This window comes from Cervus elaphus, chromosome 27 (assembly GCF_910594005.1).
Source record: "Cervus elaphus chromosome 27, mCerEla1.1, whole genome shotgun sequence".
In the NCBI taxonomy this organism is placed as follows: domain Eukaryota; kingdom Metazoa; phylum Chordata; class Mammalia; order Artiodactyla; family Cervidae; genus Cervus; species Cervus elaphus.
The window spans coordinates 21,955,651-22,027,739 of NC_057841.1; the positions used below are offsets into that span (position 1 = coordinate 21,955,651).

The window sequence follows — 72,089 nt, forward strand, 5'->3', positions numbered from 1 at the left end:
TTAAACAAATATATATATTTTTAAATATCTATATAATGGAAGACCCCATAAGCCTTGGATTCTTCATATATAATAAAGTGATAAGAAGGTTTACTACTCAAAGCTTCTAGGACATGTGAGTGAGATAATTACCCAACACAGACTAAACACTCAACTGTTTAGAAAAGTAGGTCATTCATAAAGGTGAGACTTCTTCACATTTATTAAAATCAAAAGGGAAAAGTGATGAGTTAAATTACATGCCTAAACAAAGATAAGATCTAGTTTTTGTTTGTTTTGCTTTAAAATCTGATTAATTCAGTCAAGCACATGTTTGGATGCATGTCTATCAAGAGTGTGTGAGTGAGGATACCTGTGGTTGAGTAAAAATATATCCAAATGATTATGAAAATATTTCACAAGGAAAAAATTCTTATGTGAAACATGAATGGTTATTTGCATCTCAATTCTAACAAAGTAGCCTAAAAAGGACAAAGCTTTGGTCCAATATCTTTACTGTTTAGCCACTGGGTCATCAAAAAGAGGCAAAAATTTGGAGTTACCCGATTATCCTTACCTTTATTCTTTATCTCACATCCCACATCCAATCTATCAGAAAATCCTTTGGCATTATCTCTAAAATACATCAAGGATTCAATGTATTTTCTTTCCCAAATATCTGTATCACATAATATCCCTCACTTTCTTAGGTCTTTACTCAAATTTCTCCTTATTCAAGATGGCTACCCTGAGAACCCTGTAGAAAATACTTGAGTCACCTTTGTCTCACCTCTCTCTCCCTTGACCCCTCACCTTCTAATCGCCAGATATTTTCTGCAGTTATTTGCTCAACTATTTGCTACTTTCTTTCTTAAGATTCTTAAGATTTCTTAAAATTCTTAAATTTCTTAAAATCTTAAAATTCTTAAGAAACCAAGAATTTTTTTCTTTTGTCCTCTGGATGATGGTATCAGTGCCTAAAATAATAACCAGAATGTGGCTCATGTCCCCCCAAATGTATTGAATGGATGAATATGGAGTGGATTCAAGTTCTGCACAAGATCTCTGTTAACAATTCACTTTGAAAATCCATCAGTTCCAACTCTCCTACATTATTACATCAGGTGGATTACTCTGGATTTATCTAATTCAACTCAAGTCACTCCATGTCTATGCTTTGCTGCTGCTGTTGCTAAGTGGCTTCAGTTGTGTCCGACTCTGTGTGACCCCATAGAGGGCAGCCCACCTGGCCCCTCTGTCTATGCTTTACACTCATACAAACACAGAGAAACACAGGAAAAATCTGCCTTTACCTAACCATGATGCATATTTCTACTCGAAAGCAATAAATAATTAGGTAAGGTCTCAAAATGTTAATAGCTGTTCAAGCAGATAGTGCTGTCTCAAGGAGTGACCACTTAATGAATCACCACTACCAAAGAGGTCAATGAGGCCAGTCCCAGATGTGTCATGTTATTTCAAACTCATCCACAAATGAGCACATTAATATTAACAGGCAGATTGCAAATTTTTATATTTATGTAAAACTGATTTGGGGAAACTACACGACTGGGAGGTGTTATGAACATTTCTACAGTCTGGTCTCCTGCAAATTAAGCCGTTTTGGGGTCATTACTTACATGATATTAGAGAATCTGGTTTTCAACTTTTCTCTGTGAAAAATTTTTTTAAAGTAAAGCAATATTGACATTGAGCTTCAGGAGATTTTGTTGATAAGCAGCTACCAAGCCTAATTCAAAATCATTTCATCAAATGGAAGACATGTTTCTAGGAAACAATTGTGTCATAACAGCAACTTGTGTGTTTCTTAAACTCTGCCTTATCTAGATTTAGAAGATAATGCGTTTCTTGATTGGAGTGGTTCTTCTGGAGACAACTTAGCATGTGACAACTTCATAACTTAGAACATGAAGTGTCCTCTGACTCTATATTCTGATTGCCATTCACAAACCTCCACAAACTTTGGACCAAAATGACGTATTTTTTCCTTTCCCAGACAGATCTGTTTCCAAATGCATTGTTGCACCAGGATCAGAAGAGTTCTTCTTCAAATGAGTCTATTTCTTTTTGACTTCTTGCCTTCTAGCTTTTCTGTCTTCCTTATCTCTCTTTCTTTCTCCCCTTTTTAATGCATCTTGTCTTGTCTCCCCTTCATTCATTGTCTTACCACTTTTCACTTAATCTTTTTTCCTCCTGTGATTTCCACTAAGGCAATAAAAAAGCATGTAGTAAAATGTACATTTGAAATAGTAATATACTATATTACTAATAATAAAACCAGCCCATAAGGAAAGAGAAAAGACAAGATATGAAGCTAAAGTTATCTACCTAGTTGCCATGACCTAAGTCAGATTGGCCTTGGAGATATTTTAGAACAAAGGTAAATATGAAGAAATAATTTTAAAATCACTCATCATCTTAAGATCAGTGAAATCCATTTATATATATATATTGGTCTATGTTGCTTGAGTTTATATTTAACTATGTATGGTAGATAGTGTAATGCAAAAGCTATACATAATGTATATAGTTTCATGCAAAGATAAGCATAATAAAGGACAGAAATAGTATGCACCTAATAGAAGCAGAAGATATTAAGAAGAGGTGGCAAGAATACACAAAAGAACTATAGAAAAAAGATCTTAATGACTCAGATAACTGTCATGGTGTGGTCACTCACCTAGAGCCAGATATCACGCAGTGTGAAGTCAAGTGGGCCTTAGGTAGCATCACTGTGAACAAAGCTAGTGGAGGTAATAGAATTTCAGCTAAGCTATTTCAAATCCTAAAGCTGATGCTTTAAAGTGCTGCACTCAATATGCCAGCAAATTTGGAAAACTCAGCAGTGGCCAAAGGACTGGAAAAGGTCAGTTTTCATTCGAATACCAAAGAAAGGCAATGCAATGACAAAGAATGTTCAAATTATCATCCAATTGCACTCATTCTAAATAATAGCGAAGTAATGCTCAAAATCCACCAAGCTAGGCTTCAACAGTATGTGAACCAAGAACTTACAGATGTACAAGCTGGATTTAGAAAAGGCAGAGGAACCAGAGATCAAATTGCCAACATCCACTGGATCATAGAGAAAGCAAGAAAATTCCAAAAAAAAGAATCTACTTCTGCTTCATTGACTATGCTAAAGCCTTTGACTGTGTGTTGTGGTGGATTAGTCGCTAAGTCATGTCCAACTCTTGCAACATCATGGACTATAGCCCTCCAAGTTCCTCTGTCCATGGGATTCTCCAGGCAAGAATACTGGAATCCTTTGCCATTTCCTTCTCCAGGGGATCTTCCTAACCTAGGAATCAAACCTGGGTCTCCTGCATTGCAGGCGGATTCTTTACAAACTGAACTACAAGGGAAGCCACCTTTTGACAGTGTGGATCACAACAAACTGTGAAAAATTCTTAAAGAGATGGAAATATCAGATCACCTCACCTGCCTTATGAAAAACCTGTATGTAGGTCAAGAAGCAGCAGTTAGAACCAAACATGGAATAAGAAATTGAATTGGGAAAGGAATAAGTCAAGGCTATATATTGTCACCCCACTTATTTAACTTATGTGCGGAGCACATCATGTGAAATGCCAGACTAGATGAAGCATGAACTGGAATCAAGATTGCCCAGAGAAATATCAACAACCTCAGATATGCAGATGACAAGAGCCTCTTGATGAAGGTGAAAGAGGAGAGTGAAAAAGCTGGCTTAAAACTCAACATTCAAAAAATGAAATTGGGTCATCTGGCCCCATCACTTCATGGCAAATAGACGGGGAAACAAAGGAAACAGTGATGGACTTTACTTTCTGGACTCCAAAATCACTGCTGACAGTGACTGCAGCCATGAAATTAAAAGATGCTTGCTGCTTGGAAGAAAAGCTATGACAAACCTAAACAGTATATTAAAAAGCAGAGGCATTCATTTTCTGGCAAAGGTCCATATAGTTAAAGCTATGGTTTTTCCAGTAGTCCTGTATGCATGTGAGAGTTGGACCATAAATGAGGGTGAGCGCTGAAGAACTGATGCTTTTGAAAAGTGTTGCTGGAGAAGAATGTTGAGAATCCCTTGTAGAGCAAGGAGATCAAACCAGTCAATCCTAAGGAAAATCAACCCTGAATATTAATGGGAAGGACTGATGTTGAAGCTCCAACAATTTGGCCACCTGTTTCAAAGATTTGGCTCAGTAGAAAAGACCCTGTTGCTGGGAAAGATAGAAGGCAGGAGGAGAAGGAGATGACAGAGGATGAGCTGGTTGGATGGTATCACCGTCTCAATGGATATGCGTTTGAGGAAGCTCTGGGAGATGGTGAAGGACAGGGAAGCCTGGTGTGCTACAGTCCATGGGGTTGCAAAGATGACTGAGCAACTGAACAATAACATAATACATAATGTATTGTAACACAGCCTCAAATTATACAGAATTTTCACTGTGGCTTTATGGAACAAAGAGATAGACAAAGTCAAAGGCATGATTTTTTTTTTTTTTTTAGTTTGAATCATGTTAGTCATCTTTTTTTTATGGGACCATAAAGGACCCAGAATTGCTAAAACTATCCTGGGCAGGGGGGTGGACAAAGGACCCAAAAAACAAAGCAGGAGGTATAACTCTACCAGAATTTAGACAATACTACAAAGCTACAGCAATGAAAACAGTGGAGTACTGGCATAAAAATAGGCATAAGGATCAATGGACCAGAATAAAGAGACCAGAAATAAACCCACACCTATGGTCAATTAATCTTTGACAGGAAGGCAGGAATATAAAATGGGGAAAAGACAACCACTTCATCAAGTGGTACTGGGAAATTGGACAGCTGCATGTAAATCAGTGAAGTTAGAACACAATGTCATACCATATACAAAAATAAATGCAAAATGGTTTAAGATATTAAGCATCAATCATGACATCATAACACTCCTAGAAGAGAGCAAAGGCAAAATATTCTCTGACATAAATTGTACCAATGTTTTCGGGGTCCGTCTACCTAGGCAATAGAAATAAAATAAAAAATAAACAAATAGGACCTAATCAGACTTAGAAGCTTTTGCATAGTGAGGGAAACCATAAACAAATTAAAAGACAACATATGGAAAGGGAGAAAATATCTGCATATGCAATAGACAAGAACTCAATCTCCAAAATATACAAACAGCTCATACAACTCAACAGCAACAACAAAACAACTCAATCAAAAAATGGGCAGGAGACCTTAACAGACATTTGTCTCCAAAGAAGACCTAAGGATTACCAGTAGAAACATGGAAAAATGCTCAACATCACTATTTAAGAGAAATGCAAATCAAAACTTCAGTGAGGAACCAGTTAGAATGGCCATCAGTAAAAAGTCTACATGTCTACACACAACAAATGCTGGAGAGTGTGTGAAGAAAAGGGAACTCTCCTACATTGTTGGTGGGTACATGAGTTGGTATAGACTCTATGGAAAGCAGTATGGAAGTTCCTCAGAAAACTAAAAATAGAATTACCGTATGATCCAGTAATCCCATTCCTGGGCATATACTCAGACAAAACTATAAGCAAAAAGATACATGTGTCCCTATGTTCAAATAAGCACTGTTCACAGTAACCAAAACATGGAAACAACACAAATGTCCATCAACAGATGAATGGATAAAGTCATTCGTTTACTCAGTCATTAAAAAGGAACAAAATAATGTCATCTGCAGCAACATGGATGCAACTAGAGAATATTATACTAAGAGAAGTAAGTCAGAAAGAGAAAGATGATTATCATATCACTTATATGTAGAATTTAAAATATAGCACAAATGACCTATCTAGAGGAAAACAATAGAATGGGAAAGACTAGAGATCTCTTCAAGGAAATTAGAGATACCAAGGGAACATTTCATGCAAAGATGGGTTCAATAAAGGACATAAATGGTATGCACCTAACAGAAACAAGATATTAAGAAGAGATGGCAAGGATACACAGAAGAACTATACAAAAAAGATCTTCATGACCCAGATAATCATGATGGTGTGATCACTCACCTAGAGCCAGACATCCTGGAATGTGAGGTCAAGTGGGGCTTAGGAAGTATCACTACAAAGAAAGCTAGTGAAGGTAATAGAATTCCAGTTGAGCTATTTCAAATCCTAGATGATGGTGCTGTGTCAGTTTCCATTCCAATCCCAAAGAAAGGCAATGTCAAAGAATGCTTAAACTACCACACAATTGCACTCATCTCACACACTAGTAAAGTAATGCTCAAAATTCTCCAAGCCAGGCTTCAGCAATACGTGAAATGTGAACTTCCAGATGTTCAAACAGGTTTTAGAAAAAGCAGAGGAACCAGAGATCAAATTACCAACATCCACTGGATCATCGAGACAGCGAGAGTTCCAGAGAAACATCTATTTCTGCTTTATTGACTATGCCAAAGACTTTGACTGGGTGAATCACAATAAACTGTGGAAAATTCTAAAGGAGATGGGAATACCAGACCACCTGACCTGCCTCTTGAGAAACCTGTATGCAGGCCTCAGGAAGCAACAGTTAAAACTGGACATGGAGCAACAGACTGGTTCCAAATAGGAAAAGGAGTACGTCAAGGCTGTATATTGTCACCCTGCTTATTTAACTTATATGCAGAGTACATCATGAGAAACACTGGGCTGGGAGAAGCACAAGCTGGAATCAAGCTTGCCGGGAGAAATATCAATAACCTCAGATATGCAGATGACACCACCCTTATGGCAGAAAGTGAAGAGGAACTAAAAAGCCTCTTGATGAAAGTGAAGGAGGAGAGTGAAAATATTGGCTTGAAGCTCAACATTCATAAAACTAAGATCATGACATCCAGTCCCATCACTTCATGGCAAATAGATTGGGGAAACAGTGGCTGACTTTATTTTGGGGAGCTCAAGGATCACTGCAGATGGTGATTGCAGCCATGAAATTAAAAGATGCTTACTCCTTGGAAGGAAAGTTATGACCAACCTAGATAGCATATTAAAAACATTACTTTGCCAACAAAGGTCCATCTGGTCAAGGCTATGGTTTTTCCAGTGGTCATGTATGGATGTGAGAGTTGGACTATAAAGAAAGCTGAATGCCAAAGAATTGATTCTTTTGAACTGTGGTGTTGGAGAAGACTCTTGAGAGTCCCTTGGACTGCAAGGAGATCCAACCAGTCCATCATGAAGGAGATCAGTCTTGGGTTTTCATTGGAAGGACTGATGCTGAAACTGAAACTCCAGTACTTTGGCCACCTGATGCAAAGAGCTGACTCATTTGAAAAGACCCTGATGCTGGGAGGGATTGGGGGCAGGAGGAGAAGGGGACGACAGAGGATTAGATGGTTGGATGGTATCACCGACTCAATGGACATGCGTTTGGGTAGACTCTGGGAGTTGGTGATGGACAGGGAGGCCTGGCATGCTGTGGTTCACAGGGTCGCAAAGAGTCGGACATGACTGGCAACTGAACTAAACTGAACTGAACAAGACAGAACAGATTCATACACATAGAGAACAGACTTGTGGTTGGTAAGGGAGAATAGGGAGGGAAAGGGATGGACTGGTAGTTTGGGACTGGTAGATGCAAATCACTACATTTAGAATGGATAAACAGCAAGGTCCTATTGTTTATTACAGGGGACTGTATTCAATGTCTTGTGGTAAACCACAATGGAAAAGAATATATTAAAAAAAAAAGAATGTGTATATGTGTAAAAAAGAAATACAATAGATTTTTCATAAAAAAAAAAGTCTTTTGTTTAGGGTTTGGATTATCATGTGGGGAGCTCAAAAGAATTACATGGGGAGATCTTTAGAAACAGATTTCAGGCTCCAATCTAAACTTTATTAAATCAGTCTTTAGAAAGGATCATTGGTGTCCCTGGTGACTGCCTGCAATGCAAGAGAACCAAATTTGATCCCTGGGTCAGAAGATCCCCTGAAGAAGGGAACAGCAACCCACTTCAGTATTCTTGCCTGAAGAATCCCATGAACTGAGGAGCCTGGTTGGCTACAGTCTGTGGAGTAGCAAAGAGTCAGACACGACTGAGTGACTAACACATGCATACATACACCCACACCCACACACACACATATGCATACTTTCATAAGTAATTTCAAGTATCTTTCTGGAAGTTTTTGAAAATCTTCGATTCAATAAAGTGAAAAAGCATTAGTCACTAGTCGTGACTGACTCTTTGCAACCCCATGGACTATAGTCTGCCAGTCTCCTCTGTTCATGGGATTCTCCAGGTGAGAATACTGGAGTGGGTTGACATTCTCTTTTCAAGGGGATCTTCCTGACCTATGGGTCAAACTTGGGTCTCTGGCATTGCAGGCAGATTCTTTGCAATCTGAGCCACCAGGACATGTTTTTCCTCAGCTGCCTTGCCTTAGAGTTGTGATGTTCTATTTGTTTGTTCCATTTGTGTATCAAAGGCCTTGGTCTCCAGCAATTTTACAGGCACCCCTTTCAATAAAACCACTTGGTGTCCATGAGCCCATTGTGTGTATACCACAGCCTCAGCGTCATTAATGCAGCAAAGGTGGTATGAATGGAAAGGAAGGCATACACGCTCCCTGACCCAATCTCTTTCATGAACTGAGTTTGCTCTGAGAGGGACCTTGCATGTATGGGTGCTAAGTTGCATCAGTCATGTCCGACTCTGTGCAACCCTATGGACTATAACCTGCCAGGATCCTCTGTCCATGGGACTCTTCAGGCAACAACTGTGGAGTGGGTTGCCATGCCCTCCTGCAGGGGATCTTCCCAACCAAGGGTTTGAACCCATGTCTCTTATGTGTCCTGCATTTGCAGTCTGGTTCTTTACCACTAGTACCACCTGGGGAGCCCATGAGATGCATCTTATCCTCACCCCAAACTCTCATTTCATAGTTGAGAAAACTTGGCTTCTAGATATACACCATGACAGGCCCAAAGTCAAAAGATTCAATACTAGCAGAGATAGGATGAAACCCCAGGAGATCAAGTTATCAGCACAGCGTCCTTGCCCCTGCTCCACACTGGGCCCGTGAATACCTGAGCACCCTTCTGTAGCCAGTGCCTTATATTTCTTATGTTTCACCAGGAGCTCCACTGTCTCTGGAGGTGCAGTATTAGCTCCCTCTGTGACCATCTCCCTGTGTTTCTTTTATTCTCCTGTTCTTTGAACACTCTGAGAGAAAATATGTATTTGTTCTCCTCATTTTGCATTTGTTTCTCAACTTCCTTCAGCTCTGCCAGTGTGATTCCTGCTGCTATCTGTGAGGGGCTTTCTTCTTCCCAACATTTAAAATATCTTTGTGTAACTCAGAGAGCCATGCAAAATGTCTCTATTGAAATTCAAAACCCAACCAGGCTGACCTCATTCCAAAATAAGACCAAATCTCAAGCCATGAAGGGATTTTTATTCAAGCCATCCTTTTACATATTTTTATTTATTTGTATGAAAATAGTTTTTCCTGTGGATATTTTGTAGCTGTGTGAGGTATTTTAGAGTGCTCATGAGAAAGGGGCTTGAAAACGCCCTATATTTGTATATAAACTTATGCATATGCAAATTCACACACACTCACAGTAAGTGCTATTTACAATGAAACTCCGAGACCCACTATAACATTATGAATCTTGGGCTGATCACTGACTAAGCTAGCTTTCCATGGCTCTCAGTCCACCTAAGGAATGCACCAAGTATTACTTTGATGTTAAGTCCAAGCAGGAGAAAAGTTAATGGCAGAATAATGTGGTAAGGAGTACTAGATTTTAAGCTGCCTTTTCTAACAGACCTCCAATGTTATCTGTATTCATCAATTGATGAAGGGGAATGAAACCTCTTTCTCCACCCGGGAGCATGTTTTGACTCATCAGCCAACCATGGTATTTGTCACAGGAACTGTTACTTTCATATCTATGGTCTGGTTAAAAATGCACTTCAGACCCACCCCTGGCCAATGACAATGAGAAGAAATCCAGGTTGTTTTTGGCAAAGCTGTCCTTGTCCCTAAAAAAAAGTGACTTGAAAGAGATTATCTCTCTCCTGGTTGCTGGTTTTAGATGCAAAGTTTGGAAAAAATTTGTTTTGCTACTTGGCCCAAAGGCACAGGATTCTGCCTCTAGTCTTTCTCTAACTTTCAGTCCAAGCACCCTAATTTATTGGTATTAACTCTTCCACTGTTCAGGGAGAATTCGTGCTCAGAGTTCTCCTGCCATGATCAGCAGTTGATATGTATGTTCATATGTCTATTGTTGTCTCTATCTATCCAATCGGTGTCAATATCAATATTTATATATGTATATCACCATACTTGGGGCCCGTGAACAGAGGTTAAAAAAAAAAAAAAGTGCACTCTTCCAATCAAATTCCCAGACAGGAACTTAGAATTGGGGAAATCAGCATGCTCAGGTCTAAGATTCTTCTGAAATGTTATGTAAATTTGGGGCTAAGAGATCCAAGATAGACTGCCCTTGTTCATACTCGAGTTATGTGAAATTGAAAAATCAATGATGGGAATTCTCTGATGGTTCAGTGGTAAAGAATCTGCCTGCCAACGAAGATGATGGGAGTTTGGTCCCTGATTCAGGATGATCCGATATGCCATGGAGCAATGAAGCCGTCGGCCACAACTACTGAGTCTGTGCTCTGGAGTCAAGGAGCTGCAACTACTGAAGACTGCGTGCCTTAAAGACTTTGCTCCACAACAGTCGCTGCAGTGAGACGCCTGCACAATGCAACCAGAAAATAGCCCCCACTTGCCATAGCCAGAAAAGCTCACATGGCAACAATTACCCAGCACAGCCAAAATTAAATAAACAAGTCAATAAATAAATAAAAACTCTCAAAACGTTAATGATGGCAGGTCAGAAGAGGAGGAAAGAGTAATGGCAGAGCTAATTCCCAGGAAGAGAAACATAAGAGAGAATTTTCCTGGCACATAGTAAGTACTCAATAAGTATGTTAATATTTAATAGTAAATGCCAGTTGTTTATATCTTCTTCACAGTGTATCTTACGTATACTGTAAAAATGAACTCTGGGGTCCTAAGACAGCTTTTTCAAAACTGGTTCCTACTTTGTTTAAGCAAATATTTCTAAAGGTGGTCTCTGGATTAACAAGATTTCCTCCTGATCCTGCTCACATAACCATGGCCAGAACAAGCTGAGTGTGGGAGCTGCAGGCTGCTGTTTCTGTCCACCCAGGCTCTGCTTCAGAGGACAAGCAAACAATTCTTGAAGGCCAGTCATTAGAAATTATTTTTCTAAAGTATACTGCAAGAACATCATAAAAATTTATGCTCACAGTACCAAAAAAAAAAAAATAGACTTTAAAAATGAAGTATATGTGTAGGCAATGAGTATCAAAAATACCCATATGGTGACTAAAGATAGATTATAAAACAGCATCAAATGAAGACAGAAATGGGATATTTTGTGATAACATCAGACTTGTTAAGGAGGTAATATCACACTCATTATAAAATGGGTTAAAACATTGGAATATAAAGTAAAAATTGCATCTGAAATTCCAAATTGATGTGTATTTTGGGTTTAAATTACTCCTCCTCTATCTTTATAAAAGCATTGCCTCTGTCCCTACATATGCAGCAATAATTATATCTTTATATTCCTTTTAAAGGGTATCAGAAGCAAGGACAAATAGAAAAATAGCTATAAAAATGGCATGACGATGTCCTTTTAAATTATGTAAACCTCGTTTATGTAATAGTGTCACTGAACAAATAATCAGTTGGTTGAGGAAGATTAGTGTCTGTAATTATTTATTCATTTTAATGTTTGTTATTAAGCTTTCCTTTTGCTATTTGTGGCCATTATATGATGAAAGATCAATACAGAGAAGATGAGAAAGTGTGTAGATGATGGCTAATTATCAGAAAAGAGAAAGGTAGGCAGATGTCTGGCTTCCTGCTGATAATCCCACTCTTCATCTCACAAATGTTTCTCTAGTTAACATTTTCCTTGCCTTGAGACAATACAGAAGGATAGCAGTTGTCTTGTTCCTTTCCCTGTAGGTTGAGCACCTTACCGCCCAGGTTTATGAGGCTATCTGTCTGCCCCCTTTCCTTTGTACTCCCAAACACTGCGTGCCACTTAACATAAGCACTCAACAATATTGGCTGAATGAATAATAAGTGAACAGGAAACACATGGGGAAGAATTGTATCCCATCTAACAGATGTGAAATTCACATCAGCCTTTTAAATGCCCTGAGAAGGCCTGCAGTAAAAGAAGCCTGCTTAGTTTATGTAAAGTTGGTATCACCAAATGATTGTTTCCTTCTGTTTATTGGTTATAATTCAGGGAAGCATGTTATGAAATACCAAGACTATATTTCCAATTGTGGTATGATATTGCTATTTTAGTTTCCTAAAGAAATGTATTGCAATTAGTTGTCTTTGGATGCAAACAAAAACAAAAGGGAAGCTCACTTATATTACAATCACTTGAAACACAATGCTTGTATCAGGCAAAAAGTCAAATTGTCTATTCTACTCATTGGTGTTTGCTCATGTAGCTTTTGTATCAGACCCAGGCTTCTGTAATTGAAAGTAGGTACCTTATCCATCGCGCTGCCTGTAGCTCCTAATAAGGATCGTCACTGCACATATGGTTTGTGATGGCACACCTATTTTCTTTTACATGTTTTTGCTCTGTGCTCCACAATTAGTATGCACTGATTCAAATCATTTAAAAAGAAATAACTGTTTTATATCTCTATATGATAAATTAAAGCTGTAGATTTAGCGTTGCCCAACCCATACACATTATACAGTACAAGAGAAGACAGAATGACTCCATTGTAGAAGGAAGGTGCTACAAATATTTTCCTGCTCTTTCATTTATCCTTCCTGAAAAATTCTGCTCAAAATCCCTATCACTGATATAAAGAGAAAACACATGTTCCAACTGATAGCTCCTTCCGCAAAAAGACTGGTTGCATCTTCTCAAGTTTGCGGGGAAAATGTGTTGAAGAACTTTAAAAACCATGTGTCAATTTTAAAAAGTGCTATTTTACAAAAGGACTTGAATTATTTTAAATGCCTTACTAAGTCTTTCTAGCAGCATTCAGGGCCTAGATGAGGTTCTATAATCACACATTTGTAGTGGTCTCAAACTGCTTTGATGTGTGATGTCAGTTGTATTCAGCCACCTCTCTGCCTCAGGATTAAGGAAGAGCCTGAGTGCCAAGGAATTGATGCTTTCAAACTGTGGTGCTCTTGTGAGTCCCTTGGACAGCAAGGGTATCAAACCTGTCAATCCTAAAGGAAATCAATCCTGAATATTCATTGGAAGCACTGATACTGAAGCTGAAACTCCAATACTTTGGCCAACTGATGCGATGAGTAGAATCATTGGAAAAGACCCTGATGCTGGAAAGACTGAGGGAAGGAGGAAAAGGGGACAACAGAGGATGAGATGCTTGGATGGCATCATGGACTTGATGGACATGAGTATGCTCAAACTCCAGGACATAGTGAAGGACAGGGAAGCCTGCAGTTTTGCAGTCCAGTCAGTTAAGTTCAGTCACTCAGTCATGTCTGACTCTTTGTGACCCCATGGACCGCAGCAGGCCAGGCCTCCCTGTCCATCACCAAATCCTGGAGTTTAATCAAACTCATGTCCATTGAGTTGGTGATGCCATCCAACTGTCTCATCCTCTGTCTTCCCCTTATCCTCCTGCCTTAAATTTTTCCCATCTTCAGGATCTTTTCCAACAAGTCAGTTCTTCGCATCAGGTGGCCAAAGTATTGGAGTTTCAGCTTCAGCATCAGTCCCTCCAATGGATATTCAGGACTGAATTCCTTTTGGATGGACTGGTTGGATCTCCTTGCAGTCCAAGGGACTCTCAAGAGTCTTCTCCAACACCACAGTTCAAAAGCATTGATTCTTCAGTGCTCAGCTTTCTTTAAAGTCCAACTCTCACATCCATATATGACTACTGAAAAAACCACAGCCTTGACTAGACAGACCCTTGTTGGCAAAGTAATGTCTTTATTTTTTAATATGCTGTCTAGGTTGGTCATAAATTTTCTCCAAAGGAGCAAGCATCTTTTAATTTCAAGGCTCAGTCACAATCTGCCCCCAAAAATAAAGTCTGTCACTGTTTCCACTGTTTGACCATCTGTTTGCCATGAGGTGATAGGACCAGATGCCATGATCTTAGTTTTCTGAATGTTGAGTTTTAAGCCAACTTTTTCACTCTCCTCTTTCACTTTCATCAAGAGGCTCTTTAGTTCCTGTTCACTTTCTGCCATAAGAGTGATGTCATCTGATTAGAATGGATTCAAATGAATTCTTTTTAATGGCTGAGTAATATTTCATGGAGTATAGGTACCACAGCTTCCTTATCCATTCATCTGCTGATGGGCATCTAGGTTGCTTCCATGCCCTGGCTATTATAAACAGTGCTGCGATGAACATTGGGGTATACGTGTCTCTTTCAGATCTGGTTTCCTCGGTGTGTATGAGATGGATGAAACTGGAGCCCATTATACAGAGTGAAGTAAGCCAGAAAGATAAAGACCAATACAGTATACTAATGCATATATATGGAATTTAGAAAGATGGTAATGATAACCCTATATGCAAAACAGAAAAAGAGACACAGATGTACAGAACAGACTTTTGGACTCTGTGGGAGAAGGCAAGGATGGGATGTTCTGAGAGAAGAGCATTGAAACATATATTATCAAGGGTGAAACAGATCATCAGCCCAGGTTGGATGCATGAGACAAGTGCTTGGGGCTGGTGCACTGGGAAGACCCAGAGGGATCGGGTGAGGAGGGAGGGGGGAGGGGGGATCGGGGTGGGGAATACATGTAAATCCGTGGCTGATTCATGTCAATGTATGGCAAAAACCACTACAATATTGTAAAGTAATTAGCCTCCAACTAATAAAAATAGATGGAAAAAAAAAAGAGTGGTGTCATCTGCATAGCTGAGGTTATTGATATTTCTCTTGTTAATCTTGATTCCAGCTTGTGCTTCATCCAACCTGGCATTTCACATGATGTACTCTGCATTTAAGTTAAATAAGCAGGGTGGCAAATTACAGCCTTGACATAATCCTTTCCCTTTTTGGAACCAGTCTGTTATTCCTTGTCCACTTCTAACTGTTGCTTCCTGACCTGCATGTAGATTTCTCAAGAGGCAGGTCAGGTGGTCTGGTATTCCCAACTCTTTAAGAATTTTCCAGTTTGTTGAGGTCCACATAGTCAAATGCTTTGCCATAGTCAATAAAACAGAAGTAGATGTTTTTCTGGAACTCTCTTGCCTTATCTATGATCCAACAGATGTTGGCAATTTGATCTCTGATTCCTCTTCCTTTTCTAAAACCAGCTTGAACATCTGGAAGTCCGTGGTTCACATACTGTTGAAGCCTGGCTTGGGAAATTTTGAGCATTACTTTGCTAGCATGTGAGATGAGTGCAATTGTGCAGTAGTGTGAGTATTCTTTGGCATTGTCTTTTTTGGGTTTGGAATGAAAACTGACCTTTTCCAGTCCTGTGGCCATGGATGAGTTTTCAAAATTTGCTGGCATATTGAGTGCAGCACTTTAACAGCATCATCTTTTAGGGTGTGAAGTAACTCAACTGGAATTCCATCACCTCCACTAGCTTTGTTCGTAGTGATTCTTCCTAAGGCCCACTTGACTTAGCATTCGAGGATGTCTGGCTCATGGTGAGTGATCATACCATCGTGTTTATCTGGATCGTTGAGATCTTTTTTGTGTAGTTCTTCTGTGTATTCTTGCCACCTCTTCTTAATAGCTTCTGCTTCTGTCAGGTCCATATAATTTCTGTCCTTAATTGTGTCCATCTTTGCATGAAATGTTCCCTTAGTATCTCTAATTTTCTTTAAGAGATCTCTAGTCTTTCCCACTCTATTGTTTTCCTCTATTTCTTTGCACTGATCACTGAGGAAGGCTTTCTTCTGTAGTTCATGGGATCTCAAAGAGTCGCAGTGACTGAACAACAAAAAAGGTATTCATTGTGATTAAGACCCAAAGATATAATCTTATGAGAAATCAAAACAATAACTCCATCTTAATGATCTGCTCTTCAACACTGGAGAAGGAATAGGCTACCCACTCCAGTATTCTTGGCGGGCTTCCTCCAGGGCTTCCCTGATGGCTCAGCTGGTAAAGAATCTACCTGCAGGGTGAGACCCGGGTTTGATCCCTGGGTTGCCTATGGACCCCGCCTTAGAAAAAGGTTTGCGCTTCCCTGGTGGCTCAGATGGTAGAGAATCCCCCTGCATTGTGGGACAGCTGGGTTTGATCCCTGAGTTGGAGAGATCTCCCGGAGGAGGGTGTGGCAACCCACTTCAATATTCTTGCCTGGAGAATCCCCATGGACAGAGGAACCTGGCAGGCTACAGTCCAAGGAGTCACAAAGAGTCAGAAACGACTGAAGGACTAGGCACACACAGATAATGGAATTCACAAAGGTCTATTCAGTTAGACAGCAAAACAACTAAACCTGTTATCCTTACCTTGGCTGTAATTTCAATAAGTGATTTAAGGTTTCAGGACCTCAGTTTCTCCAGGTATGACAGGAAAAATAGTGTACATCCCATAAAATTTTTGTGAGCATTAAATAACATAATCTATGACACGGTCTTCATGTAACATCTGTCACATTATTACCACTTAAATTATTTATAGGCAGATCACTGGTCATTTTATTTATCAGTCACCTGAAGGTTATCAAACTAGTTAAATACTAAGATATGAAAAGTTTAATCTAAATAATTGGTTAGAACCATGTTCAAAATATTCATTTCATTGTATTAGAAATTTAAAGAAATTACATATCTGATTTACTGATTTGTGATATTTATTTTCTTACAGGACTCTGTTCAGTCTTTTAAGTTTCCATTTTATAATTCACTCCAATTCTATAGTGACATTGTTTTGACCATCCCCTACTTTACCTAACAAACCCAGCTGCCTAATAAACCCAGCTAGTTTTTAGATTATATATACATTTTGTTTCTTGTGTTCTGTAGTATGTGTTTTGATTTAAAAAATAAGCCTAAGCTTATTATTATTATTTATGGTTATTTTTTTGTTGGAATGTAGTTACTGGGACTAAACTCTTATTTGAAGTCTTTTTTTTTTTTGTTTTTCCTTCTACCTTTGGGAGATTCTGCCAGAACTCTTCACTGTGTAGTTCCGTGTTAGAGATGAACCCATGTGACGTAACCCCACTACACTTCCTTATTCCCTTGCCCTGTGGGTCTGCCTGCCAGCATTTTGCTGTTCAAATTCCCTTGGCCAATAGTCAGCTGATTGACTCACATACTGGCAAGATGGCTCAAACATGATTCCATACAGCTGCTTTGGCTAAGAAAAACTCATATACTCTGGTCAAGCCAAATAGTAGGAGTAGAGGTTGTTCCCTGAGGCTCCTTCTCTCCACTCTGTCCTTTCCAATTTTATTTTTCCCTGTTTAAATAGTCAAAGAAGACCCAACTTACACATACGTCCAACAATGCAAAAAGAAAAAGAAGCATCCTCTCCTTGTTTATGTGGTGTTTTAAGAGATTTCCTTTGGTGCTTCGAGCACCATATTAGTTTCAGTGGGGCAGATGCATGCCTTCCCCTTTGTCTTGACTTGAGACAGAGACAGAAGGATCACTGCACTCTCCTTCTTACATGGCGGATGATCCACATATCCTCCTTTGCTCATAGGCTGAGGAGGAGAGGGCAGGAAGTGTGATAGGGTTACTTAACCTTGTTCCATTTGTAAATAAGGTATAAGAACCTTTCCAATTTCCTAATTGTTACATGATAATTCTGTCAGTACTTTTAAAGCCACTAGCCAATATAAAAGTCCCACTCTACATCTTCATAACTAACTAAATAAAAAAGCAGATATAACATCCTATGTATCAATAGACATATATAAGTATACCTGTTTGTATGTGCATATAAATACATATGTGCACCCCTTGTGGCTCAGCTGGCAAAGAATCTGCCTGCACTATGGGAGAACTAGGTTTGATCCCTGGGTTGGAAAGATCCTCTGGAAAAGGGAAAGGCTACCCACTCCAGTATTCTGGCCTGGAGAATTCCATGGACTGTATAGTCCATGGGGTCACATATATACATTTATTTTCTACAGAAAAGCGCTCTCTTTTGAACCCTTGTAACCACAGAAATCTCTTTATAATTTTCAAATGTGAAGAGTGAATAAAATTAAAAGCATAGGTTAGTATTTAGCATTTATATAGCACTTGTATTAGAATAGTACTTTAGAATAATTCAATCCTTAATCCTCATAACAGTCCTGGGAGGGAGGCCCAGTTATCATCCCTTCATAAATGAGGAAACAGAGACTTGGAAAGGTTGGTTACACATTATGCAGCTGATTGGTGGCCACCACCGATTAAAGCACAAAGGTCTTGACTTGGAGAGCTGTTGTTCATCCTTTGGGCCCTAAAAAAATGAGATTTCTTAATAAACCTATGAGTCATGGAGAGGAGGCACAGACTGACTATGATTTTACTAGGCTGTTTCCACTGCATCTCATTGATGGCTTAAATCATCTTAGTGCTGCTGAACCCTTTTCAGCAATAAAATAAAAAGTGTATTAAGTGCTAAATTCTGCCCATAACTGGTATTTCTCATTGACTGCAAGTTTATGGAAGTTGTCAACTTCAGAAACTAACTTATATGAAGGCAATCCAGCCTCTGTAGGTAGATGAATTGATGTAGTCAGAAATGATGAGGATAAAATTAACAAATTTACCAGTCTTTTGGAGCTGAGGCTACATTTGCAAGTTTTTATATGCCAGCACCATCTCCTTACAAAACCCCAGAGTTGAAGCATTTATCATTCTCACCTTCAGACACTGTTACCTAGATACCTCAGTTTTAGTTACAAGCTTGAGATCACCATAGCAACCAATTAGTATTTATGTTGCTAAGACAGGATGCAGAGAAAGAGGAAAGCAGGATGTGCTTACTCATTTTTATATGATCTCAATGGAGAAAGGATCAAATGTTGATGCCAGTGTCCAAATTCCTATCAACTTCTCTCATCCTGATGTATATTCACATTTGTCTCTTCCATGAGTAAACCACTTGATGGAAAATCACTTATGGTAAAAATAATAAATTCTATAATTGCTAATGTGCCCCCAGAAAGTTAAGAAAAATGAAAGATAATTATATTTTCTGGTGTGCTGGCCTGCTTTGAGATTTGGGTTTCACAATCTAAGCCTTCAGCTCACAGTTTCTCAAGATCTTCAGTATGAAATTACATATCTTCCTCTTGCTTTTTGAAAGACTATAAGCAGTTCCACGAGCTATTGTAATTTGTATTTTGGTTGCATTTTAGCCTCCTCACTTTAATTGTAAGTAATCTGAGAAACATACGATAGGTACCATCATTTAGGTACAAATCTCAGCTCCAGCACAAACTAGCAAAGGAGCCTCAAGCAAGCCACCATTGTCCTTGACTCAGTGACTAAAACAAGTTAGTATCTTGGGGTTGGATAGGGTAAATGCTCATTAAGTTGTAGATGTCTTTTGCCAGCTCCTTTAAAAATACATACAGTCATTTCAAATAAGTGTTTTTTTTCATGTGTCCGCATGTGTATTCTACACTAAATAGTTTGTCCTTTTTCAAAAATCTAATTCTTGGAAAACTTTCCATACAGCAGGGCTATCTAAACTCTTCCCCATATAACTCTGCATTGCAAAGACACTCGAGCTATTGACACTGAACACCTTGGATTGCATGAACGTGTGGATGTCTGTAATGTCACCAATCACCAGTGAGGTCTGGTCATTTTTATGCTCCTTGTTTACAAAAAATTCCCCTAAGCAACATAACTGCCCCCCAGGTTCATCCTGAAACAGCTCAGTACCCTTTGGAATTAATGAAATAGACTAAGAAATTATTACTCTGAAAAGCTAAGTAGTTTGGATAAATTGGGTAAAGAATTAAAACTTTCCTTCTATTCAATTTGTTGTAGATGGTTTTCATGGCAAAGAAATGGTAAAAGCTGGCTTCATAGACCATACCATAGACCACATAGGAGATGGAGTAATCTTTCTGGTCTATATGATTTCAGTCTCTTTTGACAAGTCAAGTAAGATAATTAGTTAGACAAGTTGACAAACTATTTAAATGAAGCTCATTTAATGTCTTAACAGTTTGTAGATATTCCCAACAATCACCGCAAGCATAATCCACACCAGAGCGGTCTCCTTGTCAATCATGGGCATACACGGCTCTGTCCAAAGTCCCCTCCTCAGGTTGACTGCAAGCTCTGAGGGCAGCTCCAGGTTCCATGCCTCTTGCATCTACTCTCTGCCCACCTCCACTTCACTGTTCTTAATAGAATTATTATAGATATCGACAAAGTGAAACATTTTTAAAATGGTTGCTAATGCCAAAACAATGCCAGTAGTAAAAATAATCAAATAAAACTAAGTTTATTTGGACTTAACCAACTGAGATGAGTAGTCATTGCTGTTATTCTGCTGGATAAGTTATTTTTCTGTTTTTCTTCTTCATGTAGATGATGCCTCAAGGCTTTCCCATTTGATACATGAACACAGTGATATGCTTTTCCCCTCAGAATAGTTGATTTCAAATGTGAAACTGTGAACAAAGCATAAGATACTTATTTCTACCAGCAACTTTATGTGAGAAGTTTATTAAAAAGGCTCCAAATTATTCTTAACATTATCTTAGACTATTTTAGATAAACTGTAAAATGTTAGATTTTTCTGAGTTTTTTTTTTCTTTTAGTAATATTGTCTGTATTAAATAGTGCCTTTCTTTTCTAAGGGGCAACTAGTTCAATGCTAAACACTTTCTCTAAGTCTTCAGTATGAAAAATGTAATGGAATCATGTAATTATAGAAGAATGGAAGGCATTACCTGCCTACGAAAATTCTCCAGGACGTATTATAAAATCAAATCTAGGCAAACTAATTAAATAGAATCAAAAGTAACAAATACATTTTCTAGTGCCTACAATGTGCAGCGTCATGTACCAGACAGTGCAAAACATACAGATATAAAAATAATACAGCCCCTCCCCTTGGGAAGTAATCAATCATTTGGTAGCCAACTCCTAAATAGGTGAGCAGTTAAACAGCATTAAAAGATTAAATAATCATATAAAAAATGATATAAAGCACAATTTGACTCTAAGTCTTAAAGAAAAAGACACTATGGGTATTAAATAAATATAAGTTCAGAGGTGGGAAAAATCATTACAGATGGAGAGTGTTCCCTTCATCCGCCTTTGCAACTGCCTCTTAAGATTGTATCCCTCTGAAAATTCTCCCTTGGGGGGAATTTTGTGGAAGACAAAAGGTTAGTGCTCAACTTCCTAGAACTTGTACTATGCATGTCACTAACTTGGAATTTATTATAGAATGTCTTGTGTAGTTGCTTATGTTTTTAGAAGTGTAAATAATATGATAAGTGAAAGTTGCTCAGTCGTATCCTACTCTTTGCACTATGCAGTCCATGGAATTCTCTAGGAGTGGGCAGCCTTTCCCTTCTCCAGGGGATCTTCCCAACCCAGGAATTGAACCTGGATCTCCCACATTGCAGACAGATTCCTTACCAGCTGAGCCACAAGGGTAGGCCAAGAATACTGGAGTATGTAGCCTATCCCTTCTCCAGTGGATCTTCCTGCTGGAATTGAACAGGGGTCTCCTGCCATCGCAGGCAGATTCTTTACCAACTGAGCTATCAGGGAAGCCCAAATAATACAATAATGGTGATAATACTAGCTACAGTTTACAAAAGCCAAATGTTATGCAAAGGGTTCTATATACATCATCTTTTTTTTTTTTTTTTAATTTTTGTATCAACATTTGGTAGTTAGAATTTCTAAATCCTATTTAACTGTGTGAGGAATTTTGGCTTAATTCTAAAAAGAAATGGTGTAACATAGCTTGCTGATAATAGATCCATGAAGTCAAAGTATGTATGCATGTATTACGTCACTAAGTTTGTATTATGCCAAAGTCTGTGATACTGACACTGATTTTTTCAGCCTTAACCACTGAGTTCTGGAGTTCTAGAGCTTGATGATAAATTCTTGATGGCAGAGGCAATGCCTCTGTGTTCTGGTAAGCCTCAGAGAGACTGAGTTTGAATGAAAATTGAGTCTTATAGTGAGTAACTTTATCATTAGTCTGCAAAGAAATAATTGGGATTTTATGAAACCACACTTCAAGGATACCTGAGTTCAATTACTGGCTTCTCAAATTAGATGTTCTTTTAGCAGAGTGAATTAGAATTTTCTGGTTCTAGAAACTGACAACTTAGGTACTGACCCTGATTCTAATCCATCCTTGTTATGAGACTTTTGGGAAGGGATTTACATGCTCCATGTCTTAGGTTTTCATCTGTACAATGAAGGAGTCTTAAAGAGATGTAACTACCAGACCACCTTACCTGCCTCCTGAGAAACCTGTATGCAGGTCAAGAAGCAATAGTTAGAACCAGACATGGAACAATGGACTGGTTCAGAACGGGAAAGGAGTATGTCAAGGCTGTATATTGTCACCCTGCTTATTTAACTTACATGTAGAGTATGTCATGTGAAATGCCAGGCTGGATGAAGCACAAGCTGGAATCAAGATTGCCGGGAGAAATATCAATATCCTCAGATATGCAGATAACACCACCTTATGGCAGAAAGTGAAGTAGAACTAAAGAGCCTCTTGATGAAAGTGAAAGAGGAGAGTGAAAAAGCTGGCTTAAAACTCAACATTCAAAAATCTAAAATCATGGCATCTGGTCCCATCACTTCATGGCAAACATATGGGCAAACAGTGGAAACAGTGACAGAGTTCATTTTCTCCAAAATCTCCAAAATCACTACAGAGTGACTACAGACTTGAAATTAAAAGATGCTTGCTCCTTAAAATAAAAGCTATATAAATCTAGACAGTGTAGTAAAAAACAGAGACACTACTTTGCTAACAAAGGTCCATACAGTCAAAACTATGATTTTTTCAAGAGTCATGTATGGATGTGAGAGTTGGGCCATAAACAAGGGTGAACATCGAAGAACTGGTTCTTTTGAACTGTGGTGTTGGAGGAGACTCCTGAGAATCACTTGGACTGCAAGGAGATCCAACCAGTCGGTCCTAAAAGGAAATCAGTCCTGAATATTCATTAGAGGGACAAATGCTGAGGCTGAAGCTACAATACTCTTGCCACCCAATGTGAAGAACCAATTCATTGGAAAAGACCCTGATGCTGGGAAAGATTGAAGGCAGGAGGAGAAGGGGATGACAGAGGATGAGGTAGATGGATGGCATCACTGACTCAATGGACACGAGTTTGAGCAAGTTCTGGGAGTTGGTGAAGGATGGGGAGGCCTGGCATGCTGCAGTCCATAAGGTCGCAAAGAGTCAGACATGACTGAGTGATTGAATAACAACAATAAGAATGGGTTGTTTATGTCGTTGTGAGGATTAAATGAGAAAATATATGTCAGGCAGCTAGAATTGTGCTTAGCAAGTAAGTAGTCAAAATATTAACCATCGTCATTATTTTCTGGACATTGGAGACTATCACCTAACTTCTGCGATGGAGGGATTGAATAGTTGGTTATCATCTATTGTTTATTAACTTCTCTATGTAAATATCCTGAAGTGACAAGGCAGGATTTGCTGGAGGACCCAGGAGTGAATCTGCCAGACTCAGAAAATAAAACCAAACTTACAAAGCAGTGCTGAACACCACCTCACAATCTATACCTGGAGTCAGTTCCCTCTCTTGGTGAATCTGGCTAAAGATGGAGACAAAAATGGGTCTTCCTTTTCATTGAACTTTCCCAAAGCAATAGAAATTGGAGATTCTGTTAAAGTTTTTTGTATGTGTTTTAGAAAAGATGTGTATGCCTATGTATGTTTGTATGTATTCACATGCACTTAACATTTCTTTTCCTTCTTAAAACCTTTAAAAATGGCTTAGGGACTTTTCTCTCTTTTTGTTTTATTTGTTTTGAGTGGTCTTTTGAATCATTCTGTGCTACTCAAGATGCAATGGCAGCAAATCTGAGTTGGTTTCTGTTTCAGTGGCTTTGTCATTCAATCTGCAGACAGAGACATGTTTGACATGGAAATCTCCAAATGAAAAATCAAGATCTATTCAGTTTTGCTTATCTTACCAAGACTATATTTTTTACCAGTCCCCAAAGTGCAATTTCCTAAAAGGACTAAAAGAAGTACTTTTATCAAACTACTTTGATACTAAACAACCAAAGAAAATAGTGGACTGAGAAAGCTTGTCATTTTTTCAAGCTGTAGAAATACAGATTAATTTGTGTCTCTAAATCAACCAATCAATTTTATATCAAAATGCTCTGTTGACTGCCTATTGAATTCTTAGGCTTGAACTTTGTGTTGTCAGGTGAAGAGTGGGAATGAAGAAGCTAACTGTTATTGACCACCTATGCCAGAAAATTGACTTATGGATCACTGTGCTCCATGGGCCATTCTAGAAGAGGGTTATAATAATGCCATGATAACAAGAATAAGTTTTCTATGGCTCTGCCTCAATGCACTATTAGAAGAACATCAAATCTCCTCCCTTAAATCCATTCCAGTTACTTCTGAGGTTTCCTGATGAATGACCAACATGTGCTGACCTGCCCCATCTTCTGGGCGAGAACTTCACCCATGGCCCATCAACCCACTCTACTTCTGTCTTCTCAGCTTCCCCCTGTACCTCTGACAACCTCTTCACAACAAGACTTCTGACTATTAAAACTAAGGCCATTACATCCACCAGGCCTGTAAGATGCCTCTCGTCATTACTTTCCCTCCTGATCTGGTTATTCCATCATCCCACCTCTTATCATCTCAATAACCTTACCTAAGAGGTTGATTTCAATTTTCAGCCTCTTCTTTGACTCCTAGCTTTCCCTCATACCCTACTTCCAACTAATCAGCCAATCTTACCAACTATGACTTTAAATCTACCTACTGTCACAATTATTTCCCCAAATTATCTTCACCACAATTCTGCCCCAAGTCAGCATTTTCTGTTTCCAACCATGACAACAGCCTCCTAAATAGACATCTCTCAATTTGATAACTAAAATGGCACCCAATAGATAGTTTTCCAATCTATTTTATCTACATGACATCAACACTAATTTTTTTAAAAGCAACTATGATCCTGCCATACTTTTTCTTAAAGCCTTTTAGTGATGCCCTATTTTTCTGAGGATAGAGGCCCAATATTTTGTCCCTTCCTTTCCTTCCAACCTTATCATCACATCCTTATCAGACAGATCACTTATTAGCCAAACTAAACTTTCTTATGTTGCCTACAGATGCTATGTTCTCTTTTCGTTCAAAGTACAGTTTCTTCCTCATTCTAGAATAACCTTCCCTGTAGAATGTCAGCTATCATCCTGAGGTTTCACCTTAAGCTGAGTTATTCAAGAAAGTGTCCCACTCCCACTGTATACCCCCAAACTGGCATAAGATGTGCTTCCTGTATTCTTCCACAGCACCCTGTACCTCCATTGCCATTATCTACACAGCACCGTTCTCAACTGTTTATTTGGCTTTTTCCTCCACTACCCCAAAATAGCAAAATAATTAGGAAGAGTTATCAGCAGTATCTTTCAAATGACTGGGCTATGAAAGATACATAGGTAATATCAGAAGTATAAGTGAACAATGAAAAGTGATGGTATTTACTTCCCAGGCTGCCAATACTGCTACCGATGGCAACAATGCTCCCTGGAGGACAATTATGCCACCGATGTCAGCAATGGGGACATAGATACCCAGGGTTGATTGTGAAACATTTGCAAAGCAGTTGGTTCCTCAACCATTGCAGTGGACACTGAGGGGGAAATCTGTTCATGTTGTCTGGTACATGAGGACCCTCCTCAGAAGATTTGAAACAGAATTTTTGTGTTTTATCCCCCTGTTTGCCCATCTCCTTATAAATCAAACATAAGCCAGTGGGACCTGGAATAGAATAGCAGACTGACAGAAGTCAAATAATTAATTTGCAGATCATTTCTCTTCCTAGTGACACTTGTACCTCTTTTGAAGATCCTATGGTTGTTTTCCTAAAGTGAGTCCTTACTAGGATGATGCCAGGTCTGAAATGAAAATAAATTCTCATTCTTTTTTAAAGCAACTATGCCCCTTGCTAATCCTGTAGAGGAATCTAAGGGTGAACACAGATTAGTTCAAACTAAGCTTGTGGTAAATACATTACAGATCTTATGAATCATGTACTATAGTATGCATCTTATCGTCAGGGATAATGAAGACTCTGAACATCTCTCCATACCTTAAGGTCACTTCTATACTTCATACTGCCTTCCTTCTAAAGTAAAGCAGAAAAGGTTCAGAATATGAACTAATATTTTGCATTAGAAAGAAGCCACTAGGAAAGATTTTGGGGTGCCTGTGTACTAGTTTCCTATCTGTCCCTAGCTAGCTCTGCGGCACTCAGCAAAGAAAATACCTCAGTGACCCCATTCTCCTCATTTGTAAAACACTCTGTTCCTATAATATGATTGCTGAATTCCCCTTTCTTTCATGAAATCCTATAAATTAATATCTCTCCTCAAGCATGTAACTATCTGCTAAGAGAGGTAAGGTTTAGCAAAAACAACAACAGTATATTGTATAACTAAGGGCTGATAAAAGCTTGTAAAATTAAACCTACAAAGAAACCTAAGTGGATTTATTAGAAAAATAAAGTTTAGGACAGATGAATCTGGAGTCAGCTTTGAATGAAAACTAAAATAGAAAGGCAAAAGAGCTGCAGTGATTTAGTAAATAGACGTCTAACACAAAGCTACATTTTAGCCGTTGGGGTCTAATTTGGCCAGGGCCCAAGGAAAAGTGACTAACATTAATAAGAATGAAGTAGATTGTAACCTATTAAAACAAAAGATTCAGTCTAAAGAATTAACATAAATTCTCAGTCCTTAAATTGGCAAAGCTTCATTTATCAGGAAACTCAACTATACAGAATGACTTACGCCTGTGGACGTTCAATAGTGACAGGTTTACTGTAATAATAATAACCACAGCGCCAGCAAAGGGAAAGACAGATGGATCCAACTCCTAGGTCTTACCATCACTCCTCCTGATTACTCTGGCTTATTTTGAGCATCGGCAAAATGGTGGGGCGGTTATCATAGATCTTTGCATAGCACTGATTCAAGTGTGTGTTGAAACAAGACTGCTCCTGTGTAATTCATTTATATCACTGGCTCATACCTGCCTTTTCTCCCCTTCCTTCCATCTTGCGTATCTCCAAGATGAGCATTTATCTTACTTTGCTCTCCTGTTCCTCTTCTGTTGTCAGTCTAGCAGGTGTTCTTTTCAGATTGCTTTCATTCTTCATTATTCATTCTGGGTCCCTTTCTACCTTTGTGTCCATTTTTATCCTTCCCTTCCCTTCTTATGCACCTCAGGTGCCAAAGCCATCCATTTGTCAGAAATGTTCAGTGCTGTTTGTTTGTGGTTATTCCCCCTTAAACTAGAGCTTAGCAAACCCACCTGGCGAGCTGTTTCTTCTTTCTAAGGGAAGAAAGGTTTTCTAAGCTTAGGAGAAGTTGAAAATCAGGCCTGTCATTTTTCTTCACACCTGCTCCAGTCCTGATGTAACCATTCTTCTTTAGGGGCTCTGCTTTCAAATGACATCATCACTTATTTTTTCCAGCAATAAATGTAGTTGACTGCAATTTTCCTGTTCCTAAAGTTCAGAGGTTCAGATCACTGCAGGTTTATGACCATCTAGCAAGCTGGTCATGTTGAGCATCACAGAAAAGTATCTAAATATGTGTGCAAATTCATTTCTTTACGCATTTTCCAGGGCTACTCATTGAGACTGTCCTAGTGAATCACCCCCAACCCTTTCAAAGTGCTTCACAGCCCACAGTTGGCTCTGGCTCATTAGACGATCTCACAAAATATGCTGTTTCAGCATCTTTGGCAGGAAGACATGGCCCGTCAGCATCAGAGTGGCCAGTGACAGCCTCCAGGCATGGGGGGACAAAAGCTTCAGAATCAGGAAAGCACTCCCAATTCAACTCTCATCAGTATAGTAAAAACAAACAAACAAAAAAAACCCCACATTATAGGGGCATTATGGAATAACTTAATAAAATGTCTGCTATTTCATACCACCAAGGAGATGTAGAAAATCCTTATTTAGGAAAAAATTGAAGTATGAAAGTGAAAGTTGCACAGTTGTGTACAACTCTTTGTGACCCCATGGACTTTAGGCCAGAATACTCCAGGCCAGAATACTGGAGTGGGTAGCCTTTCCCTTCTCCAGGGGATCTTCCCAACCCAGGGGTTGAACCCAGGTCTCTCACATTGAGACCAGCTGAGCCATAAGGGAAGCACAAGAATGCTGGAGTGGGTAGCCTATCTCTTCTCTAGTGGATCTTCCTGACCCAGGAATCAAACCAGGGTCTCCTGCATGGCAGGCAGATTTTTTACCAACTGAGCTATCAGGGAAACCCCAATATATTGCAATTATTTTTAAGAATGTGTTTGTGCATGAGTTGTATATATTTCAAAATAGCCAAAAACTTACATGCCATAGAATTTAGAGGAATCATCTTTGTGACAAGAAAAACAAAGTATGTCTGTAAAGATGCCTTCTCATTGAAGTTGCACAGGGATGCTTAAAATAGTGACAGACTGGACGGAGTACTAATAATAATCTGTAGGCTGCAGCATTTCTACAACCTGTCCTTACATCAAATTCTAATTGAGCACTTTATTTTTCAGTTTAGTCAAATACTGTAATAGTGCTCCCAGCTCGCAGATTTTTTGCCTTCTGATCTAGATATGTACAGCAGCATGAACTGACTGACAACAAAATTCTTTCCATTTGAAAGTAAAGATTTCCAATTTATTTTCTTCTGTAGTTGTAAGTAAACATTCTGAGGAGGGAAAAAGAGTTTATATGCATTGTCTGATTCAGACCTTGGCTTCTTCTTTTTTTTTTGGGGGGGGGGGGCTTCTTATTATTCAGGGATTTCTGGAGGGTATGTATAATGTTATCTACAACTCTAGACACTTTTCATTTCTTCATACTTCTGTTAGCAATCGATTCTGTAGATTTAAAAAAAAAATAAATGCTCAAAAGATATCACTCTATCCTAGCCAATAATTCTGTAGTTTCAACCTTACTATCCTGTGCTATATATATATATATTTTTTCTGTCTTCTTCTTTAAAACATCAGCTTCAATACAGGGTACTTTTCTTTTTAACTTTTCTTCAATTCTTTGAAAAGGCATCTAACAGTATCAAGAGGAAATATATGTAAACATTTTTGGGGGGAATAGCACACAGATATTTATCTATTATGATCTAAAAGAGTTCTGTCATGCTTCTTTCACTGAGCTAGTCAAAAAACAAATGACTTATCACAATCACTAGTCAACAAAACACGTTTTACAAAAATACATCAGAGATTTGAATAAAATTGTATTAAAGCATTATGTATAAATGATTCACTTTGCTGTATAGAAGAAACTAGCAACATTGTTAAGAAACTGTGTTCAAATAAAAATTAATTTAAAAATTATGTAATGCTTAAACTCTCCTGAGCCAATTTTTCTGTTGCAACTTTGTGAGGTGTTTATAGCAGTTTTTATTTCTTTTGTCTGCATATTTGTCCACCCATATTTAAAGACTGTAGGACATAGCACTTCATTGAGTTTCTTTGGCCAGATTCCTTTATCAATTCATATTTTGAATATAAAAAGCATGACCTGCAGAATGTCTGCTGGAAAATGATAAGAAAGTTTGTAGAGTTGTAGAAACATCTGCTTAGTTTATATTACAGTTATTGATAACGATGTTCCAAAACCTATAATGCTGCAAAAGCTGAACGAGATTTTTTTTTTCTTTTCATCTTCAGGTGTCATATTTTCTACATGCAAAAATAATGAGAGCTCTTCCAGCTGCAGAATGGATAACATTTGAGCACTGAAGAGCTTGATGAGATGGATATTTGGACTGCTACAATAACAGAAGCAGCTCTAGAAGGAGGCATTTGGATTCAAGAACAGGAGTTAGTTACTAGATACTTTCCACAGTAGTTTATGCATCCTTGAATAAAGAAAAGCTTCATAGTAGTTTTTAATTGTAAATACAGGATAGGTTCAATATTTGTTCAGTCACTAAGTCATGTCCAACTCTTGTGGCCCACCAGCCTCCTCTGTCCATGGTATTTCCCAGACAAGAATACTGGAGTGGATTGCAATTTCCTTCTCCAGGGAATCTTCCTGACCCAGGGATTGAACCGTGTCTCCTGCATTGTAGGCAGATTCTTTACTGCTGAGCCATCAGGAAGCCCTGGGGTCACTAATGCAGTCAAACAATAGAGAAATGCAGAAACCCCCACTGACACTTTATTTGAAGTGACAAGTATTGTGCGCAGTTGATTCAGTCATTTCTGACTCTTTGTGACCCCAGGGACTGTAGCCCTCCAGGCTCTTCTATCCATGGAATTCTCAGGCAAGAATAATGGAGTGGGTTGCCATACCCTCCTCTAAGGGATCTTCCCAATCCAGGGATCAAGCCCATGTTTCCGGTATCTCCTTCTTTGTAAGGGGATTCTTTACCACTGAGCTACCAGGGAAGCCCTGACAAGTCTTAGGGGTATCGTCTATGGTTTTTCAGGAACATTTATTCACTCATGTTTTTCTAAAGAGAATAGTTCATATTATTCACAGTCCTTAAAATTTGTCTTTCAATTTTCAGAATTGTTGGAATGTAAGGACAGTCTTTCACTATCACACACAGAACTGTCCTTTTGGTAAATGACTCCAGACCTGACACCTACTGGATATTCTATAACTCAGTTTTCCTTTTTATTGTTGAGGGATGCATAGAGGGTCTCCAACTGTGCTTTTTAAAAGAATGAAGAGTCGATCACTCTTGCTCATTTGTGTAGATATTTGCATAAGGTAGATATCTGAAAGTAGCATAATGTGACCAATTTTCACAAGTAAATTTAAGATTTTCATAGACAGGCTTCCCAGGTGGCACTAGTGGTAAAGACTCTCCTGCCAATGCAGGAGATGTAAAAGATGTGGGTTCGATTAATGGGTTGGGAAAATCCCCTGGAGAAGGAAATGGCAACTCACTCCAGTATTCTTGCCTAGAGCATTCCGTGCACAGAGGAGCCCGGTGGGCTACAGTCCATGGGATCGCAGAGTCGGACATGACTGAAGCGACTGAGCAAGCGTAGGCTATCAATGATTTTCAAAACAAGTCTTGATAATTTACTGTCCTGCCAATAATGTAGAAGATATGTGCTTCATAAAGTTCAATATTCTTCTTTCATCCATGGCTGATTCATGTCAATGTATGACAAAAACCACTACAATATTATAAAGTAATTAGCCTCCAACTAATAAAAATAAATGAAAAAAAAAAAAGTTCAATATTCTTCTTTTAATTTTTGGCAGTCTAATAGATTTAAAGGGTTACTATGTTTTGTGAGTATCTTAATATATTTATCAGCTTCCCAGGTGGCTCAGTGGTAATTTGCCTGCCAAGCAGGAGACACAGGAGATGTGGCTTCAATCTCTGGGTTGGGAAGATCCCCTGGAGGAGGAAATGGCAACCCACTCCAGTATTCTTGCCTGGGAAATCCCATAGACAGACAAGCCTGATGGGCTATAGCCCACGGGCTTGCAAAGAGTTGGGTATGACTTAGGAACTAAATAGCAGAAGCCATATATTCAATGCACATTTGTATTTATTTTTTCTTTGAAATATCAACTTCATATTATTTGTTTTTATACCTTGAGCTTTTCTTTCTGTAACTTATTTGTGTGAGCTCTTTGTGTATTATGGATATTCATCATTTGCCTATTAAAACAATTGCATACATTTTCTCCAAATATGTCATTTGTTCTTGAACTTGTTTTTAAACATTGCCAGTCTGAAGTGTCTATTTGGATTTGTCAAACTTTTTCCTTATAACTTCTGCAGAAAATGTACAAGTAGGGATAATCCTAGTAACTTATTAAAATATGCATTTAAAGAAACAATTACAAAAACTGTTTTCTTCTTTCACAATTATTTGAAGTTTACAAGAATGTATTGTTATTCACTAAAAATTGAAAATAGTTTGTAACTGAAAGCTTGCTTGGCTCTAGCAATATATCGTTTATTTTACTGATTGGGAGGTGGGGTAAAAGGAGAGATATCATTTAGTGACTGACTTGAATACAAAAATTAGGCTACAGGATGAAGGCATTTAAGGCATTTTGTGTCGTCCTCCCCTCAGGGTTAACTGTGCATAACGCTGCATCCCTGCAGGCAACTGACTTTGTCACAAAATCTTACCTTAGTAGGAATTCAATTATAGCTTGCAAAGTTTATGTGAAAAAAATATGAATGCAGCTAAGTTATTTCATAGTCTCAATTCAAGTAAATGTAAACGTAGTAGGGAGTACAATGACCTTACAACCAGGAAGTGTGCATTTCAACGTCTATATTTGTGAATCTCAATTTCATAGGTCCATGAGGAGTTGGGACCTAATTTCTCTTAAAATTCTAAATTGTTGAGATTTGTTCTTATTCATTTTTAGGCCCGGACTATTAAGAAAGTAGGTCAATACTCCCCTTGTTTTTAATCTCTATACAATTAAGCTGTTTTCCCTTCCTGAGCCTTTCCAATCCCAAGGCCTTAAGGCTTAGCCAGAAGGACAGGAATATATCAACAGTCAAGAGCAGGAGGCTTGCTAGCAAAGAAAGCACTAACATACTTGTTCTCATCTGTGTACAAAAAAAAAAAAAAAAAAATTACAGTGCTCCCTGAAGGCCAACTGTACTTGACTCTGCATTAAAGAACTATATGCAACTAAAATACTCTTAGCAAGCATTTTGGGGCAGCAACTATCTTTGTTGTGCTAGATCTATGGAATTTAAATAATTATAATGAATTGATTTCTAAGACAATTACACTTATAATACAATTTTCAGAGAGTAAAGACTACATAGTAAATTTGCAATATTTTATCCATTACAAAATTTAAGGAAATGAAAAGCAAAACAAAAATACAAGGAACCCAAAAAAGTCTTATTTATTTAATTACTAATGTACTTGTTTACTGGTGGTTGGGAGTTCTTTGGCTGGGGTGGGTGTATCATATCCTTAGAAACAATTTTTTTTAAGTACATAGATTTTTTTTTTTCCCCTCAATACAAACATTTCTAGTATGAACTAAGGAAATGTTTGCTAACTAAATATTATACATTGTGCTTCTATTTTAACTCCCATATTGTACCTATTTTGTCATAAATTGATTTCTTTACAGGTTAAGTCTCAATTCTTCTTTGAATAAAATGTAAAATTCAAGAAAGGACACCCATAAGCTCCTCTTTTGAACTTTACAGCTGTTGCAAGCAAGGGAATTCAGGCTCTCAAATATTAGTTGGAACTCAGGTCAGTGGCCTTTATTATAAGGGAAAAGAAATCAACTTAGAACATTCTAGATGGAAACTTTGCCCTTTTGCTGTTGCCTTTCCTCTTAGAAAACAAGTTAAAAGATACCATTGGCCAGGTTAATTGACTTACAAGTGTGTCTTTTTAATAAGTGTCATAAAGTATGTCAGGCTGCTGAAAGTTGCTTTCAATGCATTTTTTAAAAAACTGTTGTCAACCAGATTAAAGTTTATTGTTCACATGTGCATTCGGTTTTCAGGTGGTAATGAAAGACACTGAATTGATTTGCCATGCGTAAAGAGGAAGGGGTTGTGTCCTTTGCTGTTTCTCAATGTGCCTTTCCTTCTGGTATCTCTTCTGGAATGTGTTGCCAGCAGACCTTGTTCAGCTCTGGACTCTTGTCTTGCAGACCAGCTCTCAGTGGCCTTTCTGTGTCTAAACAGAGACTTTCTGTGGGATGGAGACAGTAACTACCTGAGGAGTCTTCCCTCAAAATGTCTATTAATTTTAAAACTGAGTATTAAATGAGATGACTCCTAAATGAATCCCATTTTCCCCAGAGACTTATATCAGTTTTAGAAAGAAATATTTTCTTTTGGTTTCAGTTAGCTGTTGCTCAGTGTTCATGTAAAGTCAACACAGACCACATGTCTCTCTCTCAGGTCCTACCTTCACATTTGTAGCCACATGGTCCTCTGCGTGACTGCTTCACAAAAGGACCCAGAACAAGATTTTGGTAAACAGACTGGAAAAATCTGCCAAGTCCTGATTTGCCAAGCTTCCTGTTTCCTACCAGATTTCAGGAACATGAGAAGGACATGAAGAAAAATCTCCAAGTGGTCATGGCTAGATCAACTTCACCGTTTACCTGGCCAGTTGTACATACAATCATTCTGGAATTCACAAACTTGAAGCATTGCTATTGTGATTCTACACACATGCTTTAAGCTGAAGCTTTTGCCTTCCTCTCAGGGCTCAATTTGACATAAAACACATCCATAAATGAATAACCAGCAGAACTGTCTGAGGGGCAGGAAGATGATGGGGATAGCTTCTGCTCTCAATCTTGGTAAAGTCTTTGGCCCAATAATCCCTTCACATCCTCACTCAACTTTGACAATATGAGGAATACCATCAAGCACATAAAAAAGAATCTCTACCCAAGCTAAAAACGCTTGATTTCTGCCCTGACATCAGAAATGCCATCACTTGAGATTTGATGGATGTGTCATTTTAGTGTCTGTCTTCCCACACTCGAATCTAAACATGTGAAAATGTGAGCTCTGTGCTGTTTCTGTGGCTCTGGCACCTCATGTAATTTAGGTTTGAATAAATATCGGAGGGGAATATGAAGAGTTTTTCGTGTGATAATTATCCCTGAATAGCACCTCTTTGTATCAAACACTCTGGTGTGATGAGGTTGCTTCTATACCTTTCATCTCTGCAGGTGAGACCTGGGCTGCTGCTACAGGATGGAACAGAAATCTGGGAAGGGCTTACAGGTCACAATTAGTGGCAAATGGCAGAGACGGGGCCACTGAGGAAGGCAGTGGCTTCTGAGTGGCATTCAAGTCATATAAAGGTAGGGGTTAAAAAGCAGGTTGACAAATTGAAATGCTATACATGGGAAATAACAGATAAAGTGTAACCATGAACTAGGGTGGGGAAGATGGAAAGGAATTGAATAGAAACAAAAGGAGAAAATATAGGACTCGACTGTGTTAGTGGAAATTAGTCCCTCTGAGTGGCTGCACAATAGAGTATTATACAGTTTCAGTGAAATTTAAGAAGGCTGAAAACTTTTAGAGTTATCACCTTAGTGAGCATTGAAAATGTCCTGTATATTTAAATTGATGTTGTGTTCTTCAAAACCTTTATGTGTACAGAGTTTTTCTTAACTCTGTGAGCTGGTCCTGATGAAAGAGACAGAGAGAGAGGGAGAGAGAAAGAGTGTGCGTGTGCGTGTTTGTGTGTGTGTGAGGTTAAGGAGAACACACTCAGGTGAAGGGGCTCTCTTTGTGCCATGGTCTTTTTGGAACTGCAGTAATAGAGGGCCTGGCTCTGCCCCTATTGTCATTCCTCAGCCCATTCACTACCAATTGGCCCCATCTGTACAGCTTTCTAAAACCAATCCTCCTCTCAGGGTGTCACAATATCTGGGGAGCCCTGCATATTCTCATATAAAGCATCTCAACAGTCAGCATCAAGCCAGCCTTGCCGTTTTTATGCCGACAATCTTAGTAATAAGATTTCTCCTCATCCCCAGCACATGGGCTGTTCAGTTTATCCCGCCTGGTCCCTTGTTTTATTGTTCATCACTCAAATCTTGTTCTCAGAAGTTTCTCCTTTTGAAGGAAGAGTCAGACCAGCTGTTACTCTCATCAGCTGCTCCTGCTATGGCCAGTCTCTTGGTGAAAAGTCACACTGCCCCCTGTCTCTGCTTCCTCACTCACGGCCTCCTCCCTCTTAGGATCTTTCCCCACAGCCCTTCACCAGTTCAAAGCTGACAGGACTGTTAGAGCCTTCTCTGACAAACTCAGCCTTTCTTGATCTCTCTGTTATTTATTTTCTATTTCTCACAGCAAGGGTTACAAGTGTATAAAACATGCATAATGGTCTGCAGGTCCTATAGTCCTTTCTTGAGGCACTGTCTCATTTGTCCCTACGATAATCCTTGTGAAATGGACAGGGCAGGGCTGGTGTTCCCGTTCACGGGTTAGAGGCTTCTCGTGGGGAAGTGACTTGATTAGCTTTTGCAAGTGGGTTTTCTGACCTTGGGTTTTCTGAGCATGTTCTCCTCTACACTATCCCTTCTGATTCAGAAAAGGTGGCAGCATTGGGTGGGGTTTTCTAGGGAAGGATCCTGGGGAAGGTGGCTTTTAAGCCAGGCCTTGAGGAACCAGTAGATCAGCCTAGGCAAAAGAACTGCGTAGACTAAGGAAAGGGAACAATCATCAGGCTTTCTTGTCTGAGAACAACGGGTGTGTATGTGTGGTGAGTGGGGGGGGGGGGGGAGCAGGCTTCAGGAACTTGGGATAATTGGGCAAATAGTAAGACAGGAAGATGGATATATTTGACCTGTAAGGGCTTGCGTGCCTGGGTGTTTATGCATATGTGTGTATGTACATGTGTGCAAGGTGGGAGAGCATTTGGTGAGTAATGGCAGGGAGAAAGGTCCCTTCAGCTGCCAACAACTAGAAGAACAGAGGTTTCATGGAAACAGAGCCGACTTGGGACCAAAAGTTCTGGTTGCTTTTCAGAGAGGTCAGGTGGGAGCGACGCAGTACTTGGTGACACTACCATTCTGAGCCTCATGACCCATGAAATGAACATGGTAAAATAGCTGCTTCAGCAGCAGATACAATGATAGGGGGTTAAAAATAAAAATGAGATAGTATGTTTGAAAGCACACCATAGGTAGAATGAGCTCTACACAAACCGTATTTTATTATTCTATTAAGAAGCATCAGCAGAAAACCATGGTGGAAGAACTAACACACACACACTTTAGCATGAAAACACACGTGGGCACATCTCAAAAGAGAATACTGTTAAAGTTCGTTGTCCCTTCCCCCTGAGCTGAGATGTTGTCCCAACAATTCCACTGACCATCATGAGGTCTCCTCCCTTTTCTCCCCATGAGGCCTTTGAGGTGACACCCTTCAAGATACCCATGCCTTTATTGCCCCTCCCCCATAACTTCCCCCCACAAACTTCATGGAAAACAGAGAGTCCTGCTTATTGTTCTTTAAAGAACACAATCAACATAGCAATTGGAAACTGCATGAATAATTTAACCTCCCGGCAGAGACTGGACAGGATTGGAAGATGCAGAAGATTCCCCAAATTAATAAAGGCTTTTATAGAGTCATAAAAAGCCATAATTCAATCATTTTTAAAAGGGCAGCACACACAATGCTTATTAAAGACTGGGTTCTGCTGAGGAGTGTGTGGGGAGTCCAAGAACGCTCACTCAGCAGCCATGGCCCCAGTACACGCCCACCCCCTCTGCTTGACAGGCAGATAACCTGACCCAAGCATTTAATAAGCGATATTTACTGATGATTCTTCCCTGACGGGCTCAGTCAAGGGAGAGGACTAATAAAGAGGGTGATTGAAACAAGGGAGGGATTTTTTTTTTTTTTTCCCTGCTAAGAGTAAGCGATTGTGCTTCAAGTGGGAGAGCCACCTATTTTTATACACAAAGTATATTTTTTATTTAGTGTAGACAAACACTTTGGGGGTGAATTCCTTCAGATCACCCTACTCTTCTTTCAGGAACTTAAATGGGGTGATTATAGCACTGGTGATCTCTAAGACTGTCCCTCAATCGGCAGGAATGGAACCACGTGCTTGCTTCCAGATGAAATAAATATTCCACAGTTTCAAAATACTATGCCTCCATAGTCACTGTGCGCAGTGGTTCAGGGAGCCCCGGCTGTTCATGTGGATGGCTTGTTTATGACTGAAGTTCCCTAGGATAAGACTGGGTCAGTCCCACTGTGATCAGAATTCAGGAACAAGGTTGCACAGTTCATGCAATGCACAAAGGTGGTACCTTTTGACCGATCTTCCTCGTGGAAGAAGAGTTGTATATTATTTTTTAATTTTACTTTTTTTTTTTTTTTATGTAATTCACACAATGGAGCCATTGGTGCTGGCAGAGGCCCTGATCTGGTCAGTTGCAGAGCTCCATTTGGCCTCTGTTCCTTAAGGCTCAGCATTCTCACGTGTAAAGTGCTTCATCTCTCCCGCCCATGGTGGCAGGCTGCCTTTTTGAGGGATAGAGCGCAGAGGTGGGGGAAGAGACACGTTAGAACACGTCCCTTCTACCAAAGGGAATAACAGCTTCAGACCTCAAGGATCTCAGCACGTTTGGTCCAACCACGCTTCTCTCTGCCCCATTTCTGATTTAGCTATTTACTAGGACAAGTGTCCCAGGGCTGCCAGAGCAGATGCATTTTTAGCAAACAAACATAAATAAATAACTAGCTTCGCAGCTAGGATGGGCTCTCAGTGACTTGTCTGACCCACATAGCGCCTCCGTGCTCTCTGCTCCTCGCCGCCTTCCCAGAGCAGGAGGAGTTGTGTCTTTCCGCACCACAGGTACTAAGCAGTCTTCCTGTTTGCCTAACCTCAAGTGACAAAGCGCTGGTCCTCGTATATCACAGTCTTTCCCAGCAAGGATTAGGTCACACTGGGCCAAGGTTTTACTAATGAGATCATGCATAATCAATAAGGGTCCGCTGACATCTTGTCAGCTCCATCACTGTCACCCGGAGGCTGGGGTAAAGCAACGAGGGGAGATCTGGCGGCTACCTGAACTCTGAACAGATGGGCAGCGTTGGATGGAGCCACTGCCCCTCAGAAGAGGCCCAAGTCTTGTTAGCAGAGGACATAGGTCATTCCCTCATTTGTTTGCTCATCCTTTCCTTCGTCCAATCCATAGCGAGCAATTTGTCAGGTCCCATCGGTATTATCCTCACCACAAAGAATGACACAGAAAAGGGTCCCATGTTTTGAAGCTTCCCCTAAAGCACCTCATTCTACAAGGGATGACACAGAGGAAAAAAGCAGGAAAGAGGAAGAAAAAAAGAAGCAAAAAGAAAAAAGAAGGAAGAGAACAGACAAGGCATGGATAATATTAATTTATAGGCAGAGAATTAATATAGACAACACACAATAGAAAGGCCCAGAACTTCACTTTGAGCAGTCAGACGTGGACAGGGCTGTCTCCCTCCTTACCCAGGCACATGCTCTTTAAGGGGCTCTTGTCAGGTCTAGTCCGAGTTTTCGTGATTATGAACAAAAGGTTGAAGTCCAGCTTGCTCATGTTAATTGCCTAAGTTAATTTATTTCTCACTAGAATCATAAAGCTTGTGATGGACAACACCACCATTTCTTAATACAAAATTTAACTCTGATTCTCACTAACTATACAGAATTCTCTAACTATTTTTTTGGGTCATGGAAGTGTTATATTCTTGAAGACATATATATGTGTCTTATGAGACATATATATGCATGTATACACACACACACACACACACATATATATATATATATAACTGATGTGCTTACATCCGGTAATTTGGAATAGAGAATAAAGTCACATTTTTAGTAAGTCTTAAATATTGAATAACAAAATCAAATGCTAATTTTGCTTATTAAAAATTACCTCTTTATTTTCTCCTGAAGCCAGGTTCTTCTGTCTTCTTGTATTCAATGACTTGCTTTATCCAAATTGCAAGGATTTTATACAAAAAATTCAATGTGGGAGAGATAAGACAGTGATGTTTCTTTCCCATCATTAATACTTGATTCTTATAGGCTTGACTTTCTTGAATTATCACTCATACAGGTTGTTGCAGGATTAAATTACTCACAGCTGTAGGACTGAAGTCCCGTTTTCATGCTGGCTATTAGCCAGGGTCGCTCTCAGCTTCTAGATCATCCTCAGAACGAGGCACACAGTTCTCTTCCAGGGGGGCAGCTACTTCTTCAGAGTCAGCAGAATCTCCAATCTGCTATAACCTGTAACACAGTCTTACAAAAGGAAGGATAATCATAGGAGTAACTGCCCCATCACTTTTGTTCAATGATCAGGTAGGCTGATCTCACCTAGTCCATAAGTCTCACCTGCATTCATTTGGAGATAATTATGCACAATATGTGTAACAGAAGCCTGTTTGTCACTAACACACACACATGGTATTATGCACATACCATAAGAGTAAAATTCAATAGTTTTACAAACTAAACATATATACCTCTATCCAGATCAAAAAGAGAATATTAACAGTACCCAAAAGCTCATCTCTGTTCCCTTTTGCTCCCTACCATTACCACCATCCCCAGGGAGAGTGAGCACCATCCTGACCCTAACAAAACGAATCCACTTTGCCCTTTGCTCTTTGCTTGTTTGCCCAGGTACATTTATGCATAAACTGAATCATACAATATGGGCTTTTGAGCTCTGGTTTCTTTGCCTCAAAATAAGCTCATTACTGCATAGTATCCCATTGTGTGAATATTTCCAGTCAACTGTTGACAGACATTTGAGTGTTATTACGAATACTGTCACTATAAACATTCTAGAACATGTATGCTGGCAAACCTACAAGTTCACTTTCAAAGTTGGATTTCCCTGGATTCAGTTTCAACTATCCCTTTGTTTTCTGAGACTAGTTGCTTATTTTCTAGATCATCTTTCCTAATCCACAAGAAGACAGGCTATACAACCTTCTCATATAGTGTATCTGAGTAAGACTATGTGTGGGCGAAGGGGCTGGACTTTATCAACTCAATGAATGTATGCTCATCTAGGCACTGGAGATGCAGCCATCAGCATAATAGATAAGTGTATGTCATACGAAGCTGAATTCTAGTAGCACAAAGAAGTGAGAACAGGTAGAAGAAGATAAGAAAAGAGAATAAACAAAAAATAAAAGATGATTATATATATATATATATGAAAAAAAATCTGGAATGTTAGAAAGTGCTATGGAGAGAGATGAAGTAAAAAAGTAGGGTCTGAAAAAAAAAAGTAGGGTCTGGAGGGTTGGAAGTAAGATTGTATTTCATTAGTTTGTCAGGGACATTTTCACCAAGAAGGTGATGTTTGAGCAAATACCTAAAACAGAGAAGAAAATTTTTAAAGTGTTCAAAGCAGAGACTCTGAAACAACATAAGTCTAGGGTGTTTAAGAAATACAAAAAAGGCCAGAATAAGAGACAGGAGAAGAACAGGAGAAAGGGGATGCAGAGTGGTGAGTGCAGAGGTTGAATGGGTCTGGTGGGTCACTGGGAGAGCCTTCCTCAGAGTGAAACGAGAAACCACTGGAGGGTTTCTGAGAAAGAATTCTGTTTCAGTGCTGTCAACGAAACTCCCGTAAGAATACGCAATGTGGAGTGTGAGAAATGAAAGAGAATGATGGGCGTAAAAAGATACAAGGAGTAGGCATATGCATGCTCATTAATGTGTGTGGATGCATTGTGTGTGTACATGTGTATGAGTTTATTTCATGAACATGTGCCATGTTACTTAATATTGGAAAGGCTTTTGAGAGGAGGCAGGGCTTTTAGTGTGTACCTTGAGTTACAATCTGGATAAAGAGCAAGATAATGGATTTCCTATTGAACATGAGATTTAACGTCCTTTTCTTTCTTTTCCTCTTGAACTAAAGAGATTTAGTGATTCCATGCTTCCATGCTGTGATTCCTCCAGAAGTGACCAAATTTCTACCAAAGGGAAAAATATTTAATGACCATAATCTAATTGTGTTACCATTGAAATCATTCTCTTCATAGTCAACTTCATCATCACATGATCTTCAACTGTGTAAAGACATCAAAAATTGTGATGGATGGAAGAATTTTTAATTTTTATGTAATTTTATTTCATTTATTTCTGCAAACGTTAGCTCTCCTTCTTATATTTCTAGCTACCCAGTTAACATGTCCTCTGAACTTTTCAAATACTTGAGAGTACACCTTAGTATTTTCACTCCATCGCCTCCAGTCTTTGTCTAATTTTGAATTCCAGACTTCTATCAGGATGACTATAGTCAGCATTCTTTCCTTATATCTTTCAATTAAATACAATATTCTCTGATTTTTCATAGTAGTAGGATTTTATGACTATTGTTGATAGCATTTTAGAAGCTTCAATTTATTGCATAATTTGCATTCTTAAAATTAGCCTTTTTAAGAAGAATGTTAGCTTCTTGAGATGCTATTTCCCCACATATACCCTGAGGAACATTTTTTATCTTAATATATTATGATAAATCAACCCTAGATGTTTGTTGATTTCTTTCTTACATGAAGGACTTGGCTCCATCCTTAACAAGGTCCAGAATAACTTCTGTCTTACTTGGTTGCTAAGGGCAAGATGTAAAGGAAACTATTCTCTCACAACATGCGTACACTATGCTTCAGTGACTCCAGATTTGGTGCCCTGCCCTTATAAAGGCAATTTACATTTCTTTTTTAATTAATGCTCTCTCCTTTGATTAGTTCATCATAGCTGGGGAAAAAAAACTAAAAAGCTTTTCATCTCATCTACTTCTCGTGCACATCGCCTCATGCCAGTGGTGTGAGATCACTTATCATTTACACATCTATCATTTATTTTAATCTAGGCCATCTTTGTGGAGGGGAGAGAACTGCATACACTGCTTTTTCAACCATCATGCCCTTTCTCATCCATTTGATTTAATCAATCAGCGTCCATGTGTGTACTGTATATATCTTCCCTGTAGTTTCACAGCCTGTCAGTCACTTGTCATAAGCAAACTGGCCATCAACCTCCAAAGGTCTGGCTGATGAGTGGCTCCTTTGACAGTGGCTAGGTTTCCCTAAGGGCCTTCACTTCTCAGAAGTCTTAAAATATCTACCCTGGCCCCGCCAGGCCTGTCCTGCAGCCTCATGTAGATACTGCTTTGTTGAAACACACTGGGCATGGCTGCAGCATGCTCCAACAAGGAACTGAAAGAATCGGCACCCATTTATGAATTGATGTCTGTATAACAAGGTCTTCTTCCCCATAAAGAGGTAAAATATTTATAGCAGGGCTTCTCTGGTGCCTCAGTGGTAAAGAATCTGCACATGGATTTGATCCCTGGTCCAGGAAGATACCACATGCCAAGGAGCAACTAAGTCAGTGTACCATAATTATTGAGCCTGTGCTCTAGAGCCTGAGAACTGCAACTGTTGAGCCCACATGCCACAACTACTGAAGCCCGTGTGCCCTAGAGCCCAGGGCTCCACAACAAGAGAAGATATCACGATTAGAAGTCCGTGCCCTGCAAAGAAGAGTAGCTCTTGCTTGCCACAATGAGAGAAAAACCTGTGCAAGCAAGACCCAACACAGTCAAAAATAAATAAATAACATTTTATATATATATATATATATATATATATATTTAAAAGAAAATTTATAGCATATAGGCTCCAGTCAGTATCTCGATGACAACTAAACTACTTCTGAAAATCACAATTTTATGGAATTAATGCACAATGGAATAAAAATTAATTAACAAATTTGATTGTCAGTCTTAGTGATTTTAGTATGGTTTATGATTGGTTTAGTCAGTCAGCCAATATCTGATGAGTTCAGGAATGTTTATGTCACAGATGAAGTACTCAAGGTGAAGAGTCACATTTTGAGAGGGACATGAGAAATCTAGAGTGTATCTTCAGATGAGAGGACCTGAAAACCACATCATATGAAGAGTGGTTGAGACAGAGGGCTTAGACAGAATGAAGAGTCTACGAAGTCTTTTTCAGAATCTTCAAGGCTCTCATTTAGAGAAGAGTAAAATTTTACTTTATTTCAAAGGGAGAATCCATTCATTCATTCCCCTGAAATTTATAATCACTTAACATGTACCAAGAAGTGATCTAAGCACTTGAATTATATCAGAAAAAAAAAAAGTAAATTCCCTCCCAGGAAGCACTCACCTTTTAACATCTAATGACAATAAAAGTGGTAAATAATAAGTAAACTGTGTAGTATTTGAGAAAATGGCAAGTAAAAAGAAATATTCAAAGTCAGGGAAGGAGGATTCAGGATTGCTGGAGGGACAGAGTGTGTGATATAATTTTAAATCATCTGCAGGGTAGGCTTCATTGTAAAGGTAAGGTGTGGAAAAAGCCCCAAGGAGGCAAGGAACTAGATTCAGGGATACCTAGGGTGAGAAGTACAGATAGGTGGAAGAGGCAGTACAGTGCCATGGAGCAGGACTGTGCCTGGTGTGTTAGGAGCAGAGGAGGGCTGGTGTGCCCAGAGTTGACTAGGGGAGAAGAGTAGAGAGGCTGGGAAGAGAGTAAATGATGTACCATTTACCTTCTTAGCCAATGTACAGACTTTCACCTTGAGTGCCTTGAGGAGTCACTGCAGTGTTCTGAGCAGGGGGGCCCCAGGATTTGATCAGTTTCATTTGGATCATTCTTGATGTTGAGTTGAGACTCACCCAAGGGAAGGGAGACCAGTTTAGAAAACCTGGCCAGTATTCAGAAGAAGGATGGTGCTAACTTGCATCAGAAGGTCCCAAAGGTCATAGTGGGTTGGGTGTGGTATATAAGACTGAGGAGAGTAAGGGCAACTCTAAATGGTTAAGAAGAGACTGCAGGACAAAAGTTTTAGAATAAGGATAAATTTGGAAGGAAACTCAGAGGTCTCTTAGATCACTACTGAAACTTGTTTTTTGGGAAAAATAATGCTATACTATATTCTAAATAAATGAATAGCAGTTTCATTTATTTCATTTATTCAAATATACACAAGCAGGTTCCCCCCCTGCCAGGAGATCATATGCATTAGGAGAGAAATATAAATTAATGATTTTAATGCAATATGATAGTGGAATGAAGAAAAATGCCATGTAGCCCTAAGTGAGGAAATACTACTATTTATTTGCTCTAAGAGAATAGATATGTTAATAAACATATGGGTCTCGGTTTTCTTATGTGTAAAATGTAAAAATAACATGTTCTACTCGACATGCTTGTTGTGAGAACTAAGGGATGTAATGGACATACGGTCTCTAGCATCACCGTCTCCCTGCTGTCACTTCTCAGATGCACCATTTTCTCCACCCCTCCAAATCTCTTCCATCTCCCATACCTACACCTCACCTGCTCATTTATAATTTCTTCATGTGGATTTTTCTTGCTACCTTCTTTCTACCTCCTTCTACCTGACTTACTTCTAATAATGCCACTTCCTTGAACAATTTGGGCTTCCCCGGTGGCTCAGATGGTAAAGAATCTGCCTGCAATGTGGGAGACCTGGGTTCGATCCCTGGGTTGGGAAGGTACACTGGAGAAGAGAATAGCTACCCACTCCATTATTCTGGCCTGGAAAATTCCAAGGTCAGAGGAGACTGATGGGCTACAGTCCATGGGGTTGCAAAGAGTCAGACACGAATGGAAAATTTTCACTTGAACTATTTTACAATTGAATTGCTTTTTGCCTCATTTCCTCAAACAAAGGTGCTTCAGTCAGTTTATCAGGAACTCTCAAATGAAACTGAAAAACAAAATCACAAAACTCAAGAACTTGCTTTAGAATTTCTCCCATCCCCAGTGTTCTGTGTTGATGCAAGTAAGCTCCAGAAGACACTGCTACTTTCATGAATACCTTCAATATGTGATTCCCCACCTGTAGGTGGAGAGGCCTTGGGTCGTATCAACTGTCTCTCTCTTCACTTTTTCCCCAAAGGGCTTTGCACTTAGCAGATGGCCGCTACATATTTGTGGAATAAGTGAATCTTCACATTCTTAAGACTTTGGGTTCATCGTGGATGGTATCAGAATTTATGTTAGGGATTCTTCTTACTCCTTAGCTGTATTATTTGACTTCACTGGTTTTAAAAGGCATAATTTGCAGTCTATTTTTCTACTTCTCTTGTCAAACTTTATTGGTCCAACATGAGCATTCTGAATTTTAAAATTCTTAGGAGCTTAACGTTTGTTCTAAATTTTAGGGAAAGATAGAGCAAAATTCAACTGAAATGACAGTTCCTCATCAACCCTTACGCTTCTGTTCTGCGACCACCTGGTTACATGCTAGACCCCACCAAAGAGAATGAGAACTGTGGAGGACAGGGCACCAGAAGGGTCCTATTTCCCGTTTGACTGGTGAGAGTGAGTCATTCCTGATTGTGAGCAGAATGATATTCACAGACCATCACAGCTCACAGAACCAGCCGAATGAGAACAGTAAACAAGGATGATTTTCAATGTTGAGGCTAAACTTTTTCTGATGTTAAATATCATCCTTCATGTAACAGTTTCCTTCATTGCTCTTTTCTCTGAACTCCATCCTCTCTCTACACTTCAGATTTCTGGCACTGATTACTCATGCCTGTCCCTGCTGGTGTGGTACACTCGTGTTTGAGTAAGGCACAGGAAATGTGAAGATGAGCAGTTGCATTCACTGCTTGGGCACCGCCCTGATCCCGACAGCACCTTAGTCTCCTTCAGAATTACCCTCCTGCTTTTGCACGAGTGCTCAGCACATCCGTCCATCCAAAGGCTGTCTTTCTGCTACAAAAGCTGGATTCTCTCTGGCCCTTTCCACCAGACTCCTCTGCTCACTACCCAAGTTCAGACAAGGGATAAAGACATTGAAGCTTTCAGTCTGACTCTCTTTCTCATGATTATAGACTTTAAGCATCATGTCACACAAATGGAGGCCGTGATTTTGATGTGTTCAATCCAACAGTAGGATTTGGTGCAAAGGGAGAGAATTTCAACTGCCAGGCATCCAGGATCCCATCTGTTCTGAGTATACTGTGTGTATCTGCTGCAAAACCTTGAGCTTCCTTATAGCCTTTTAGAAAATTCCAGAGCTTTCCTTTAACCTAACAGCAAGTTTTCTTGCTGTGTAAGTTAACTGAGTTTACTTTCTTTCTGTTTAAGAACTCTAATACAGAGCAATAAGTCTGCCTTTTTAATTATGACCTCCATAGGCATTGGGCCTAGGGGGCATTGTGTAAATGTTTATTTAATGAGTGAGTAAGTAAAAGTTATTTTAGTGTAAGAGAAAAGATGAGATAACATAAATGAACATTTGGATTGAGCTGAAAATGGACACTGCCTTATCCTTGCAAACACTTTCCTCCCTGGCAGTTTTTTTATTTTTTATTTCTTTGTCTTTGTTTTTCTTTCTGCCCTGGTTTCTGGTTTTCAGTTGTAATTTGCTTTAAAGATAATACTGCCATGTTCCTTTGAACTGAAACTATCCGGCAATTTATGGTCAAATTTAAGTTTGGCATAACAGGCTTAATGTTCAGCTTTCCATCTGTATTCTGTCCTTGGCAAAAACCCAGGGAAACTTGGGATTTTATGCTCCTGAATTTTATAAACCAGTAAACACAAAGGTATTGGAATTGTATATCTTAGCATGAAGCTTTTTATCTTGTGCATAAGAAATATCAAATTGGACTGTGGTGTAGGCAGCTAAGGGATTTGCACTGCTTCCTCCCTTTAGAAATGTTCTTTTTTAAGAACCAGTGTCTGTGGAAAGTGATGATAAAACAAAAACAGCGATTTACTTTGTTCAGTGTTCCCAGATTGTCAAGCTATTCTCACCTGGTTTCTGTGATGCGCCTTCCAATGGTGCAAGGTAGTCAAGGTTTGTGTTACTATACCATTTTAAAGAGAGGTACAAGAGAGTCTCACAGAACTTAAGTGGTGCTGAAGGTCATATAGCTGATTAATGCAAAATCAGAATGATCAGAATTTAGCTTTCCTTTGCACTGACAATGAGATAGAGAGTTAAGTCATTCTTTGATTCTTTCAGACATTATCCATTAGAGCCTTACTTTTTACCTCCTGTGTATCAGATATGTTTAGGCTCTGGGAATGTGCTATGAACAAAATATATGGAGTCCCTGCTTAATCTCAAGGTGGGCTCATCTAAGCATGGGACTGAGTAATTCCTACTATCTGAGAATTTGTTCAGTCTTTTGAAGTCCTTGGCCAGGCCTATGTTGAATATGGATGACCCTGGCCTTGATTGTAATACTGATGTTGAGCCTGATAATGAAAATGATGCTGGAAGCCAATCTCTCATTTCATGCACTTCTTTATTGAGCACTGTCTTTATGCTCTGAAATAATCCTCTCTCACCTCCAGGACTCTAAATACATGTTGACTCCCTGAAGCTTTGTTTCACTGATATTGTTAGTAATATCACTCCTCTCCATCACCCTTCTACCAAGTCAAGCTTTTACTGTGACATACTCTCCTTCTATGACTGTAGAGGCAGCCTTACCTTTGCTTCACCTCTGATACCTGATTATAACAGCCTGATGTGGGGTTAAGAGACAACCTCAAGTGGAGAAATATTGAATCAGTAGCAAGATGTAATAAATATGCAAATCTCTCCTTTCAGAAGCCTTATTCCAGGCCATCTAATAACGCCTCCATATTTCTTCATGTTATTATTCTCTCTGCTGCAGCAGGGAGGAGGCTGCTTCTACAGCAGTGCTGTTCTGCCTTCCCACCTGTTTACATTTACTATATGGCTGCCTAGGGAACCCTGCAGAAAATAACGCTTGTGTGAGCCATTTAGTTGACTACATGTCAAAAAGTAATTTGAATCAAAGAGTCACTAACTTAATTGATGGTGATGGCTCCATCCAAAAACAACCAAAGAAATTGATGTTGTGCAAATTGCACATATATTGCTCTTGAATTTGTGAGCATATTCTTGTTTGCCTTGACAGGATTCAAATTATCTTCCGGACAGCTCGACACATTACTTAAGATGTGCTTGTATGTGAATTTTAGCTGCTAAAGGGGGCAATAACAACCTTCCTGTGAAATTAATTCCCATGACTTCAACTTCATCTTGCTCTTTCTTTTACTCATTCCCTGCACATATCCCTTCCACTCCTTTACAATTGTGTTCTAACCTCTAAGTCATTCTAGTCACCATGGAATACAGACCTATTGTCTTTGCAGACCCCATAGAGACCTAGGGTCTTAAGGAGCAAAAGATGACAGAATTTTAAATTCTGTGGACACATTCAGTTCAGTGTTACCAGGCTCTATTTTTGACTTGTCATTAGGTATTTTTTTGATGGGTAGAGATCCTGAAAATTAATTTCCAAGTGAGCCTATATCCCAGAGAGAGCTGGTATTTAGATCCTGGGCTGAGGAGGCTGACCCAGCAGTCATGCCCCCAGAGTGGTGGTGCTGTGGGTCAGAGGACAGGGTCAGCATAAGAAACAGTCAGTTTGCAACACTTGGAGTTATCTGCATGAGGATATAAGATTCTCAAAAACAACTCTCATTGGTGCTGCCCCAGTAGGTACTAACTCCAGCAGACTATACAATGAAGTGTATAAAGCATTCGATGAGGGGAAGAAACACAGTGATCAGGCTTATCTCTGACACTAAGGAGTTGTCAGACATGAGTCACACAAACAAGGTGGTAATGTGAGAAGATTTGAGGTTTTCTGGCACTAGGGAAATGGATTATTATAAGATAAAGAGGAAGGAAGATTAAGCAGCAACCCACCTGCTTGATCTACCCCTCTGTTCATGGCAATCATCTTATGGAGCTAGATATCTGTGAACATCATCTGAAAAAACAAAGATGTACATGATGTTCAAGGGGTCTGTGATGGCTAATTTTATGTGTCAACCTGATTGGGCTAAAGGATGCCCAGATATCAGGTAAAACAAAAACAAAAAAAAATGGAGTTCTGTCTCTGAGGGTGTTTCTGGAAGAGATTAGCATTTGATTTAGCAGACTGAGCAGAGATCACCTTCATAAGTGTGGGCATGCATCATCCAATCTGTCAAGAACCCAAATGGAGCAAAATGGCAGAAGAAGGGCCAATTTTCTCCCTCTTCTTGAGCTGGAATATTCATTTTTCCTTCCTAGAGACATTGGAGCTCTTGGTTCTTGGGCCTCTGAACTCAGGCAGAATTATACCACTGGATTTCCCTGTTCCCCAGTTTGTAAATTATGGGATTTATAGGCCTCCATGCCACATTGATGGGGAAAAAATGAAAACACTGCCAGATTTTATTTTCTTGGGTTCCAAAATCACTGTGGATGGTGACTGCAGCCATAAAATTAAAAGACACTTGCTCCTTGGAAGAAAAGCTATGGCAAATCTAGACTGTGTATTAAAAAGCAGAGACCACTTTGCTGACAAAGGTCCATATAGTCAAAGCTATGGTTTTTCTAGTAGTTATATATGGATGTGAGTGTTGGACTGTAAAGAAGGGCTGAGCACTGAAGAATTGCTGCTTTTGAATTGTGATGCTGGAGAAGACTCTTGAGAGTTCCTTGGACTTCAAGGAGATCAAACCAGTTAATCCTACAGGAAATCAGTCCTGAATATTCATTGGAAGGATTGATGCTGAAGCTGAAACTCCAATATTTTGGCCACCTGATGCAAAGAGCCAACTCATTGGAAAAGACCCTGATTCTGGGAAAGACTGAAATCAGGAGAAGAAGGTGATGGAGAATGAAATGGTCGGATGTCATCACTGACTCAATGGACATAAATCTGAGCAAACTCCAGGAGATAGTGAAGGACAGGAAAGCCTGACATGCTACAGTCTGTGGGATTGCAGAGTTGGACACAGTTGACTGTCTGAACAGCATGAGCCAAATGAACCAACCAACAACAGTAACACATGAGCCAAATCATATAATCCCTCTGTCTGTCTCTCTCTCCACAGAATGGCCCAGCATAGTTGCAAAAATTTCCTCTCTCAACTCACCTTCAGTCTCATCAACTACTACTACTGCATCCAAGAAGAGTTCTCAACTCCCTTCCACTCTTCTATTGCCTACAACCTTGACATTATTCTTTGTTTGTTAGTTGTTGCTGTTGTTGTTTTGGGTATAGATTCTGAGATCCACCTGTGATTTGCTTTGTGAACTTTTAATGTAATAAATTCTACCTCAAAATCCTAGTCCTGAAATAAGCAATTTGGCCTCTATACTAATTTTCTACCACAGATTTTGCAGCATGAGCTTGAGTCAATTCTGATTCTCAAAGTTTGACAGTATTATTTTTCTCCTGAAATCACAACTATTGCTTATTATCCCATCAACTTCAGCACAGCTTTCATAGTTGAGAGTTAGGCAACTGTCTGGTGACTTTGGTTCTGCTTGGCCTTGTTCAAGGATCACTACTTTCACCATGAAGATCCCATCATGTGTCTGGGTTTCAAAGCTGTGTACAATGAATTAGACTGACTCCAAGCCAATTCTATGACCCTTCTGATTTATCAACTTTTCAGCAATTATACCTACTTCAGTTTTGGACCTTCCATCTGAGCCTGTGTCTTGCTTAGTACTACTGGCCACCAGTCTAAAATCCACTTTTTTGATACTGTGACTGTGAATCATGATGTTATAAACAGCTTTACAAACAATTTCTCCCCAAGTGGTCACTATCTCATTCCCCATGGGACTGTCCTCTACATGGTATTCAAGGTAGATCTGTATACAGCTCTCTGACGCATAATCTCTGGTGCATAATCCAGTTAGAATTGAGCCATGATAAAATCATCTTATTAAAAAGGTAAAGTGACTTTATAATTTCAGCATTTCTTTAATTCATTTGGTCATTTAAACAACAGTTTCTCAAGTTTTAATGTGTGTATGAATCATTTTGGATCTTTTTCAAATGCAGACTCTTATTCAGTGGGTCTGAGGTGGGGCCAGAGATTCTAAAGAATTCCCACATGATGTCACTGTTCCTGGCCCATGGTGCAAAAGTTCTATAAACTGTTATTTATCTCTATTTTCCTTGGCTGTGTCTCCTTTATTTTTCTATTCTCAGTTCATAAGAAGTCCCTCTAACTACCCAGATATTATAATTGTGAGGTAATCCAAAACAAATGGTCTTTTTTTCTTTTATGTAAAATTGCTTAGACATGTGTATTTTTAATCGAGTTTTTGTTTGTTCCTATCCAATTGTGCCTACATAAGGATTATAAACATTTGCCCATTTCTTTGCATAGCACAACACCCTTCGTATTGTACACTAAAGAAAATACTTTAAAGCCCTTTCTTTGCAAAAGCTGTTTTCTTAAGTATCAGATAGCATTTAAATGTATAAAAACAATTTAATGAAGAAAGCATCTTGTAGTCTAGGTGAAAGCTCACATGGATGCAAGCATTTGAATCAACCCTGCACCATTTAATTGTGGTTCCCCAACCCACCCAATGCCTGCATCGGTCACACAGACCTGCTGCTCTCTGGCGTAAAACATTGCAGAAGCCCTCATCAACTTCATCTCCAGCAGGGTACTAGGGTGCTGCTGTTGGCCGACACCTTATCTGCCTGCTCTGACCAGACGCACATGTGACCTCCTCAGTCCTTGCCTTGATAAGATTCTTCCTTCTTTCTGTCTCATGCATTAAAAGCCATATTTTTCATCCTGCCTTCCTGCCCTCCTTTTGAAGCTCCTCACTGTGTGTGTGCCTGATCAGAGTGGAAAGGGGTAGATGAGTGCTGGGAGAGATGATTACAAAGCAAAAGAGAAATCACCAAATGTCCAATAAGTACCAAGTCTTATCCTTTGGTGACTTTACCCTAAGCAGCCTCACAGCTACACAAACTGAGAATCTCTGCCTCTGGAAACTCGTCTTTCGTTTCCAAGGAAATTTTGGTGGAAAAATGAAGCCCATTGTGCCTTTTCTTTCTCAAGTGACATCTCCCAAGCACGATCTGCTGTTTTGCTGGTTTTCCTGGCAGTGAAAAATGCCAAGTACAGGTCGAGTCTGTGCACTTTTGAGGCATAAGACCTTTTGCTAGGCTGGAACAACACCGCCACAAAGCAAAACTCATCTTTCTGCCACAGTCAGCAGGCAAGTGTTGCAAAAGCAGGAAAGGTTTGCATAAGAAAGCTCTCAAATGTTAATCCGTTTTTATAACTATACGTCGCCCTAAATTTTGTATAAGCTTCTGAAATACTGAGATAGCTCTTTGCTTACTTGCTCTACCTTCCTTTACAAAATGAAGGTAGCCTAAAATCAGGGGATTAGATGAATTCACAGTGAAAGTGACACTCCCCTTCATCTCCAGGCCACTTTCTTCAGAGCAGTAAGGCGATGGTACAGAATGGAAGCCCAGGAGTCTGGGATCAGAAGAAGGTTATAGAGTCATGTGACTTGGGAAGATCTTTGGGGTCTCGGGCTCATTACTGGTGAAATTAACTCTAAGGCTCCTTCTAGTGTGACAGTTCTCTCCTTCTAGGAATAAAGTCTGAAAAATTGTCTTTTAGCTTAGGCCAGAGAAAAGGTACACAAATAAATGCAGAAATATTCCTCAAAAACATCTCTCTAATTATGATAAAATCAATCCTAAGTGCTTATTAATCACTGCTTAATAGAAATGAAGAAAATTTTTTCCTCAGCCTCCTGAAAGTCTTTATAAACTTCTACACTAATGCAAATAATTCATTTATAACAGTCTCTAATTCATAAGCTAAGCTTAAAAATAGTTCAGGGGTTGTAAACTACAAAATTTAAACCCACTTCTTATTTCATCACAGCAATGTACAGAAAAAAATTTAAAAAAAGAGTTCCTCTATTGCTCTCTAACATCTTAGTATTTTGTGGTTTTAAAGTATTAATTCTTAATCAAAACCAGTGAAGTTTCAAGATAAGTGTGTTCATGTATTCATGGGAATATCAGAACCTCTGGTATTAGGGGTTGAAGAAAAATATCTTTCAAAATGCATGCCTTCTGCAGCTCTGAAACATGCCCTCTAACCTGGTGTGATGATACAGAGGAAGACAGGCAGTATTCTTTACAGAGTGAATTAAGCATGCTTGAGGAGTAGATGCTGATTTTATATCAGCATATATATATATATATATATATATATATATGAGACAGGGGAAGACCTCAGAGTACACTTATTAAAAAACAAGAAAATAGATCCATCTGACACATTCACAAGTATTATAGGTTGCAAATAACCACAAGGACAAAGAAGAAAACTGTCATAGCTTTTTTTTTATTTTTCAAATTATCTGCTAGCTTTTTAATATCACAGTTTATATTTGGTCATAGGTGAAGAAGTTGTCAAGCCTTGAAGCGATTTCATTTAACCCAGGACAGGAGGCCGAGAGGTTGTGAACTCTCCATGGTCCTGAATCAGGAAACAGTAAAATAAATGCCTTAGCTCTGGTGATTTGGGGGAGCCTGCACAGCTTGACACAGTTGAGGCCCAGGGGATGCTTTAAATCTGGAAACAGGCATGTGTATGCACTGGAAATTTGTATGTTTGTTCCTATAACATTATGTGCAGTGCCCTTTGGATGGAATGGTAAAGAGACAAAGAAGGGTCAAAAAAAAAAAAAAAAAAGAGAGAGAGAGAGGAGAGAGAGAGAAAGGGTGGGAATCAAAAGTAGAAAAGGAATAGAATCTAAAATTAAAATCTAAAATATCAGGAATAGGACAGAAGATTAAACACAGGTTTTCTCAACAAATCTCCAATGCTGGGTCTCAAAGGAACCTGTTGAAATGTGAAAGAGGTAGTTTTTGTTTTTTTTTTGTTGTTGTTGTTAAATCAGGGGAAGATCTGTGTTAAAAACTCAGCAGCCACTAAAATCCTACCCTGGGGATGGGGAGGCAAAGGAAAATACATTTAGTTTCTAGAAAGATTCACAAAAATTCAGGCATGTTGCCCACTCTATGTTGATAATAAAAGATGCTCCTTTGGAAGATTTGGCCCTAATCAGTTTATGTTGATATCTAGGAGGACAAAGTTGCAAAAGTCAATTGCATCCATTTATAAACAAGTTTTGGGTTAGATTGAACATGAAAAGGACTCTGGAAGACTTTGTCTTGCATTATTAAATTTTATATCAGAGTTGACAAACCCCTCTTCTACTGATGAAACAAGTCCATAGGATGAAACAGACCAGCTAGGAAACATGCGTCCCTGAAAAATACAACCTCTGTGGCATTCCCCTATCTATGTTAGCTTACGAATTCATTTTAAAATCCTCCAACCATCATCATTCTGCACCTTTGGAATCACACCACACCTAAGATATCCTTTTCAGGCAGATGTGAGTCTGTGCTGAGTTCAATTAATTTATTGGAAATGAGTCAATATCATTCAGACAATATGATTTTGAGGCAGAGGACTAAATGGGGACTTCATATTTTCTTTTGAGAGGCAAGCACAGAACCAATCTCTTCCTTTTAGATCCAACTATGCCCAGTATACTGTTCTCAGTCCTGGACATGATATTTTGAAAGATAAACATGGATTAAAGTACCTTCCAAATTGCATGGTGGGGAATCTGAAAGGATTTGAAACTATGTCAATACAAGAATAGGGAGAAGAGAAAGCAAAGCTTACCAAATGTAAGATGAATTTTGCCATGAACCTTCTCTGCAACCTTCTCAGGCATGTTGCTAAGACTTATTGAGGTCGTTATTTCAGTCTTCTATGGGATACATTTATGCAGTACCCTGAATTTCAAGTTCTGTTCTGGTTGTTTATTTTTTAAACTTGTTATCTTTGAATGAGAAAGGGGTAAACATGCAACTTTATTTCATTTACATAATGCAAAGCAAAAAGCACCTATTAAATGAATAATTAGGGCTTGACAGCCACTAAGTTTTCATCTGATAGTAAAAGCTATGAGTTTAAATATTGACAGCTTTCCAAGACAAAGTAATCTTGATAAGAATTGGGAGACAGGAAATACTGCTACTGCTGCTAAGTCGCTTCAGTCGTGTCCGACTCTGTGCAACCCCATAGATGTCAGCCCACCAGGCTCCCCCGTCCCTGGGACTCTCCAGGCAAGAGCACTGGAGTGGGTTGCCATTTCCTTCTCCAATGAGTGAAAGTGAAAAGTGAAAGTGAAGTCGCTTAGTCATGTCCGACTCTTAGCGACCCCATGGACTGCAGTCTACCAGGCTCCTCCGTCCATGGGATTTTCCAGGCAAGAGTACTGGAGTGGGGTGCCATTGCCTTCTCCAAGACAGGGTGGGGGGGGGGGAGTACAGTTTGTGAGTACAGTTTGTGACATATATTTAAATAGATGGCACTAAACAATAAAATAATTTATTAACTCTTCTGCCAATATCACAATATATTAGTCTGGGGCACTGTGGTATCTGTTATGATATTTTGGGTTTACACAATCCCCATCTGTGCTAGACTAGACCAGAGAGATAACAGAACACGAACCATTTCAAACATGAAGGCAGCTGTGTGCCTACTCCACTCCAGATTTCTGAGCAAGGTGACTCTCAGACTATTTCCTTCCAGACATCTCAGCAAGCAGCTACATTTATTTATATTATTTAAAGCTGTCTCCTCCTTTACCAAGGACCTCCTAGAACCCATACGTTCTATTATTTACATACACAAGGATCACGTTTTTTCAATGACACCAGGCATCCTTTTGTTTAAAAAGAAAAAAAAATTAATTTATAATAGTATGAGTTTTAAGTAATTTTTATAGTTTATCAGCTGACTGATGTTGAATATGCAGAAGTATTATGAGCCTAAATGAAAACTCAAAAGCCAAAGCAGTGAATTCTGCTTTAGTGATCAGTTGAATCTCCAATGATGTAGCACATACTAGGAATTAGAGTATAAGTTTTATGGCCATTCTGATGATATTATTACTTGCAACTCAGAAATGCCTATATCTTGATTTTTCAGTCATAATTCTTCCAGTAGGTTTTCCTGAGGCAGAACAAACAAGGGTCAGAAGAAAGGAAATAGCAATACCATCCCAAGCACTGGTCTCTATGGAAGAAGACTGGTTTGGAACTTGAAATTTAGATTTAAGAATTAAGATGGATCTTTACACACTCCAAAACTGAGGTGAAGTTAATTTGAAATCAACACACTCAAACCAAGAAAACTACTGCTGTTTCTACTCACTAACTTCTATTGTTTCCCAAATTTTGTCTCCCACTTTTCTACATTTACACCATCACAATTTTTGTACTCAGATCATTGTCTCCCAAATAAAAAACATACTTTGTACCCTTGAAGCCTTATATAATCATGTATTAAGGAGGTAGGCTTAAAACTCAACATTCAGAAAACGAAGATCACAGCATCTGATCCCATCACTTCATGGCAAATAGATGGGGAAACAGTGGAAATGGTGACAGATTTTATTTTATTTTTTTTTTGGGGGGGGAGCTCCAAAATTACCACAGATGGTGACTGCAGTCATGAAATTAAAAGACACTTGCTCCTTGGAAGAAAAGTTATGACCAACCTAGACAGCATATTAAAAAGCAGAGACATTACTTTGCTAACAAAGGTCCATCTAGTCAAAGCTATGGTTTTTCCAGTAGTCACATATGGATGTGAGACCTGGACTATAAAGAAAGCTGGACTATAAAGAAGAACCGATGCTTTTGAACTGTGGTGATGGGAAAGACTCTTGAAAGTCCCTTGGACAGCAAGCAGATACAACCAATACATCCTAAAGGAAATCAGTCCTGAATATTCATTGGAAGGACTGATGCTAAAGCTGAAACTCCAATACTTTGGCCACTTGATGCGAAGAACTGACTTATTGGAAAATACCTTGATGCTGGGAAAGATTGAAGGTGGGAGGAGAAGGGGACGACAGAGGGTGAGATGGTTGGATGGCATCACCGACTCGATGGACATGAGTTTGAGTAAACTCCGGAAATTGAGGATGGACAGGAAGGTCCGGCATGTTTAAGTCGATGCGGTCGCAAAGTGTTGGATGTGACTGAGAAATTGAAATGAATTGAAAGGTGATATAAGCATAAATGCATTGTGAATGGGAGAAGTTGAGGTTTAGCTTTGTTCATTTTGTTTCTATAGTATTATGTATTTATTTTACCTTATTTACCTAAAATAAATTTTACATACTTATAATGCACAATCTGCTGAGTTTTGATATATGTATACACTTATGAAATAATACCACAATCAAGATAATGAGCACTCATAATCCCTAAAATCTCCTCTTTTGTAATCCTTTCCTTATACCCCTCCCACTCTCAACCTGTTTTTCCTTATACAGAAGCCCACAGATACATTTTGCATTCTTTTAGAATTTTGTATAATTTAATTTATGTAATTTTATATAATTTTCATTACTAAGTAATATTCCATTGCATGTATATGTAATAAATTGTTTATTTACCAGCAGATGGACAGTGTGTTTTCTCTAGTAGTGGCTATTAAGAAATATGACTCCTGTGGCCATATCTGTAGAAATCTTTGTACGGTCTTATGCCTTGTTTTCTCTTAGACAAAAAAAAAAGAAAATGTGCTATTCGATAGTCTTTTGCAATTTAACATAAAATTTCCAGTATCTCCACCTAGTTGCCAATATGATAATAGCTGACATTTTCTTTGCTATCTGTTTTTGTTGTTTGCTTAATATTATGCATTTAATGGATCTGTAGTGTTATTTTATTGTGGTTTTAACTTATATTCCTCTAGTTATGAAAACCTTGAATTTTCTGTGTATCATTTGAATAGAAGAATGTGGCAGTTAATTTGGAGTATAGGACTGAAGTTCAAGGAAAAATTTGCATTTGGATATAGAGAATTTTCTGGCCATTAATAGGCAATTGCACTAATTTTTGACTTTTGGAAATTTGATGAAATGGCTAAGATTCAGTTATCTGAGCTTGTTTTATATTTATGAATTTGTGATATTTATAAATTTACAGCAATCAGAGAAAACATCATTCTTCATACTTCACTTTTTCTTAGTATATTCATACCCATTTCATTCCTTTGAAAGTGTTTGTTGCTCAGTCACGTCCAATTCTTTAGGACTCCATGGACGAAGCCCTCCAGGATCCTTTGTCCATGGACTTCTCCAGGCAAGAATACTGGAGAGGGTAGCCATTCCCTTCTCCATGGAATCTTTCCAAACCACGGATTGAACTCAGGTCTTTATTTTCCTTCTCTTTTATGAATGCAGAGGCTTTGGCTGTTTATTTATGAAAGTTGACAATTTTAAACTGAAACCTGAATGTTTTAGCACTAAACAGCAGGATTCAGTGGGAAAGTTTTTTGCTTTTTTTTTTTTTTTAATTTTATCACTTTTATAGTCTTCATATGAAAAGTAGCTTATGTACTATTAGGAGAAAAGTATCAAGGAGATACATTGACCTAAACACAGTTTCTTTATCTGAGCAGAAGGTTTGAATTTCTGGAACACAAAAATAGCCAAACATAAGTGTAATAGTATTTCTTTGGTCTAAAACTCAAATGGCTGAAATATACTTATTTCTAGGAAAAATGGAATTCCCTTTTTCTAGAAATAGTGTTTCATTTTCCATTTTTTAATCATATTTATGTGAAAAAGTAGAAAACATTGAATGGCTTCAAGTTAAACAAATTTATGTAATTAATAATTTTCAACTTTCTCTGCTACTGGTCACTTCCACTGGCAGCAGAGAAAGTTGAAAACTACCATAAAATTTTGAGATAATTTTGTTGGTTAGATCTAGTCATTCAGTGTTACATTCCAAGAACTGTGTACACATTCTTTACTGTGTACCAGTAAGTCACAATTGAATACATAGTTGCCAAGCAAAAGTCCAGTAAGTGACTGACTGAGTCTAAGATCTTTTAAGATCCCTGGTGATTTTAATGACTTTAATTTATGTCAGGATTTATTAAGTTTTTGATTCATTATTAAGTTGCAAAAATGCTTGATAAAATGTAATTCCTTTCAAGATCTTAAGATATCAGGTACAAATGAGAAGTTCCAGAACAAAATATAAACTTTACAAATGTAGACAAGAGCCAGTTAAATGGACAGTGAACTACTCAAAACTGTCAAGATTTTAAATGTGTCTGGGTTTGGAGACTAAAGGAAATCAGCTTTTGCTAATATATATATATATATAAATAAAATATTAATGATTTCAAATTTACAGAATCTTGCAGGTAGATTACTGAGAAGATTTTCCTGTAATGAGTTGCCAAACAGATGCTGCTTCAGCCCTGGATATGTTATTATTTATTTCTTACAAGGAAATTCACCTATACAAACCAATACAGCAATAAAAACCAGAGAATTGGACTATGTGGGAGAAAGTGAGAGTGGGATGATTTGAGAGAGCAACACTGAAACATGTATATTACCATATGTAAAATAGATGACCAGTGCAAGTTCAATGCATGAAGCAGGGCACTCAAAGCCAGTGATCTGGGACAACCCAGAGGGATGGAGTAGGGAGGGAGGTGGGAGGGGGTTCAGGGTGGGGGGACACATGTGCACTGACATTGATTCATGTCTATGTATGGCAAAAGCCATTCCAATTTTGTAAAGTAATTATCTTCCAATTAAAATTAATAAATTAATTAAAAATAAATAAATAAGAAGAAAGTAAAGTCAGAGTTAGGTCAGGAAACCTTATTAAAGTGCTCTCATCTTGCTGCTTTGAGCTAAAAGAAAAAAAAGAGAGAATTAAAATGGATACAATGCTTCTCATACTCAGACCTCATTCAACTTTCATCAGTTGTCTTAATGGTATTTTATAGCAAAAGGATCTATTTCTGAAATCATATGTTGCACTTTAAAGACTTTAGGAGAGATATTTTGTAGAATATTCTCCAGATTATATCTGAAGTTTGTCACTATCAGATCAGACTTTCACTGCATCATATCAGGTATAAGATACCATTTCAATTTGAATCATTAATGATTTTATTCATGTTGACCCATTAATTAGAGTGTCTGCCAAGCTTCTCCACTATCAGTATATTATTTTCCCTTTGTAAATAAAAATGATTTTGAGGGAAGGTTATTTGAAACTGTGTTAATATTTTATCTCACAGCAAACTTTCTATTGATTGATTTGTTTATATCACTATGAACTCATGCTTACCTCTTTAAGAGTTAATCTCATACTATCAACACTTTGGCCACCTGATGCAAAGAGCTGTCTCATTGGAAAAAATCCTAGTGATTGGAAAGATTCAGGGCAGGAGGAGAAGGGGGTAACAGAGGAGATAGTTGGATGAAATCATTGACTCAATGGACATGAGTTTGAGCAAACTCCAGGAGACAGTGAAGAACAGGGAAGCCTGGCATCCTGAAGCTCAGTTCAATTCAATTCAGTTCAGTTCAGTTCAGTTCAGTTCAGTTGCTCAGTCAAGTCCAACTCTTTGTGACCCCATGGACTGCAGTATGCCAGGCCTCCCTGTCCATCACCAACTCCTGTCACTTACTCAAACTCATGTCCATTGAGTTGGTGATGCCATCCAACCATCTCATTAGCTGCAGATCATGGGGTCACAAAAAGTCAGACACAACTTAGTGACTGAACAACAAAATCACTTAATCTGATATTCAAATTGCTCCAGATTGCTTAACAGCAGATCACAGGAGTTGATATCTGTATCTTTATGACCGGTTCCCATCCATCTTTGAGCACATCTTTTCATTGTGACAGAAGCCACCTTTTACACTGCTATGACCCCAATCCTAGAATCAGGAATTTCTATGAAGATCCCTGGTTCTTCTAGTAGGAGAATAATAGAAGTCAAAATTTTGGCTGTAGGTATTCTCAATGCTACTACATTATTGCTTTCCATGGATCTTTTCAATGCACAGAGCTAGAGAATTTACCTCCCTGACACATGTGCACACACATTGTCTATCTACCTACCTATCTATCTATCTATTCTTCATTAATTTGCACTGATACCTCCAAGTCTAATAAGGAGTTCATACAATTTTTTTTTCCATTTTCATTATTCAAATTTCTCCAACAGTAAGAATCTCAGCTTCCATTTGTCCCATTGTATTAATTTGACCAAACCATGTTCCATCACATTGAATAATATTCATTGTCTGGATGTACTACAGTTTGTTTATCATTCATCTACTGAAGGACACTGTGGTTGTTTTGTTGTTGTTCAGTCACTAAGTCGTGTCCAACTCTTTGTGATCCCATGAACTGCATTACACTGGGATTCCTTGTCCTTCACTATCTCCCAGAGTTTGCTCAAACTCATGTCCATTGAGTTGGTGATTAATATTATGCTTGTTTATTATTTTCAGAAAGGAATGTTTCTTAAAATTATGATTTCTTGGTATCATCAATTACAAGTTTGTACACTTTGAGATTTTTGAACTTAATTGTGAATGTTCTATACTTCCTCTGTCCTAGGGAAATGACATGCATGATAAATAAAAGTCATGCATATGTAGAGTCAGATTGACTTGTATTCGAATTCATCTCTGCCATCTACTAGCTCTGGGGCTTTGAAAACTCATTTAACCTTCTCAGCTGTGCCTTTGAACCAATCTTGATCTGGGAACTATAAACGTACTGAGACTTACTACATTTTGAAAGTCATCACAACACCATTCTTGATGTTTCCTGTCTGTTTTTCAGTTGCTAATTTGTGTCCAAGTCTTTGCAGCACCATGGACTGCAGCCCACCAGGCTCCTCTGTCCTCCGCTATCTTTGGAGTTTCTTCCAATTCAAGTCCACTGAGTCAGTGATGCTATCTAACCATTTCATCTTCTGCTTCCCCTTCTCTTTTTGCCTTCAATCTTTCCCAGCATCACAGTCTTTTCCTACATGTTGGCTCTTCTCATCAGATGACCAAAGTTTTGGAGCTTCAGCTTCAGTATCAGTATTTACAATGGATATTCACAGTTGACTTCCTTTAGGATTTACTGGTTTGGTCTCCTTGCAGTCCAAGGGACTCATAAGAGTCTTCTCCAGCACTACAGTTTGAAAGCATCAGTTCTTCAGCCCTCAGCCTTCTCTACATTCCAACTCTCAGATCCATACATGGCTACTGAAAAAAAACATAACTTTGACAATACAGATATTTGTTGGCAAAGTGATGTCTCTGCTTTATAATATGTTATGTGGGTTTGCAATAGCTTTTCTTCCAATGAGCTAGTTAGTGTCTTTTAATTTCATGGCTTCAGTTACTGTCCACAGGGATTTTGGAACCCAGGAAAAGAAAATCCGTCACTGCTTCCATTTTTCCTCTTCTATGTGCTATGAAGTGATGGCACTGGATACCATGATCTTAGGTTTTTAATGTTGAGTTTCAAGCCAACTTCCAGAGCTTAACCTAAATTCCAATTCTAATGTCATCATCTAATGGCATGTTATGCCCAACTTTTATTCCCACCCAGTTATCTTAAGTTAGAGTTGTCTCTATCCATCAGTCTCTCTATCCATCCATCCACCCTTCCATCCATATATCCATGCATCTTTTTCTTCAAACACTGAATGATATTATGGTGTGAAAACATAGTGCCTGGTCCTGAGTCATGGAGGAGGGAGACACAGCCTAGTGAGAAAGGCAATATAAAAATGGTATGTCTAAAAGATGCTATGAGGTCACAGAACTAGAGGCACTGAGTCAGCCTGGCAGATGTTCTGAGAGGCTTCTTGAGCAATTTGTTAGACAAGGTAGCAGTGGGAGGTGAGCATCAGCGTGGGAGACAGAGAAAAGAGCATAAAAAAGGCACAGAAGGAAATGAACCTGAGTGTTAAGTAAATCACTATAACTTGTGCTTGGCTTGGATCCAGAGGAACAGCCAGACACCTTGGTTCTTCTAGTATTTAAGCTCTGACTTTCCTGAACTTCCTAATGATAGACATGCTATCCCCACTGTACCAGCCTACTATCCTATTTAACTCTAAATATTGAGATAAATCCGCCAGGTTGTCCACTGTGGTGCTCGGCTGACCTATTTAGACATGCCTACCTCCTCTCATTGATCTTGCAGATGCTGACTATAGAACACCCTATTTTGACAAAGTCTCCTTAACATCTGAAACACATTTATTTCAGATCATGATCTTTTCCTTTCCACCCCATAATGCTGGAGTTCATTCTATGGCATGACCCAAGGCCTGGCAGTAATATTTGTTAGCATATTTTATAAAACTCAAAACTGTGTTTAAGATTTTAGGTTCTAAATAAGTCTTCTTTAAGCGTTCTTTTTTTTTATTATTATTATTAGAATGACTCACATAGACTGGATAATTTTCAGTGCAAAACCTCCTAGTAAAAAGGAAGAAAGGAGACAGAAAAATATAGTTGGAATTTAAGAAAATGTTAAGTGAAGTTAAAAGGAAAAGAGAGATATCTGATTAGAGACAGGGAAAAACCAGTCGAAATATGCACATCCTCAAGTTTTCACCCCTCTGGTCAAACTCAGTTAATGTAATGATCTCCCTCACTTTGAAAACTGGAGGTCAAATGTGCTTGGTTTACCATTAGCATACCCTTAGCACATAACACTAAACTGAGCCAAATAAAGATATTTGTTAACTTTTTCTGATACCTAAGATGCATCATCATTATCTTGCTTAAATATATCATTTTAGGACAATTCTGTGATATTCATTACAACTTAAAATATCTTTCTTCTTCCACTTTATTGCAGTAGTAACCATTTGCATCTCCAGTAACTCTTTCTAAATAATGTTGCTTCTAAGAATCCTTTCTTACTAACACTTCTTGGCTTGGGCAACCCCCAGTTTTTGTTCTCAGTATCTATTATAACAGGCACTAGAAAGACATTTTATTTTCATATTATATTTAATAATTTATAAAGTATTCACCTACCAAATAATATATAACTATCCTATGTATTTGTCAAAAAGGCTAATATCATATTGTTTTCAGTCAGTCAGTTCAGTCCCTCAGTCGTGTCTGACTCTTCGCAATCCCATGGACCACAGCACGCCAGGCCTCCCTGTCCATCACCAACTCCCAGAGTTCACCCAAACCTATCTCCATTGAGTTGGTGATACCATCCAACCATCTCATCTTCTGTCATCCCCTTCTCCTGCCCTCCCTCAATCTTACCCAGCATCAGGGTCTTTTCAAATGAGTCAGATCTTCACATCAGGTGGCCAAAGTACTGGAGTTTCAGCTTCAGCATCAGTCCTTCCAATGAACATTCAGGACCGTTTCCTTTAGGATGGACTGGCTGGATCTCCTTGCAGTCCAAGGGACTCTCACGAGTCTTCTCCAGCACCACAGTTCAAAAGCATCAATTCTTTGGCACTCAACTTTCTTTATAGTCCAACTCTCACATCCATACATGACTACTGGAAAAACCATAGCCTTGACTAGACAGACCTTTGTTGACAAAGTATTGTCTCTGCTTTTCAATATGCTGTCTAGTTTGGTCATAACTTTCCTTTCAAGGAGAAAGCGTCTTTTAATTTCATGGCTAAACTGAGAAAACTGAGACTCAGGGAAACTGAATGATTTTCCCAATATCTCCCCGTAAGTTCAAATCAGAACATGATTTAGACTTTTGATTCTAGAGCATAGATCTCAGGATTCTCAATTCAGTTTTCTGTAAAATTTGTCTCATAATTATGTATTTTTATTGGCAGCTTTTTTGAAATATGGAAAATATTTTTCTCCTCTAAATCTTCCTCCATTCTTTACTGTCTATCATATACCTTTACATATAGAGTATCTGGGGCATATGTTGGTTTACTGAATAAATCAACAGCAAAATTTTTAAAAAATTAGGTAATTCACATACAAGTTAAAAAATATACTAACGAAAAGAAAAAGAAGTCTAGTGTTTTGCCATCTCTTTTTGGCACTCTTTTTAATTTCAGTTATAGAATACAAACAATAACATACTTTTCGATCAGTATGGAGACCACCAAGACACTTCTACATTATTCAGTCTCACCACAGTGTCTTCCAAGAGGAAAATAAATAACTCAGCTAAAGCTTCACTGGTCTGTATCACATGCACAAGCATGTAGGATTTCTTTGCTGTCACGCTTTCAGATGGGAGCAAAATCCCCCTGCTGAGTCCTGTTGCTAACTGCAACACTTAAGATATAATTTGGCATATGGAGACTTAGGCCTTCTGAGCTGGTGTCTCTTCTTCCATGTGCCTAAATTCCAGGCAGGCACAAGAAATAAGATTTGTGACTATCGGTTGGTAATAGACTTGGCAAGTCCTGAGAGCTGACCACCTATCAGTACATCCAAGGATGAAATCATTTCTCTGCCAAGAGTGGGCCATGCATTTGCAATGATGTTCTGGAAATATGTCTCACTGAATCATGAGATGTAAGAGTGTGGGGGTGGGGAGTGAAAAGCAGACATTTTCTTGAGACCCCATTCAATGAACAAAATTAGGCTGAGAGTTGAAATAGTTTTAAAAAATCATAAAGCACCAGTGCACCGGCCCCGAGCACCCTGTATCATGCATCGAACCTGGACTGGTGATTCGTTTCACATATGATAATTTACATGTTTCAATGCCATTCTCCCATATCATCCCACCCTCGCCCTCTCCCACAGTCACCGGGCTGACCCAGAGGGATGGGGTGGGGAGGGAGATGGGAGGGGGGTTCAGGATGGGGAACTCATGTACACCCATGGAGGATTCAAGTCAATGTATGGCAAAACCAATACAGTATTGTAAAGTAAAATTAATTAATTAATTAAAAAATTATAAATCAGAGTCCCAAAGCAGGTGCTTGCAACCTAGATACACGGCAGTGAAATAAGGTGTGAAACATGCCACATCCGCAGTGCAAATATAACTCCCATGGGAGTTCTAAAAGGGTAAAATCATCACAAAGCTCTGACAACTGGAAGAAGGGGTCTAATGGAGAAGAGCAAGGAGCTAACGACGAAATTTTAAAAAGTTTAGGACAAAGTTGTGAGAAAGGATACATTTGAGCACAATGAACAGACTAGTAATGTTGCATTAGAAGCAATATGTGGACAAAGTACTCAGTTAATATTGTAGTTTGGGTCAAAAACTTTCCAAAAGAGTTTGGACTATATCTTACAGACAATAAAGAGTTCTTGATGTTTACGGGAAATTGTACTAGAAGTAAGAAGCTGGGTTTTGTGAAGGTCAACTTCAGAGTGGATAGTCTGAAAAGGGGAAGCAATTGAGTAGGGGAAATTTCTAACACATTATCAAGTCATTCAGATATAAAATAATGAGGTGCTGTGGATAGCTCAGAGCACTTGGAAAGGGAACACAGATGTCAAAAGGCAGAACTTACTGCTACTGTAAAACATCATCTTCAGCTGAAAGCATTCATGATTTCATGAATGCTTTGTGTTGGCAAAATCATAAAGTGGGAGAAGCTTATCTTGAGAGTTTTCCACTTACTTTCTGGTTCATTCACTCAATAAATGTTTGTTGAGTGTCCTTACCATGTGCCAATCCCAGTATCAGGCACCATTCTCATTATTTTTGGCAATGCAGTGTCTCTCTTGAGTAAATTTCAAAATTGTACCTATTTTTCTTTCTTTAAGTGTTTATGACCAATGCCTCCTGCCTCCTACATAAGAAATGAATGTGAAGGTTTTAGTTTCATAAAAGTTGCTATTATCTGGTAAAGTCCTTTCCACTCTGATTAAAAATATGCACCATAAGGTTCATATCAAGAGACAACAAGGATAGAAGATTTTGTCCTTGTCACCAGCTGGCAAGATGAAGAAAGGGAGGTGTTTCAATCTACCCTCCAGTTTTGTTTGTGAGCATGTGCAATAGGCATAGACTTCTGGTCATCCTGCTCTAAACTTTAAAGAATGGTTATGGTGTCAAACAACACATTTTGTGTTGTTCACAGCTCCCACTGGCCTCCTGCTTCACAAGTTCTCTGGGGCTCCTTTGTATGAGTCTGTAACAGTGCAGGGCCTAGTACTGCACAGACTATGTTATCACTCACTCTTCATTATTTGTGTGATGCCAAGATGAGAGGGTACAATGCATTGTCATTCTATATTATTTTGCAGATTGTTCATTTTGATTCAAGCTTATTATGAAAATTCTAGACAAGCAATAGCTCAGAGAAAAGAAAGTCGCTCTTACAAAAGAAAGACCCAGATGAATTGATAAGAGAGATACCTGATGCACACAATACCCAGAGCAAATTCAAGAGTGGCAGCGATGACTGATAAGCCAAAGTCTCATTCTTGGTGATGTCTACATGACATTTTGTGCCTTGCACCACTGGGAGGGCAGGAATAGCTCAGCTACCTCCAAGATGAACAGCATCTGAAGATGCCTCTGCAGATTCTAATATGTGCCTTACAATGTCCTCTGGTATGCAAAGCCTGCTCCATTTCTCAGAGGAAAAAAAAAAAACTCTAAATAATATTTTATTTTCTGTAGGGCTTTCAAACACTAGCAACCCTGGAGTATATGATCTCTAGAATTCACAGAATGCAGGGACAGATTTGTGCAACCAGGCTCGAGAGGGAGTTCAGATGACTCATCTCCCAGCCTACTTGGGGTCAAGCTAAAGCTTTGAAAGGGGTGTTTATGAACAACTGGGGGAAGAAAGAGCTCTTGGAATATTATAGCAGGAATAAATAATTTATAAGGCATACTCTAGAATAAATAGAAATTATTACTTTTTAAAACCCAGATTTTACTTCAATTCCAAGTTCCACTAGCACATAGAATATTGCCTTATAGAACTAAAAAAAAAGAGAGAGTAAGCAAAAATGAGAGGGAAAGAAAAAGGAAGAATATGAAGTCTGTATGCCAAGGAACGTATTGAAAGAAATGCTGCTTTTGCATAAACACACATGTATCTCTTCCTTCTCTGTGAAGAATTGTCATGGAAAGAACACTAATAAGGTGTGTGGACTCACATACTCCAGTCTCGAAGCAGAAGTTGTGTTTATGAGACTAAACAGCTGGGATAGATACACCTTATTTTGTTTGCTGTGCCTTGTATATGCTCACATTTTTACTCCTCAATGTGCCATGGGCTCCATGCCACAGAAGCATTGCATAGGAGATGTCTTCTGCCAAATGACACCAGATTAAAATACAGAAGAGCCAGCTAAATCTGAAATTTCAGACAAATAATGAGTATCTTTTATGTTAAGCTTGTAAGCATCTAGTTATTTTAAACTTATCTTACATCTTCTGACCTTGTTGAACCCCTTAATAATTCTAGGATTCATTTCTTCTATTTTTTTCACGTTTCCTTCTCTGTATTTTTTTTTTTTTTTAGAACTCATCATTTTCTGCATAAATAATCATGCTCTCTGTAAATAGGGGCATTTTGTGTCTTCTTTGTTAGCTTTATTTATATATTTGTGTATTTGCCTCATTGCACTGCCTAGAACTTCCAGAATTATGTGGAATAAAAGTGGTGAGACTGAATATCCCTGTCTGTTCCTGATCTTAGGGAGAAAGTATTTAGTCTTTTACTATAAGTATAATCTTAGCTACAGCTATTCCATAGGTTTTCTTTATCAAGTTATGAAAATTTTCCTTTATTCCTACATTTCTGAAAGTTTTTATCATAAATGGATGTTGAATTTTGTCAAAAGCTTTTCATGCATCAATTCATATGATTATGAATAATTCATCTTCAGCCTACCAGTATGGTAGATTACACATATTTTTGAATACCCAATCAGCCTTATATCCATGGAATAAGCTTTACTTCCTCATGATCGATAATTATTTTATACATTGTTGGATCTAATTTGCTACTTTTTTTGAAGATATTTGTTTGCGTCAATATTCATGAGAGATACTGTTTTATAATTTTCCCTTTCTCTAATGTCATTATCTAATTTTTATGTCAGAGCAATGCTAACCTCATAGACTTAGTTTGAAAGCATTCCTTCAGCATCTATTTTTTGCTGTTCAGTGGCTCAGTTGTGTCTGTTTCTTTGCTACCAAATGGACTGCAGCAAGCCAGGTTCTTTGTCCTTCACTCTTTCCCAGAGTTTGTTCAAACTCATGTCCATTGAGTCAATGATGCCATCCAACCATCTCATCCTCTGTTGCCCCCTTCTCCTCCTGCCCTCAGTCTTTCCCAGATTCAGAGTCCTTTCCAATGAGTCAGCTCTTCACATCATGTGGCCAAAGTATTAGAGCATTAGCTTCAGCATCAGTCCTTCCAACAAATATTCTGTGTTGCTTTCCTTTAGGATTGACTGGTTTCATCTCCTTGCTGCCTAAGGGACTCTCAAGAGTCTCCTCCAGCATCACCATTCAAAAGAATCAATTCCTTGGTGCTCAGCCTTCTTTATGGTTCACTTCTCACATTTGTAGCAGACTGCTGGAAAAACTGTATGGACCTTTGACTATATGGACCTTTGTTGGCAAAGTGATGTCTTTACTTAGTAAAATGTTCATATCATTTCCTCTTTAATCATTTGGTAGAATCCTCCAAAAAAAAATCATGTAGGTCAGGAAATGTCTTCTTGGGGAGCTGCAAAGTTTGAGATCAATTGGATTAGTAGGACTAATCGAATGGTCTATTTCATATTGAGTGAACTGTGGTAGTTTGTGTTTTCAAAGTAAAATTCTATTTGTTTTAAAATGTTTGTGTATAAAATCTTTCATAGTTATCCTTTATTATATTTTTGATGACTGAAGTATCAGCAATGATAGAGCAGTTCACCCCTGACATTAGGAATTTGTGTCCTCTCTTTAGCACAGGGGTCCCCAAACCCCAGGCCACAGATCAATATCAGTCCATGGCCTGTTAGAAACTGCATCACACCACAAGAAGTGAGAGGCAGGCAAGTGAGAGAAGTTTCATCTGTATTACTGGGTTTACAGCCGCTCCCTAATGCTCACATTACCACCTGAGTCCCACCTCCTGTCAGATCAGCAGCAACATTAGATTATCATAGGAACACAGACCCTACCATTCTTGAATCATCCTAAAATAATCCCCCATCCTCCCGTTCTAAGTTGCTTCAGTTGTGTCCGACTCTTTGCAACCCCATGCATAGCCAGCCAGGCTCCTCTGTCCATGGATTCTCCAGGTAAGAATACTGGAGTGGGTTGTATATTTCCATCTCCACGAGAGCTTCTGACTCAGGGATCGAACCTGTGTCTCTTATGTCTCCTGCATTGGCAGGTGGGTTCTTTACCACTAGCACCACCTGGAAATTCTCCCCCAACCTCCCATTCTTTGGAAAAATTGTCTTCCATGAAACTGGTCCCTGGTGCAAAAAGTTTGGGAATCACTACCTTAGCAGCTGTGGACTTTGTGGACACATACATGTGAGGATTGGGCCAGGCGACAGTCTGAACTTTCTCCATAGCTCCTAAACTGGGTCTAAGAGAATTGTTTTTGGGACCTGACCTAAGTGGATCCATGCCAGTAGCCTGGTGAAAACATCTCCTGAAAGTCACCAGGGCCACTTGCCTGCATACCCATAGCTAAGCCAGGACTGAGAGCGGTGCCAACTATAGTGCACTTCGTGAGCCTGCACAATGGGTAAAGATGGACCAAACAGAGCACATCCATAGTGAACAGCTCCAGAGGAGGACTAGTCTGTGACTTCTTTCCCAGTGGGAGCACTCTAGTATCACCTTCCTAACATCACAAATCAGAAAGTAAGCTAAGAAACAGATCTGGGGAGACTATACTCTAATGAGTAGGGAGCAGACCCTGCCTCTGCAGGGCAGTGAGAACCACAAAGCAAAGAGGAAGCCCCAGTCAGTATCCAACCAGGTTCTGGTTGCCACACCCCAATCAAACCCCCTACCAAGGAGATGATGGCACGAGTCTCTGGACCAAACTCACCTATCGGGGGAAGACACCAGAAGCAATAGAAACTATGACCCTGCAGCCTGCATAAAGAAGTCCATAAACACAGTAAGTTTGAGAAAAAGAAAAAAAAAAAAAATGAGACGACAAATATCTTCCAGATGAAGGAGCAAGTTAAAAACCTACAAGAACAACTAAATGAAGAGGACATAGTCAACCTACTTTGAAAAGAAATCAGAGTAATGATAGTAAATATCTAAGATTTTGGAAAGAGAATGGAGACATGGATCAAGCAGATGCAAAAAATGTCTAACAAAGTCTACGAAGAACTAAACAGCAGAGATGGAAAATACAGTAAAAGAAATGAAAAAATACACTAGAAGAAATTGGTAGTAGGATAACTGAGGCAGGAAAATGGATATGTGACCTATAAGACATAATGGTAGAAATCTCTGCTGCAGAGCAGAATAAAGAAAAAAGAATGAAAAGAAAAGAGGACCGTCTCAGAGACTTATGGGACAACATTAAATGTACCAATATTGAAATTATAGGGGTCCAGAAAAAGAAAAAGAGAAATGGCCTGAGAAAATATTTGAAGAGATTATAGTTGAAAACTTCCC

General features: G+C 38.8%; 1 long non-coding RNA gene across 1 annotated transcript; it reads left to right on the plus strand.

Moving 5' to 3' along the window:
• Window positions 1–18,919: 18,919 nt before the first annotated feature.
• Window positions 18,920–30,147, plus strand: LOC122684663. The gene is made up of 3 exons (XR_006338118.1): window positions 18,920–19,113; window positions 19,675–19,793; window positions 29,921–30,147. It is a non-coding gene; the product is annotated as an uncharacterized LOC122684663 (long non-coding RNA).
• The last annotated feature ends 41,942 nt before the right edge of the window (window positions 30,148–72,089 follow it).